This window comes from Meriones unguiculatus, chromosome 5, assembly GCF_030254825.1.
Source record: "Meriones unguiculatus strain TT.TT164.6M chromosome 5, Bangor_MerUng_6.1, whole genome shotgun sequence".
In the NCBI taxonomy this organism is placed as follows: Eukaryota; Metazoa; Chordata; class Mammalia; order Rodentia; family Muridae; genus Meriones; species Meriones unguiculatus.
Genome location: NC_083353.1, coordinates 131,733,729 through 131,802,754, shown reverse-complemented (window position 1 = coordinate 131,802,754; position 69,026 = coordinate 131,733,729). Strand labels below are relative to the sequence as shown.

General features: G+C 48.0%; 4 protein-coding genes across 20 annotated transcripts in view; 2 read left to right on the top strand and 2 right to left on the bottom strand.

The window, feature by feature from the left end:
- Positions 1–5,239: 5,239 nt before the first annotated feature.
- Positions 5,240–11,365, bottom strand: Med21 (mediator complex subunit 21). Its single transcript, XM_021654073.2, has 4 exons — positions 11,278–11,365; positions 8,475–8,589; positions 7,565–7,665; positions 5,240–6,968 (listed from the first exon to the last, which is right to left on the bottom strand). The coding sequence occupies exons 1-4, from the start codon at positions 11,317–11,319 to the stop codon at positions 6,792–6,794; spliced, it is 435 nt and encodes a 144-aa protein (XP_021509748.1). The 5' UTR covers positions 11,320–11,365; the 3' UTR covers positions 5,240–6,791.
- Positions 11,366–15,763: 4,398 nt separating this feature from the next.
- Positions 15,764–43,285, top strand: Tm7sf3 (transmembrane 7 superfamily member 3). 4 transcript variants are annotated; one of them, XM_060384500.1, is made up of 13 exons: positions 17,242–17,389; positions 17,643–17,721; positions 24,139–24,293; positions 26,904–27,054; positions 28,531–28,651; positions 30,278–30,449; positions 31,273–31,453; positions 32,930–33,016; positions 34,676–34,756; positions 35,637–35,789; positions 38,124–38,221; positions 39,492–39,654; positions 41,544–43,285. In XM_060384500.1, the coding sequence occupies exons 2-13, from the start codon at positions 17,694–17,696 to the stop codon at positions 41,804–41,806; spliced, it is 1,653 nt and encodes a 550-aa protein (XP_060240483.1). In that variant the 5' UTR covers positions 17,242–17,389; positions 17,643–17,693; the 3' UTR covers positions 41,807–43,285. The 4 variants fall into 4 exon arrangements, with proteins under 4 accessions (XP_021509758.1, XP_060240484.1, XP_060240482.1 ...); XM_021654083.2 differs by lacking the exons at positions 17,242–17,389; positions 17,643–17,721 and adding an exon at positions 15,764–15,912; XM_060384501.1 differs by lacking the exons at positions 17,242–17,389; positions 17,643–17,721 and adding an exon at positions 15,764–15,912 and having other exon boundaries at positions 41,515–41,820.
- A 1,339-nt stretch (positions 43,286–44,624) lies between these two features.
- Positions 44,625–63,625, bottom strand: Fgfr1op2 (FGFR1 oncogene partner 2). 4 transcript variants are annotated; one of them, XR_009592023.1, is made up of 8 exons: positions 63,360–63,625; positions 57,024–57,160; positions 54,167–54,284; positions 52,682–52,824; positions 50,191–50,304; positions 47,771–47,884; positions 45,417–46,529; positions 44,625–44,920 (listed from the first exon to the last, which is right to left on the bottom strand). XR_009592023.1 is itself a non-coding variant. In XM_021654078.2 (7 exons), exons 2-7 carry the CDS (start codon positions 57,156–57,158, stop codon positions 46,392–46,394), a joined length of 762 nt encoding a protein of 253 aa, XP_021509753.1. In that variant the 5' UTR covers positions 57,159–57,160; positions 63,360–63,625; the 3' UTR covers positions 44,625–46,391. The 4 variants fall into 4 exon arrangements, 3 of the variants coding, with proteins under 3 accessions (XP_021509753.1, XP_021509754.1, XP_021509755.1); XM_021654078.2 differs by having other exon boundaries at positions 44,625–46,529; XM_021654079.2 differs by lacking the exon at positions 63,360–63,625 and adding an exon at positions 63,131–63,304 and having other exon boundaries at positions 44,625–46,529.
- A 99-nt stretch (positions 63,626–63,724) lies between these two features.
- Positions 63,725–69,026, top strand: part of Ints13 (integrator complex subunit 13) — a 28,880-nt gene continuing 23,578 nt past the window's right edge. For 3 of the 11 annotated variants that reach the window (XM_021654077.2, XM_021654074.2, XM_060384494.1), the window contains exons 1-3: positions 63,725–64,234; positions 65,052–65,287; positions 66,821–66,895. In XM_021654077.2, coding sequence (XP_021509752.1) covers positions 65,063–65,287; positions 66,821–66,895 — 300 coding nt within the window. In that variant the 5' untranslated portion in view covers positions 63,725–64,234; positions 65,052–65,062. Of the gene's footprint in view, positions 64,306–64,410; positions 64,543–65,051; positions 65,288–66,820; positions 66,896–69,026 lie in introns of those variants that run through there. The other 8 variants (XM_060384495.1, XM_060384496.1, XR_009592022.1 and 5 more) reach the window with 7 other exon arrangements.

The following is a 69,026-nucleotide window of genomic DNA, read 5'->3' as shown; positions in this document are numbered from 1 at the left end:
GATCAGAGAGATCAGAACCGATGAGGGACGTGCTGTCCTTTCAGGGGACCAGGGCCCGACTCCCAGCACCCACATCACGTGTCGCATAACTGCCTGGACCTCCATCTGTGAGGAATCTGAAATCTTCTTCTGGCATGTGAGGGTACCTGCATTCATGTGCTCATACTCTGTGCTCTCTCTCTCTCTCTCTCTCTCTCACACACACACACACATACACACACACACACACACACACATGATTGTAACTGAAATCATGGACTGTAAAACTTGGATGTTCATATTTTAAATGAAAGGATTCAAAAGCAACTTTGGAAGATTTAAAGAAGATCAGGTGAAATGGTATAGAGCTGTCTATTATTGATGGCATACATAATTTCTACCAAAACGATAAAAATATTTCCAAATATCTGTTGCCACAAAGATTCAGAGGTGACTGTGACCCCACAGAGAGGTGACCCCACAGAGAGGTGACCCCACAGAGAGGTGACCGTGACCCCACAGAGAGGTGACCCCACAGAGAGATGACCCTGACCCCACAGAGAGGTGACCCCACAGAGAGATGACCCCACAGTCGTGTTATGTATCCCTTTTCCTTGAGGTGATAGATTGTGAAGTTTGGTAGCATTTTGCTTGTGCACACAGATAAATTCTCACATCGAGTGCTCTAAGTGACATTGCATTTGATCCTGGTGCCTGACCTTTCCACGGCAGGCTTAAATTTCACTACATGTCTACACACCAGTTTTCAGGTTAAAAAAATATTTGGTTGCTGTACATGAGTTTCTGCCTCCTGGATGGCACTAGTTCTGCTAGAATCGCGGCACTAATTTTCATTGGTGTTAGCGGACTTCAGGAAAATCAGTTTTCTGCTACCAGCTAGCTAATTTGGCCCTCTGCGGCAGAAAAACGGCTCCAGCCAGGGCCTGTGGAGAGCACAAACTTAGGGTCAAACTGCCCCCTCGTGGTCTTCTAAGATATTTGCCCTTGGCACGGAAGGGTTTTTTTTATTGAGGTTGTTATTATTTTGGTTTTTCAAGACAGCGTGTCTCTGTGTCCTCATGGCTCTCTAGAACTCACTCTGTAGACCAAGCTCACCTCAGACTCAGCAATCTGCTTGCCTCCACCTCCTGGGGAGCTGGGGTCAAAGGCCAAAGGCGCGCAGGCTAGCTAGTCCTTGAATTCTTGTTAAGGCTACTGAAGATTTTTCTACCAGATGCGGCTAGCCTGTTACACTTATGTATGTCAGTCTTACCCCTGGACTGTCCTTCATTTTCTCTACATAAATATTCTAGATTTATTTAATGTTTTGTTTGTTTTCTGGGTTAAAAATCTCGCTATCCAGCCCTAGTTGCCCAGCATTTTCTATGTAACTCAAGTTTGCCTCCATTTGAAACCCTCCTGCATCAGCCTCCCAGGCACACTCCACACCAGGCTCCTTCTGTTAGCTTTAAATAAGTTTTGCTTCACTTTTAAAAATATCGGAATTTTATCTTGTTTTGTGTTTCAAAGTCTTAGTGGCAGGCACAGGCACAAGAGAGACAGATGTGGCCGACTCACCTGGATCCAGGTTTCTGGGGAATGCGTCTGGTCTTGCAGGGTGGCGTGTGCTATGGTTAACACAGACCACGGTTAAGTATTTTAAAAATTCACTTATTTAGATAATCTATGTGTATGAATGTTCTGTCTGTATGTATGTCTGTACACCAGAAGAGGGCACTGGATCTCGTGGGACTACGGTTACAGATGGTTGTGGGCCACCGTGTAGTTGCTGAGCGTTGAACTCAGGACCTCGGGAAGAATAACCAGTGCTCTTAATCACTGAGCCGTCCCTTGAGTCCTATACATTATATGTGAAAATACCTTCTGTTTTTCCTTTCCCAACTTGTTTTTCTTCATTTATAGATTTTTAAAAGATGCTTGTCCTGGGTCAAGATGGTTTATTGTGTGATTCTCATTTTAATTGATTAGTGTGTTAAGTTACATTATTATATTTAACTAGAGCAAAGATCGCATTAACTGTAAAATGCATTATTGCATTTCAAAGTGATCACTGAAAGTTAGTTTAAAAAAATAAACATCTAACTGGGAAAAATAGGGCTGGAGAGATGGCTCAGCGGATAAGAGCACAGACTGCTCCAACACAGGTCCTGAGTTCAATTCCCAGCAACCACATGGTGGCTCACAACCATCTATACTGGAATCTGATGCCCTCTTTTGGTGTGCAGATGTACATGCAGATAGAACACTCATACATAAAATGTTTTTAAAAATAAATAAATAAATTGGGAAAAATATGAAGTTACTTATTTTCTAAAAGTAAAATTACAAATTACCATGCATTCATTTCTGAGATAAAATAGATTCAGAATGATGCATTCAATTGTCTAATTGCCAGCACATTTGATTTGCTGATATTTTTCAAGTTTATTAGTGAAATAGGCTGTAATTTTTATTTTGGGACTACCATTATCAAATCTTGGCAATTGGCTTTTCCTATATTTTGTGCAAAATTGGAATTCAAAGACCAAATTTTTTAGATATTGATTTTCTTATTTATTTATCTTGAGATACAGTCTCAGTATGTATCCCTGTCTGGCCTGGAACTGGCCATATAAACCAGGCCAGCCTCCTCACAGAGATCTGCAGGCTGGCCTCCTCACAGAGATCTGCAGGCTGGCCTCCTCACAGAGAGCAGCAGTGTAGGTAGCCAGTCACGTGATTACAAACACAAGCAAGGACTGAGGGGACACGGAGGGTGGGGACAGCTGTCCTCTGGGGAAAGGAATGGTCTGAGGGTCCTCTTGCACAGATATGAAGAAAAGTGACCCCAGGGTGACCAAGAACAGGTGCTGCCTGAGGAAAGGGCACCCAGAGGTCTTATTTTGGGGGCGAAATGTGCACAGTCAACTAATGAAGAACAAAGTGACAGGCTGTCAGAAGCATGACATGGGAGACAGTTTAAAGAGCTCTGACTGTGCCTCTGAGGGACAGATTATCTAGGTCATCTTTTTTGAGGGTGAAGAGTGGTTTTGCTTATTCCTTTTTAAGATGGCTAATGTACCTAGGTATCCTTGGCTGTCCTGAAACTCACTATGTAGACCAGGCCGGCTTTGAGCTCATGGCAATCTTCCTCCCTCTGCTTCCCCAGTCCTGGGATTACAGACTTAGCATAAGGCCCAGCTTCCACAAGATTCTTCAACCGAGGATCTTGTCACATTCTCAAGTCCTAAAGCCTCCATTCTATGATCTCAGATTGATATATAGATGGATGGATAGGTAGGTAGATGTGTAGATAGATAGGTGGTTGGTATCTAGATAGGTAAATAGATAGGTAGGTAGATAGGTGGTAGGTAGGTAGGTAGATAGGTAGATATTCCAATATTCTCTGGAAGGTCCAAAGGATGCTCTTTGGAGAGATGGCTTAGTGGTAGGGAGCAATGACTGCTCTTGCAGAGGACCTGGGTTCAGTTCTGCATCTACACAGTGAGCTTCAGGACAGCCAGCCAGGGCTATGTAGAGAGACCTTGTCTCAAAGAAAAACAAAACAAACAAACAAAAAACCCCAAAACAAAAACCTAGCATAAAGAACCAGTAACTCCAGCTGGCCTTGGCAAGTATAGACCTGGCTCCTGGCTACTCAAGAGATACAGAAAATGGCAAATCCAAGGTCTGCTTGGGCTCAGTGAGATCAGGGCAACTTAGAGAGACATGATCTAAAAATAAACAGTAAAAAGAGGACTGGGGATATAGGGCAGAGGTTGAGTCTTTGTGAAGGAAGAACAAGGCTCTGGATTCAATTTTTATACACACCACCACCAAAACATAAATAAAAATCTCTAATTTCATAGTGTCCATGCTGACATGCAAGTTTTCCCATTATTACATATATACAAACATATCACACACACATACATACAAATGTGTGTTTCTGTTTTTGTTTTGAGGCAGGTTTCTCTATGTAGCCTTGGCTGTCCTGAACTTGCTCTGTTTGCTCAAGAGATTCACCTGCTTCTGCCTTCCAAGTGCTGGGGTTAAAAGGTGTGTGCCACCAAGCCTGGCACAGTATTACATATATTTAATGCTATCAAGGTTAGAGTTGGTTGACGAAAGGAATTCTACGAAGCAGTGGCTAGTGCTGCAAGGTGCTATGGTTTCAACTGTTGATGCAGAAGGCATCCAGTGAGCAGACAGCACTAGGGCCCTGGCCCCATGCCAATGGTAAGGTAGCAGTTTCTACACAGGCAAGTGCCCATGTTCTGTTCAGTGCCACATTATCAGTTCTGTCACCTTTTACACGCCTGTACATGACATTATTTTGAATGACATTTTGTCCTCTTCCTTTTGGGCCTTTACTTTTTCCAGCTCTTCTTGAGTTTTGTGTGTGTGCCAATCCCCTGATCAAGTCACTCATTCCTGTACTATCTGTAGGTCTCAGTTTCATGGCCATATTCCTTGAACCTACCTTACCAGTAATTTTGGTACAATTAAAAATGGTAGGAGGAGCAGGGCATGGTGGCACAGGCCTTTAATCTCAGCACTCAGGGAGGCAGAGGCACATGGATCACTGTGAGTTTAAGGTCAGCCTGGTCTACAAAGTGAGTCCAGGACAACCAAGGGTGCACAAAGAAGCCCTGTCTTGACAAACAAAACAAAACAAACAAACAAACAAACAAACAAACAAACGGTAGGAAGGACACAAGCCAGAAATCTGGATTTGTTCTGATACTATTAAATGAAAGGTCTTAATGTTCCCACTGCTGTGGTAAATGACAGCTCAAGGTAAAAGTTCACCTCTCACATAGTTACTTGCCTTGTTAGAAAGGGTCTACTCAGGTTGATAATGAAAGCAAAATGCCAGAATAAACTTTATATTGAATGGCACACCGAGACTCCAGGAAATAACATGAGTTACACCCAACTTACCCCTATATCCTATAAAGGGATCCAGAGGAGACTCTTGGGAGCACTGGCCGCTCTTGCAGAGGACCTGGGTTCAGTTTCCAGTACTTAAATGGTGGCTCCCAACTATCTGTAACTCCAGTTCCAGATCTGATGGAACTGGTCTCCGGCGGCACCAGGCACACACGTGGTGTGCAGGCATATGAAGGCAAACACCATTACTGAAAAGAATGTTATTGTCTTTAAAAGGCCCCAATGGCTGTTGTTCACTGTGAAGTGAGTGGTGGGGGAGGTAGAGCAATGGGAGACTATGACCAAACCCCCATAAACAAGGACAACATTCTAATGACAGGTTTTATAAGATTTAATAATAAATGACTGTCACAAAGTGCTATAACAACAACAAAAAAGAAAAAAGAAAAGAAAAGAAGAGAAGAGAAGAGAAGAGAAAAGAAAAGAAAAGAAAAGAAAAGAAAAGAAAAGAAAAGAAAAGAAAAGAAAAGAAAAGGAAGGTTTACGCTTAACCAATAAATTGTTACAACTTTTGTAGCTAGGGCAGGTCCTCCTGAACTTTGAAACACAGTATTTTTCAAGAACTATAGAGAGCCTGATTCTGAAGGAAATCAGAACACGGGATATTTTTCCTGAGGGTTTTTCAGAAACCTATGAGTCTAGAAAACAACAGTGAGGCCAGAAATTGGATGAGTAATCCCAGTTGCAAAGGCTGATACAATTACCAGCAATAACTGTACAATAATTGCAAGAAACATTACTGAGTTACTGACGTATATACTGACCTGTAGCCTGTGTGTGCGCATAGAAACACACTCACGCACAGTCCAGTACTTAGATTAAAACAGAACAGGTTTACTTGTTAACAGGGTCAGAAAGAGAGCAAGAGGACGCACGTGTCGCTGCTGCAGGGTGCAGGCTCCAGTGTGCAGTGCCCACGCCTTGGTGCACAAACATCCGCAACTCCAGTTCCAGGAGAGCTGATGCTCTTCTGGCCTCCGCGGGCCCTAGCATGTACACGGTACACACACGCAAACGCCAGCAAAACACATACAATCAATAAACCCAATAAAAACTTTTTTAAATATCAGAAGTACTTTCAGGTACAGAGAATGTAAAAGAATCAACAATTCAAAAAACGTAACTCATTATGAAGACATGTAAATTAAGAATATGGGAAAGTAGGTTAAAATTATTTCAACATGGTTCAGGGTGAGATATTCTCACAGTATCACTGGAATTCCCTGGACAGCAAAGACTTCTTTGTCAAAACAAAGGTAGAGACAAGCTAGAAAGTGTGATATTCTGGAAGAAAGCTTTTCACAGATGAACAGATGTCTACTTCCTTTTTGCTCTAATTCAGAAACTTTTGCTCAAAGTAAAATTTATGCAGTGGCACCTTTAAAGAGGCAGGACACATATCTAAATGGAAAAGTCCCGTATCTCTGCCTTTAAGGTCAGTTATTTCGATCTGTGGAAGGGCCGCAATGACACAACAGAGGTCAGAACTGGGGATGTATGGCCGGTGGCAAAGTGCTTACCTAGCATACACAAGATGTACCCAAAAAGAAAAACAAACAAGACCCACAAAACAAAACAAAGAGCTGTCCTGTGCATCACTGTTTAATTGTATCAGGGACATTGGTATCTACCCTGAAAATTCTAGTCAGATAAGAAACAACGGCATAATGATGCTGAAGATGATTCAACTGCAATTTACAGCTCTTTCCTTATCAAGAATGAACACAGAAAACTACACTAGCTACAAAGGTGACAGTCAAGACATGTTGCTCTGCAGCTGCCGGCTCACATCCGCATCTGATGCTGAATCCTTAGTGCAATTCACACAGCTCTTCTCAGTCACACGCTGTCCGTCGACGCTAGGAGTCCGGAAGGGCCTGGCTGTGGGTGACACTTCTGGTCTTCAGCTGCGACTGTGCAATGTCAGCAAGTGCACTCTGGATCTTTTCGAGAAGCATGTCTCCCCGGTAGACAACATCCTCCAGGCATGTGGCAGCTTCATGGTTCTCTTCTTCTAGCTTATATAAACTAGCAGCCTTTATAAAACACGAAATTTAATATATTCAGAGGTAAACCCAACAGAAACTAAAGTACAAGGATTTATTTAAAAATCAGAATGGCTTTCCAACCACTGCGTTTTATCTTGAATAGCAGGTATATTAAAGACTAATCTTCAATCAGAATATACGCATGTGTGTGTGCCCTGTTTGCACACTGCTGGCAGACATTTGTTCCACATTCAGAAGATCATTCTCCACTCACTCTCTGCTAGTTAAACAAAGTGAGGAGCGTTAGGTAGGAGGCTTCTGCCAAAGATGAAGCTGCTCACTGCTGATGCCACCTTGAACAAACCTGATCTTACCTTTTAGGTCAAAATTGGACAAGCATTCAGCACAATCTCCCAGAGGCTGTGCTAGTCACACTTAACAAAACTCCCAGGTAGGGCTGGTTACAACTCAGAGGCAGAGTTTGTCTAGTATGTGAGACCCCGGATTTGACCACAAAATAACCGCACAAAACCAAACAAATGCCCAAATACCTCCCATTTAAATTTAATATTGAATTGATCATAATCCCCTTTAATTCAAAGGTCTACACTACCAGTAGTTTCATCAAAAGAAAAAAGTTTTACCTGTAAAGCAGCTGTAGATTCTTCACTGGGTAAAGAATCTATCAAAACATCAATATCTTTCGCTGTGCGTGCAATCAGTGCTGCAAAAAGCTGGGCGTACTCTAAAGAAAAGCATTAAATTATCAGAATCTTACATTTTTCATAAGCAGAAATTATAAAATAGTAAAACTAGAAAAATTAAGCTAACTTTTATATACAATAATTCTAATGGTGAAAGCATAGGTTTTAGCATATCAATACTACTTATACATTTAATATTAATTCAAGTTGGGAATTAGTGTTCTATGTAATTTTATTAGGACAACATTTTGGTACCTTGAGCAAAGGAATCCATAAATGAGATCTTTTTTTTTTTTTGTTCTTCGAGACAGGGTTTCTCTGTGTAGCCCTGGCTGTCTGGAACTTGCTGTGTAGACCAGGCTGGCCTTGAACTCACAGAGATTCACCTGCCTCTGCCTTCTGAGTGCTGGGATTAAAGGTGTGCATCACTGCCTGGCTGAGATGCTCTTCTTATTAAGGTCATACAAGCAAAATTCCACTCAACTCATACAAGCTTTCCTCTAAGGGAGTAACAATCTCTATTGGACATGAACAGAATTATGAGGCTTATGAATTGAGCTGATAAATTCATTCCTGGGCCAATGAAATGGTTTTAGAGATAAAGGGCACTTGCCACCAAGTCTAACGACCTGAGTTTGAGCCCCAGAACCCACAAAATAGGAGAGAACAGCTCCAGATCCTTGCATGCTATGGCAAGCACACCCACATATACACCAAATAACTAAGTGTTAAAAAAAAAAAATTGTCAAAATTTACAGTAATATACTCCAACTACAGACACATTTTTTTTTCTTTTACAAAGAAGCTATAAATTGTAGAAGAAACGTCAGTCAAACTAAGCAGACCTCACCTTCGGTAGGATTGGCTGGCTGGTCTTTATTGATTGCTGTTTGGATATTACTAAAAGAGGCAGGAGGGCCGCACTGCTGTAATACTCCAATGGCATTACAAAACTGGTCTGCAAGCTTGAGCAAAAAGAAAAGGATGTCAAGGTTACAAAGAGTTATCAAGTTTAAGGACATTATGAGAAATAGCAACAATTTCTTCCTAATAATGGTCCCTAAGCAAACTCCTCAGAAAAGGGATCTTTTTACAGGAAATGACCCGGTTATTACTAACAACGACAGCCTTGGCAATGCAGCTGAACATGCACCTTCCGGCACCTATTTACACCTAGTGTGGATTAAATGGTTTAATCATACAAAGAAATGTCATTCTGTTATCAGTATAGTAAAATTAAATTTGGTATCAATCCAGCATAAAGAATTGATTCATAAAAACCAGGTGGTGGTGTCACTTGCCTTCAATCCCGGCACTCGGGAGGCAGAGGCAGGCACATCTCTGAGTTTGAGACCGCCAACCTGGTCTACAGAGTGAGCTCCAGGACAGCCAGGGCTACACAGAGAAACCCTGTCTTGAGGGGGGAGGAGAAGAAAGGAAGGAGGAGGAGGAGGAAGGAGGAAGAGGAGGAAAGAAATAAAGGAGAAGGAAGAAGAAAGAAAAAGGAAGAAGAGGAGGAGGGCAGAGAAGGCTGAAGGTTCAGCCATAGTGATTTGTCTTCTCTGAGTGCTTCTGGAAGTTGAGCCCTCAAGAGAAGTCTGCTCACAAGCAAAGCCGCATCGCCACCCCAGCAGATGCACAGCTTGCAACAGAAAAACGAATGCTAAATGGTTAAGAGCACTGGCTGCTTTTGCAGAGGACCTGGGTTCAATTCCCAAGACCTACATGGCAGCTCACAACTGTAACTCTAGTTTCAGAGGACCTGACAGACTCTTCTGGTCTCTATAGGAACCAGACCCACATGGTACACAGGCTTACATGAAGCAAAAACATTCATACACATAAAAAAGAAAAGGAATAAGAGAAAGACCCATTGCTTATCTGTTTAAAAAATGACAAGCACTGTATATAAACATTAGAAACGAAAATGCCAGAGCTTCTGTACTCATGGCATGGGTGTTTCCAGATGAGAGAAGAAATGTTAACAGTGCTCTATGCTCCAATGTCCTTTAGCACTTAGAGCTGAAAACAACTCACTCTCACTCCCCAGCCGTGAGTGGGGTTTGCATCATCTGAAGTCTCTTGAGCTTCTGACATCTTTCTAAGGCCCTTGAGGACTAGCTCTTTGTAAACACATTGCCTCCAGACACAGGAGGCATCCGCATAGCTCAATTACCACTTCTCCTGAGAGAAGTCAAGACCATCCTCACCACCCACCTACATGAATACAAATTTTTCTGATAAGGTCCTACACAATGTTAAGATTTGTAAAACTTCAAAGGAGTAACTTCTTGGAAGGTTTGGCAGACAGCCCAGGGAACCTTTGCAAAGCAGAATTTACGTTGGTGAATTCATCAACATTTAAGAGCTGGCCCTCAACTTAAGAATTACTTTATTTACAGAGTAGGGCAGTTTTCTGACAGGTAGATTCACAATCTCAGAATAATGTATTACCAAGAAGCCACGTTATAGCCTTCCTGCAAGAAAAACACTGACCAGAGGACTATATCCGGGTCCGTGTAGTGCCCCATCCCCCTCGGGCATACACTGTGCAGCCACTTTACCTAGGACTTCCAACTACAACCAGCATGGCACTAAGACATCGTAACTACCATGGAAAACTGTTGCACTCTTAATGGAGACAGGCAGCGGTAGCTGTTTCTTTGAGTCAGTGTCTCTCTACACAGCCTCGGCTGTCCCGGAACTCTTTTCGGAGATCCGCCTGCCTCTGCCTCGCAGTGCTGGGTTAAAGGAGTGCGCCACCACTCCGGCTCAGCACGTCTTAGCTTTCGTGTACTTCGTGTACAATGAGCAAGAATGACAGGCAGACGGGACAGTTTCGAAGGTAGCGGTCTTCGGGGGCTTTTGTTGTTGTACATTTGATGATTCCCAAGCTGCTTAATTTAACCTGGCTGCTTAACTGCCCAGCCGGTCTCCGCAGTGAGATCCATGTCAGCCAGGGCTACACCATGAGACCATCTCAGAACAAAACATAAGCAACCCCTGTGCACACTCACTGTGCAGGAGCGTCTCTTTTCACCTGTAAGGGCCTCTAGGGAAGATCCTAACGCAGACATAAACAAGTGGGAAGAAACCAAGACCCAGCATCTGGACTCCGGCAGGGATCGGCAGCCCAGACAGCATCCTGCCCACTCCTGCACAACCTGCACACACTCAAACACTGAACGCTGCTGTGGCCGTTGGTGTTTGGTTTTCTGAGATCGGATGTCACGCTGGAACTCAGGCTGGCCCGAAGCTCGCAGCGATCCTCCTGCCTCAGCCTTGTGAGTTCGGGGATCAAGGTGGGATCCGCCTGACAAGTTAAACTCGAAACTACACACAGCAGGGCTTAGGCCTGTCCCGCCCCAACAAGGAAGGGTCCGGAAGCACCCCGGGCCGGAGCACCTTGATGCCCCCCCAGTCCAGGCCCCCGGGCCCCCCAGGCCAGGCTGCAGGATCCCCAGCTCAGGCCAGGCCCCCGGGCCCCCCAGGCCAGGCCGCCCGTCCCCTCAGACCCCGCCCGCGGGCTCCGTGAGGCCTCCCGCGCGCGCCTCCGCGGCGTCCTCCCTGCGCGCTCCCCGCGGCGGAGCCTCGTCCCTCCTCCCTCTCTTCTCGTCAGGAAAGAAAGGAGCCGAACAGAAGGAAAGCCTCACCGAGTTCACAGCGTCCTGCAGCTGCGTGAGCCGATCAGCCATGTTGGCCGCGCACGCAAACGGACGCCCGAGCTCGCTCCGCCGCGATTGGGCACTTTATAGCAGGTCTGGGCCAATCACAGGGCTTCTTTCTCGAGGGGCGTGGCCAGGGAAGCACGCTGCCCCGGGAGGGGCGGGGCTAGCCTGCGGCGGAAGTCCGGGCGGCGGGACCCGGGGCTAGCTGAGTGCTCCAGGGGAGACGCGGCCTCCGGGGAGGGCTCCGCGTCCACACTGCAAGGAGATGTGGCGGCTTGGCGCTTCCTCCCTGCTGCCTTAGCTTTGTCTGAGGACTGTGTAGTCCTGCTCGTCTGCAGTGTGTTTTGTTCGTGTGGGTTTTCTCGCATCGTCTGGAAGGCTTGTTTTCCTTTCCTTTCACTTTCCAGCCCAAACACGAGCGGTTCCAACATTTAATCCAACAGATTATCATTCGCCGGGGATCAAAATGGCCAAAGGGGTGTCCTGTTAGTTTAGGGCAGGGCTGTTTACTCAGCTGGAGACTAGATTCGTGCTTAATTCTGCTTAGGACCTCCTGGGGAAACTCATAGCCAGGAATGGAACACTAAACACTGAACAGCGCTGTGCTGAGGAACGAAGTCAGGTAAAGGTGAAAAGAGGGAAGAAGAGCATTTAAAGAAGCAGGTTGTCAGCACAGGTAACTAACGTTTTCCATGTGGCTGTGTGGAAAAGTGTGCGGAAAGAAGGGTTCGGAGGGGAGGGAAGGACTCCGTGATGGAAGAGAGTTTCCAGGGAAATAAGCACGTTAGGCGGGGTCAGCCTTAAGGAAGATCAGCTTCAGAAGTTTAAAATTGGGACCTGTTGAGGGTTTCCTCAGGACGAGTGAGCAGAAAGGTTATTTCTGCTAGCCTGGGGGTGATCTGATGGAAATGGTGCCTGGTCTGCACACCTCTGACACACTCTGTCATAGGCTGATTGTTCCTGGTGTCAGGTGGGTGGGTATGTTAGCCTGTTTTCTGTTGCCGCAAGCGAGTGGCACAGACGTGCCCTTACAGAGAACACTGACTAAACTGTTCTGGGGGCTGGGAAGTCCGCTGTCAAGGTGCTAACAACTTGAGAGAGCCTTCTTGGTAAGTCCTGACAGAGCAGGACATAACACGGAGAGGCTGTTGTGAGAAGATTGCTCAGACATAGTTTAAGCTGACAGATAATCTTTATTAGACAGCCAGCAACTATACTGGATATTCAGGATCTCACTGTAGCCCTGGGCCTTCCTCAGAGTGAGTTATCAAGTGTGTGTGTGTGTGTGTGTGTGTGTGTGCGCGCGTATCCTGTGTTGACTACTTCAGTTAACAAGAACAGTTAGCCAGAAGCTAAAAAACAAGGGTGGTATACTTAGAGCCTTTTTGAGAACAATGGGCTTCGATGGGTTGGGTCTTTGTTTTCATTTTGGCAGGTGGTGCTGTCTACCTGATGAGTTTTATGGCGTGTTTGGTGCTTCCATCATGGAGTCAGTTGTGTTAAGGTCTGGGAAAATGTTTGAAGGCAGAACAAGAAGTCACACTTTGATCACATTGTAGCCATTCATACATGAATGCATCTACAGAACCCTCCCCAGTCACCTTCCCGTCTCTCCCCTCTCAAAGCCCAATACCATATGAATTCAGGGGTTTAAAATTCCAACCATTTGAAGGGCATTTTGAAATAATATCAAGGAAATGATTTTTGAGGATCCGGATTTTCCCCACCACTCTGGAAGAAGTTTCATTTCCGTTTCACAGCTCTGTTCATTTCCACCAACAGTCTGCTATTGTGGTCAAACTCAAAACCTCCATAGGTTCCTCATATAAATGAAATTAACGGTTAGCTTGGTAGGTAGGGCTTGCCTTTAATCACAGTATTTGGATCTCTGAGTCCAAGGCCAGCCTGGTCTACATACCAAGTTCCAGGCCAGCCAGAGCTACATAGTGATACCATGGCTAAAAAACCAAAAACATGGGTGTGGTAGCACATACCTTCTCCTAGCACTCAGGAGGCCAGACAAGCACATAGGCTAAACTGTATATATGAAATAAATTTTAAAAATTTCTAACTACACAGAAGAAATAAAAAGCGGACAGAAGAAAAGTAAACCATTTTGAAATTATTTATTATTGTGTATGCATTATGTATGCATGTATGCCACAACATGCATGTGAAGGTCAAGGAACACTGGGCAGGAGTTCTCTGGTTTAGGTAAGTGCCAGGGATTGAACTCGGCATGCTGGTCCAGCGGACACCTTTACATGCTGAGCCATCTTGCCAGCTTGGTTAACCGTTTCTGAAAGAGCAGGAACCCAGATGTCGACAGACAGAGGCCGGGTCAGTAAGGAGTCTTCAGCTGGAGGGAGAAGACCTGTCCACAGCACATGGGCGGGCATCTCGGCACCACGGTGCAGTGGCCGAGAGCCTTTGCCAGAGTTCACTTGTATCCACAGGCTCTGCTAAGCCCATCACCTTCAGCCGTAGCCCCCAAACACTGGCTTCCCTGGCTTTCTTAGCTTATCTGCTTCCTGGGGTTAAAGGCTCGGGCCACCACTGCCTGGCTAAATGTTTGCGTACATTTTAAAATGAAATAATGAACTTCCTGAAGCTGTGGAGGTCTCTGAGGCTCGACAGACAGCTTAGCCAAACCAGTGAGCCTCAGGCAGTGAGAGACTCCATCCTAAAAGATGAAACTGCTGGGCAGTGGTGACACACGCCCATAATCCTAGCACTCAGGATGCAGAGGCAGCGGATCGCTGTGAGTTCGAGGCCAGCCTGCTCTACAAAGCAAGTCCAGGACAGCCAGGGCTACACAGAGAAACTCTCCTAAAACAAAAAATTAAAAAGCCAATATGGACTCCTGCGGAACAGCATCCAAGACTCACCTCTGGCCTCCGTGCGCACGCGCACCTACAACAGGCGCACACACACACCTGCACACACGCAGTTTTCAAAGCATCCTTGTGCCAGGACGCAGGTCCAGAAGCTTCGTCCGACACTTGAAACACTCCCCACCCTTCTTAGGGTTGCTGTGGCCCAGGGCTGCTGTTTCAGAACGTCGATGTAACCTCCTAATTTTGTTCTTTATAACTTCCTTTTGCCTTGGCCTTTTTGAATTTTGCCCTTAGTTCATGGTGGCTCGTACAGTGTTCTGTTCCCAAAGAAGCAGCAGTCTTTGGAGGACTCTGGGTCTTGGCTAGGCTGACGATGCTTTGTTATAGGCGAGCTTTAAAAATTACACCGATCTTTTGAAAGTCGTGTTTTCTTATTCAACAGACACTTCCTAATTATAGCATTTTAATATAGATATATGCCGAGAAAACTACTAATTCTGCTACTTGTTATATTTTAAACATTGCTTGCAGATGGTAGATGGACACACACATCTGAAACCCGTCTTTCTGTGAACCGCAAACGCACGTTTAAAGGGAAAACCGCCCCGTGTGCATTGCTTAACACGCTGCCTTTCCCTAAGCGATCCGTAGAGTTGGTCACTTTGTGAAATGTTACTGAGGGCCACAGAGGATTCCACGAGACGGCTGTAACACAGATGATCTGGTCAGTGCTGAATTCAAGCACATGTCTGTCGTTAGCAACAGCTTGAACCTTTCTTGATGCTGATTTAAAATTCCATTTTTACATTTTATTTATTAATTTATTTAGTGTGTGTGTGTGTGTGTGTGTGCGCGCGCACGCGCGTGTGTGCACATACCACACACAGCAGAAGTCAGAAGGCGACCTGACGCCTACCACAAGCACCCAGGAATCAGATGGAGTCATCAGGCATGGCAACAGGTGCCTTTAACCGCCGGGTCACTTCACCCTCCCAGTTTTTGAAGCTCTTTTCTTACTGTTGTTGTTTCAAGACAGGGTCTCTCTGTGTAGCCCTGGCTGTCTTGGAACTTGCTGTGTAGACCCGGCTGGCCTCAGACTCACAGAGATCCTCCTGCTTCTGTCTCCTTCATTGTTTGGGATTAAAGGTGTGTGCTAAAGGCTTGGGGAATTCCAGCTATAGTAGCAAAATTGCTGGTTTAAAATCCCTCCACACCCCAGCTCTTGGGGCGGGGGTGAGGTGGGGGGTGGGGAGAAGAGGCAAGAGGTCAGAAATTCAAGGTCATCTCACTGGGCAGCAGTTGGAGGACGCCCTGGTCTGGAAAGTGGTTTTGCACTGTTAGAACCACACAAGAGTAGCTGGCCGGTGGTGGCGCCGCGGGCCCTTAGTCCCAGCACAGGCCAGCCAGGGCTACACAGAGGAACCCGGTCTTGAGCCTCCCCAGCCCCGCAGAAAAAAAAGGCAAAGATAAAAAAGGAAGGAAGGAGGGAGGGAGAGAGACACAAAGAGAAGAGAGAGAGAGAAAGAAAGGAAAAGGAAGACACCGCAGCGAGAACGCCGGCCGCCCGGAGCAGGAGGCGCGCGCCCGCGGGGACGGGGACGCGCGGACGGGAGCGCGCCGGCGGGGCAGCGGCGGCAGGTGCGCGCGGCGCTCCGGGGCGGCGCTCGCTCCGGGCAGCAGCCGACCGCCCGCGCGCGGCCCGCGGCGATGTGGCGGCTGCGGCTGCTGGTCCTGGCGGCCCTGGCGGCGCGCGCCGCCGAGGCCCAGGCCAACTCCAGCGACGGTGAGCCTCCCCGGCAAGGCCGCTCGGCGCTCCCCGGGCCGCGGGCGCGCGCGGGGCCGCGGGTTCGGGGCCGGGAGGGGCCGCCCGGCGCGTGGCTTGGGCTGGCGCTGGGCGCGGACAGTAGCCGGGGTCACATTCTTCCCGGCAGGGAGCAGCCATGTTTGCAGTTGTCTCTGCGCGCGCGGGAACTGAGCCTTGTTTGGCGGAGCGCGCCTGTAAGCAGCACCCGCGACGCTGCGCGGGAGGGGTGCGAGTTCGACACCAGCCGGGACAGTGAGAGTCAGGGCCGGGCGAACGGAAGCCAGAGCAAAGTCGTGGCCCCGGGGCAGCCGAGTCTGTCGAGGAGCTAAGGCTTTGCGCGCCGCAGCCGGCTTGACACTCCCAAGTGCAGACGCTCTTCCGCGGGGTGAGGAAGGAGCCCGCGATGGGGCTGGACGTGGAGGCTCAGCGACGGCTCGGAGAGGGGCGGGGGCGTTAGTGGGAAACTAAGGAAACGTTGATGAAAAGCACTCATCGCGCCAGGCTGGTGGTCACGTGCTTTTCTGGTGACGCTTTAAGTACGTTCCTTGTTTTGAGCGTGAGACAGATAGAGAGAACAGTTCTCTGAAAGATGGGGCCGTCTCCCTGGGTGCTTTTCTCTGAAAGTGCGGCTGAGGCGCGCAGTTTAGGGTCTGTGCGCACGTGCGGGCGGCGCTGAAAGGGCAAACGCTCGTGTGCTGCGTGTACACACGCCGGGCTGGCCGGGAGCCGCGGGCCGAGTTCGCGGGCGGCGGCGGGCCGGGGCTTTTCCTCACGCCCCGGAGACGGTCCGGCCGCCGAGGCCCCCCGGTGGCGACACCCGCGGCGCCCTGCAAACTGCTCGCCCCCTGCCCTTCAGCAGGGCCCTTTTCTGAGGAGACGCCCGGTGGCGCTGGGGTGAGCTCTGTTGCGGGGTTCTCGCCTGGCGTTAGGAAGACCCGTTTCTGTGAGGACGACCCGGTGTGGTGGGTGGTTCGTGCCCGGCGACCCAGCTTTCAGAGGGTGAAGATAAGATCAAGAGTCAGAATCAGCTACGGAAGCATTGTGAGGCCAGCCTGGGCTCCAGGAGTCCTCCCCACTCCCACCCACCCCCCAAAAGCCTTTCAGCACGAGGCTCTGTGTTTAATCTACGAATCCTTGTCTTCTAAACGCCTCAGGCGGGAGAGTGGAAGGGTCGAGGTTGGTCTAGACGCCCCTGAGTCGGGGTGGCTGAGACCCAGACCTTCTCATTTCCAGCGCGAGCTGCAGTCCTCAGCACCTAGGAACTTTTCGTGAAAGTCGAGAAGGAAAAGTAGTAAGTTGAGAGCTAGTTTTCACACCCTCGCCTCTGCTGCTGCCGTGCCGGTCTGTCTTCTGTGCGTAGTATTGCTTTGTGCGAAGAGATAGGGCTCAGCAGCCCAGAGATCCCAACGCTGATCCTCCCCGAGTCTGGCTGCTGGAAGCAAGACGCAGCCGAAGGGTGAGCTCCTGCCAGGCGGCTGCCCAGCGCGATGCCCTGAGGGTGGGAGGCAGTGGGGTGCAGTGGCCTAATGCTCAGTGAGGGTGGGAGACAGACGGGCGCCCTGCATGCCCGGGGCGGCTGAAGGAGCCAGGTCCTCCGACGCTGGGGCTCACCTGCATGCCTAGTCATGCTTCCCTTGGACTCCCCTTCTCTGCTTGTCTCCTTGTCTTCACTTTTGTTTGACGTTCATACCCTGCTGTTCTCCTGAAAGCCCAGGATCTACAGCTGAGTGGGGTCCTCGGTTTGTACTTTGGAGAGCGCTATGACCCGGCTGTGGGCCACCCCTGCGGGTAGGTGTGTGAAGGCTTCCTTTCCAATGTTCTTGAGAGGTTCACTGGGGTGTGCCCCTGTAGCTTTACACATTCACTTTGTGGAACTGAGGACTGAAGCCTCGTCCTTGCACAGACCACACAAGCACGCTGCACATGGAACGACATCCCCCAATCCTTGCCGCCAGAAGAGGAAGACAAAGTCGGTAGCTGTGCACCTATAACTGAGCACTTCCGAGGCTGAGGCAGGAGGGTTGCTGCCAGCTCAAGGCCAGCGTAGCTACACACAGGCAGGCCCTATCTCCTAATAAACAAATGAACGACAGCCGGGCCAGGTGCTGGGCCAAGCAGCCAGGAGCTGGGCGGTTTTCAGGTAGAGGAAGAGATCAGGAGTGGAAGGTTCTAGACGAGTTCGTGGGAGGAGGAGTGACCGGGCTGGGTAAGGATGGGAAGCGGGTGTGAAACAGGACAGTCCTATCCAGGTGGCAGTCTGGGTCGTTTTTTAAAATGCCAGGAGAAGCAGGGCCGCTCTCCCGCGCACAGCGTGAGGAAGCCCGCCGCCTTGACTGGGCCTTCTGCCCGCTCTGTGACGTCCTTTGATGTGTCAGCTGCTTCCCACACCCCGTCATGAGACCTAACTACGCCTGTCAGATGTTTCTGGCGACTCTGCAGATGGCATGGAGAAGTCAGGCTCCTGTTAGCGCCTCAGGGTGTGTTGTGGATGTGTCTTCTCTTGCCTAAATCCAGTTTCCAGCCAGGTTGGATGTCTGTGGCTTGTCATGACCTAGCTGGCTGTTTGGGGAGTTGAGGCAGAAGGATTGCAATTTCAAGGCCCGTCTGGACTGTAGAGTAAGTTCAAAGGCAGCATGGGCGAGTTAGGTCCTGACGTGAAATACAAATATTAGAGAAGGGCTTGGGTGTGATTTAGTTAGGCTGCTTGCTAGTGACTGAGAGGCCCATTCTTCATTACCAGAAAAGACAGATAAATAACAAAACCAAACCAAAGGAAGTTAAATGAAGTTTCAATCACATATGTGGTAAAAGCTGGTTTGTCTCTCTCTTCTGCCCAGGACCTCAAACCTTAGTAATGCAGCTCTTCTCGTCCCTCTCTGCTTTTCTCTCATTTCTGGATTCTTCTTGGTGGTGCTGCGGATTGAGCCCTGTGCAAGTGCCCACCACTAAGCTACACCTCTAGGCCCCACCTCGATATCTTTCAATGTATCTCTGTGGAACGCCCCTTGTTGCTGCTTATGACCGGCAGGGCATCTCTGTGAACAACCGCCTGGACAGTCCCCCACTGGTGTCTTTGTGGGCCCATCTGAGAGTGCCTGGACGTTCCTGGGTTTTCTTTTAACACATCCAAAGCAGGCAAGCTCCAGAAGCTCGTGAGCTGGTGGCTAGAAAGCCTGTGTCCTTTGTCTGCTGGCTTCTGCAGCATGGCTGCCTCCTTTTTACTTGGAGGGAACAGAGGCCCAGAGGGAATAAGTGCGTTGCCTCAAGTCACATAGTTCAGTCAGTGTTGAGGAGGCATTTACTGCCAGGCCACTGGGGCAGTGCCAGATACAGGATTACCAGATATGCCAGAGACCTGCGTAGCCAGGAGCGAAACCACAGGAGCTTGGGCTGGAACTCAGTCTTCTGTACGGATTGTGCAATGGTTCCTGGACAGCCAGTCATTTCCCCACACAAGACAGCTCAGTTAACGGCAGAGAGGGGCCTCTCTCTTATTCACTGAACTTGGTGTTTGCAGTTGGCAGTTACCCGGTGAACTTTCTGGTTTTTTGATTCAGGGTCTCATGTGGCTCTGGCTAGTCATGAACATCTCATCCTCCTGCCTCACCCGTCTCCCCGGTGTTGAGATTTTTGCACTGTTGGTGCACAAACCCAGGACTTCGAGGATGCTAGTCAGGCCGTCTCCCAGATGAGTTACACTCCCTGGCTTCTCCGTGGTTTTTAACACTTGTTTTTAAAATCCATGTCTGCAGCTAATACCAGGGATTTTATCTAAGTGCTATGGGAGATTCTTGGCAGGAGATCACCTCCAGAGCAGCCAGATGTGTTGCTGTACTCAAAAACCCGCTTATTTACATTTTTAATATCTCTTTCTCCCTACTCCACCCCAATCCCTTCCAACACCAGGTAGGAGAGAGAAAGGGTTAGTGGGAGAGGGGGCGCAGTTCTCTTAGCTGCTTCCTGCTGGTTAGGGTCTTCAGGTTCCTTGGAGACAGTCCAATCCTTGTTTTAGGAGACCTCCAACTTCTTGTCTCACAACAGCAACAGGAGTCAAGGCAGGAAGCAGCAGCAGCCTTGTTCTTTCTTGGAGTTCCCCAACACTCTCTGGGCTCTGGCATTTATTCTCTCTTCAGAGTCCACGTGAAGAAAATCGTCTGCTGCTGTGGACCATCTGAATCATGAATCAGTCCCATATCCCACACCTGGGATTAGAGCAAAAACTTTATATCCACAACAAGGATGTATTTCATTTCCTTATGATAAGGACAATTCATAAAAACTATAGAAACTGATAAATAAGGAGCTGTGTTTGAAAAGAGAAATACTGTCTGGGCATGATAGTGCACGCCTGTGATCCCAGCACTCTGGGAGGCAGAGGCAGGCAGATATCTGTGCATTAGAGGCCAGTGTGGTCTACAAAGTGAGTCCAGGACAGCCAAGGCCACACAGAGAAACCTCAAAAAAAGAAAAAGAGAAACACTTGAAGGTAGCTGTTGTGAATGTTACTGATGCTAAGACAGGCCCAGGTTTTAGATGCCATAAGCCGTGTCTCCCCACCCCTCCACTATCTGAAATCTGCTGGTTCCTGCTGCAGTCATGTGGGGCGGGGCCTGTGTGAGCATCTTCTCTGCAAAGGCAGTGGCTCCGAGCAGCAGCTCTTTCTCACTGTTCCCAGGAGGCTGTGTGGAGCCCTGATGTCAGAAGCATGGGCTTCAGCTTGAACTTCAGTGCTGCTCGGCTCTTTGTTCTGTTACGGCTTTTTAGACAGGAATACAGCGCAGGTTCAGTTTAACCAAAAGGGCATCTATGACTGCGACATCAGAAACTCACATCGCCGGCCTACATGCGTTCTAGAACACTGCCGCAAAACAGAAGTATTTTAATTTATTTTGGGGAATTTTTGAGACAGAGTCTCATATAGTCCACACTGGCTTCAGACTTCCTGCCTAGCAGAGGATGACCTTAACCCCTGGTCTTCCTGTCCCTGCCCTGTGGTGGTGTGCATAGGAATGGCCGCCATAGAATCGTGTGTGAGTGCCTCATAGGGAGTGGCAGTATTGGGTGTGACCTTGTTGGAGTAGGTGTGGCCTTGAGGAAGTGGGTCACTAGGGCCGGCCTTTGAGGTCTCAAGCCACCTCTCTTCCTGCTGCCTGCGGATCCAGATGTAGACCTCTCAGACCCTTCTCCAGCGCCATGTCTTCCTGCTTCCCGCCATGCTTCCCGCCTTGACAATCGTGGACTGAAACTGCGAACTGCAAGCTACCCCGGTTAACTGCTTCCCTTGTAAGAGCTGCCCTGGTCATGGTGTCTCCTCACAGCAGTAGGCGCCCTAGGGAAACCTGAGTGGGAGGTGAAGGGTGTGCGTGCCGTGCGCAGCGCTTTCCTGATCCGCTTTTCATACGGGGCAGCAGTGACATGCGCATCAACAGATGCCGTTATGGTGGGCGTGCACCGTGGGTACTAAGTAGCTTAAAAACGCCAAGCTAATTGGGGGCAATGGGGCACGCCTGTAATCGCAGCAAGCCCAGCGCTCGGGAGGCAGAGGCAGGAGGAACTGTGAGTTTGAGGCCAGCCTGGTCTACAAAGCGAGTCCAGAGCTGCACAGAAAAACCCTGTCGCAACAAAACAAAACAAAACAAAACAAAACAAAACAAAACAAAACAAAACAAAAAATCTGGAAGCTAGAATTACCCCCCCCCCCCCAGTACTGGAGTCCAGCCTCATACATGCTACACAAATGCTGTCTCCTCAAGCCACAGCTTCAGCCCTGAATTATCAATTCTGACATAGACAGATGCCTAAGACCTAGTGAATGTCGCTAAATGCATACAGTTTTCTTCTTGCATATATGTAGAAAAAACAGCATCCTAAATCCTCAACACAGAGTTGGCCTCCATACCCACAAACTTTGTGTCCTGCAGATTCAACTAGCTTCATAGTGAAAATAACTTTTTAAAAGTGTATCTGTGGGCTGGAGAGATGGCTCAGAGGTTAAGAGCACTGGCTGCTCTTCCAGAGGTCCTGAGTACAATTCCCAGTGACCACATGGTAGCTCACAACCATCTATAATGAGCTCTGGTGCCCTCTTCTGGCGTGCAGGTGTACATGCAGACAGAACACTAGACATAAAAAAAAAAAGTGTATCTGTACCGAAATTGTACAGACTTTTCATTGTTCTTTAACAATGTAATGATGTAAATAACCCACAGATAAAGCGAGAATATGGATGTCCTGAACTTGCTCTGTAGACCAGGCTGGCCTTGAACGCCGAGATCCACCTGCCTCTGCCTCCTGAGTTCTGGGATTAAAGGCGAGCTCACAATTTTTAAAATGCATGTATTGTGTGTGTTTGTACATGCTTTATTTCCTTGAAAAGAATCAGTGAAGCGTGAAATACACTGGTGGTCAGAAATCCCGGGTGGTCTTCCTGTCTCTTCCCCCATAGCATGGAAGTTACAGTGTATGTGGCTGTATCTCCTGGCTTTTCATGTAGGTGCTGGGATTTGAACTCAGGTCCCCTGTGCTCTTACCCACTGAGCCATCTCTTCCTCCTGTACCGATTTATGTGAGGCACGGGCGGGGATGGGCAGTTTGCAGAGTTTGGGACTGTATCCTTTGGATGCCAAGGTGCAAGGTACGCATACCGATGTCAGCCGTCGGGATGTCAGTGCTGGCATTGAGGTGTCCCCACATTGCCTAATGCCTTTTCTCCTTCTGAGTGCTGAGAATTGAACATTGTGTTTTTGTTTTGGAGAGGGGGAGATTGTTGTTTTAAAATGTAGACTCAGGGCAGAACTTAAATCTTGAGGCTATCAAAGCTGGAAGCTTTTGTTACATCATGAAATTTCTGATGAGAACACTTTGAAACTTGAAAGAGAATATGTGTAAAGAAAACACCTTGGGCTGGACAGATGGCTCAGGGGTTAAGAGTACTGCTCTTCTAGACGTCCTGAGTTCAATTCCTGGGCTCCGACCATATGTGCTGGGATCTGGTGCCCTCTTCTGGCGTGCAGGTATACATGCAGATAGAGCACTCATACACATAATATAAATAAATCTTAAAAAAAAGAAAACCCACTTGACATCCCAGCGATGCCTGCTTTTAACCTTACTCCTCATGTTATCAGTTACCAATCATTTAATCATCTTAATCACTGTGGTTCTATGTTTCTTTTCTAAAAATTTATTTTATTTCTTTTATGTGCACAGGTGTTTTGTTTGCATGTACATCTGTGTACCACATGTGTGTGCTGCCTGAGGCCAGAAGAGGGCATGGGTATAGGCAGTTGTGAGCTGCTGTGTGGATCCTGGGAACTGAACCTGGGTCCTCTGCCAGAGCAGCCAGGCTCCTCACTGTGGCGTCCTTGCTCTTGCGGCCCTTCACTGTCTTTCTAGCATGTCGATGTCTTGGAGGTTGGTTCTCACTTGTGGGTTGAAGAGAGAGGTCAAGGAGAGTTGGCCACCAACCTTGCGCTAGAGATGGCTTCAGTCTTTCCCAGGCCATCTGAGCTGTGCTGGCTCAGTCTGTGTCCAGGGAAGTTAGGCCACATCTAGGGCACAGTGGAGGAAAGCCAGGAGATGACGGAGGCGGCTGGACAGATAGGCTGGAATAATTTGCTTGTACAAGTCTTGGACACAGTGATTTTATAAGTACTTTGTGATTCCTGTCAGATGGAGGAAATGAGGTGAAAAGTCTGTGTTGTGGGATGGGGAGGGGACAAAGAAACCAGAAGATGGATTACAGAAATGAGCTAAGATCCTCACACAGTGGAACGTTAGTGGTCCCTCCGTGTTGGGAAAACTGTCTCCACCACAGCTGACAGACCAGAAGACATGCTTGTGTTGTTTTTAAGACAGTGTCATTGTAAAAAACAGGTGAAATTGTTCGCCATCTTCAAACATGGGTTTGGGACTCCCGAATGGAGACTGGTGTAGTCAACAGTAGTACACAACTGAAGTCAGTAGCACTTACGTTATCCTTCACACACACGCCACCCACACACCAAGAGGTCCAGGCTGGCTTTGAACTCACAGAGATCCCATTGGCTTAGCCCCCCATGTGCTGAGATGACAGGCCTGTGCCTCCTACCTGACTCTGTGGGGGACGTGGGGGGTGAATTAGCACTGCATGTTAGCTTATGGATCGGATTTCCATAAATTGGTGCATGAGGTACAGTATTGTAACAGGAAACTTTCTCATTGTAGGTCTTCTTGAATTTTCTGTGGGAAAATTTACGCACTTCGTGCTCAGTAGGCCCGTTCCACGGGAGGCCATTCTGCGCCACATTTCCAGCAACACAACCTTTCTTCTCTTCCAAGTTCACTCCCAGTATCAGAACACCACGGTGTCATTTACCAAGGTAAGTGCAAAGGATGACTTCAGTGAGGTCGTCTCTATCATCTGATGTGTGTTTACGTGTGGCCTGGCTCCTTTGCACAGCTGAGTCCCAGGCAGCCTTAGTTACGACCTCTCTGCCTGGCATCCTTCTGCACCTGGCTTCCCTTGATGCATCCTTCTGCGCCTGGCTGCCCTCAATGCACAGACTGTTTAGAGGGTCAGAACTACACAGGTTCTAGAGATGACTGTGGAGAGCAGAGCCCTCGCTCTATCCCTTCAGGTGGCAAGTGTCAGTCTTGGCTTTTTTTTGGTTGCCGTGGCAACGGACTCTAGGAAGCCACTGACTCCAGGCACCACTTGCCAAGTTGAAACTCGGCTGGAACATTTCTCCTCCTCCTCCTCATAGCTCTAAGGCAGCATTCTGACTGCGGAGGCAGGAGGATTAGGAGTCACGGCCAGCTTTGCAGCACAGTGGAGCTGAGATACCTGATCTGGGAACGCTGGCCTTATGGGAGAAAGTTCTCCAGCAGGGTGGCTCAGCGGTTAGGGAGCGCTGGCTGCTCTTGCAGGGGGCCTGAGTTTGGTTCCCAGTGCCCACACGGCAGATCACAGCCACGCCTAACTGCAGTGCCAGGGGCTCTAATGCCCTTGTCTGGCTTCCATGGGTGCTGGGCAAGCATCCAGTGTGCAGGTGTGCAGACAGACAAAAATATTTGTACACATAAAATAAAAATAAGTAACGAACTGAATCTAAAGCAAAAGCTTTCTGTAAACTGAACTTCGGGGCCAGAGTGCTTGTTTTGTCTCGTAAGCTTCAGAGCCTGGTAGAATAAATCTTCACTCAGCTGAACTGTTGTGCTTGAAAATGCCAGTGTGCAATTCCTAGAGCTCTCTCTCTCTCCGTCTCTGCCTCTCTCTGTGTCTCTTGTCTTTCTGTCTCTGTCTCTCTCCTCTCTCTTTTCTGTCTGTCTCTCTTCCTGTCAAGCTGGGAATGAAATGCAGACCGCCACCTCGTAGACGAGCGCTTTGCTGCTGTCTACCCCTGACCCCAGTGTCTGGTGCTGAGAAATGGAGACCAAGGCTGGGGAGATGGCGCCACTCTACAAGACCCAAGTTGATCCCTAAAACCCACCCAAACCCAGCCAGGCCTGGTGTGGGTGTGTTACCCGCGCCCTGGGGAGGTGGAGTAAGACTCCCTGGCTTGTCAGCCTGGCCCGTCGGTGACTCCAGCTTCAGAGACAGGGTCCTAAAAGCAGTGTGTGGGGGCAGAGAGGCGGCTCAGTGGTTAAAAGCACCTGTTGTTCCTGGGTTCAGTTCCCAGCACCCATGGGCAGCTCACACCCATCTGTAATGCAGTTCTGGGGAACCTGGCCTCTGAGGGCGCCTGGCATGCATGTGGTTACCTGTGAATGCTCACACACTTGGCATACATACATGTTTCCACATGTGCTCACACATGTGTGCACATGGTTACACCTGTGCTTATACACCTGGCATCTGCACATGGTTACACTTGCATATACGTGGGCATACACACATGCATGTGCTCAAAAGCAGTAACTGGAAGGCGGTCGAGCAAGCCCTTCTGTCTCGGTTAACTGAAGGTGTGGTCTCCGGGTGTTCACTATGAGCCTGTAACTACTGTAGGGAGTTATCTAGTCCACTGCTACGCAGCAAAGGACACAGACACCAGTGGATTTAGAGCGGCCTCATGGCACCGGGCCGGGCAGAGTTAACTCTCTAAACTCCCAGCCTGCCCCGGCCGTCTGCGCTGATAACGTCTGTCTTGGCCACCTCCATCCATTGTTCCATAAATACTTATTCTGGACCATTTTCCCCCATTCTTGCCATTGCCCATATTCTCCTCTCCATGTCAACCCGTCGAGGCTTTCTTCCTCCTCCAGGACCCGTCTCCTTCCTCTTCCCATGATCCTCCTCTCCTCAAAGCCCTGAAACTTTGACTTCACCTACCCCATTCTGCCCTGCCCAGGGTAGGGCTTTAATCAGCCAATCGGGTAATTTCTTAGGCCGGTTACACACATCATTTTGAGGTGCGTGAGTGTCTGCTCACCTGAGCAGCAGCCAGATCGTGGGGGCAATAATTAGCAACAGAATACACATCACCAGAGCAACCCCAACACTATTCCAATAAGATGGCGCCCCATAAAAGGGCTCCCCAAAAGCGCCTTCCTCACTCTGCCCCGTTTAGACTTAAAACTTGTCTTTTGTTATAGCAGTTCAGACTGACTGAGGCAGTAGTATATATTGCTAAACTTTTATTTATTTACTTTTTTCTTTTGTGCACCACATATATGCCTGGTACCTGTGTAGCCCAGAAGAAGGTGTCAAGTCCCCTGGAACTGGGATTATAGGCTGTTGTGAGCCATCGTGTGGGTGCTGGGAATTGAACCCAGGTCCTCTTGACGATCAGCCTGATCTTACCTGCCACCTCCCAGCCCTTGAGTGCTTGAGTGCGTTCTCCAGTGTGAAGTGTGGATGTGTGAACGCAGGGAGGAAAACTGCGGAGACTGTTTGCTTGTTTGGGGGTGTGGAGAGCTGTGCACCCTGCGTGGCTTTGCAGCGGATGTGACTTCTCGGTTGTTTTCTCCGTGGCTTTGCTTCCCAAACACAGACCCTCCGTCCTGGCACCTCTGGAACGGGCACTGACAGAGGACTGGTTTTCCTGCTTAGACCCGAGCAGACTGTGTGCACTTGGTACTTGGAGACGAAAGATACCAAGCCTGTTCAAAACCTGGCCATTCCGCTCTCCTACTCAGAAAGAGGTAATTTCCTGCCCAAGCCCCTCTGTGGTATGAGCTTCGTCTGTGTAAACCTGCGGAGACCTGCCCTGCTGAACTGCTATTATGAGCCAGGGTATGTCAGTGAAGAAAGGCAGAGAGCTAGCCTGACTGGAAGCTCAGGCCGTGACTGGTGCTTACTCCTTCATGAATAAACAGACAGACAGACAGCAAACAGACACTGACCGTTTGTGTAGCCTTTGGAAAAGCAGCATTAGAACCAGCCCCCACAGTCCTGTGTTGTGACGGCAGAGGAGGCAGTAGGCTCTTCCCAGAGAAGCTGTAGGTGTGGAGCACACTGGGTGTGCCGAGAGCCAGAGAGCGGAGGGCCTGAACAGTTTGCACACATTGCTGAGGTGGGGTCACAGGAGCATTTGGGCAGAGGAATGATGCCATCCGTCTTTGGCAAGCTGTCACAGAGAAGCTGGTGACATCTTGGCTGGTCAGCGGCTTGCCCAGCATGCGTGGTGGCCTGGGCTGCATCTCCAGCCCCATATAAACTGTGGCACTTGCCTACAATCCAGCGTGAGGAGGTAGAGGCAGGGGACTAACAGGTCAGAGTCAGCTCCACAGCAGGTTGAAGGCTACCCTGAGCTACCTGAAGAAGAAGGAGCAGCGTCAGAACTGAATACAGCTATGAGGAGGACAAGTGAAATGCAGGGCTTGAAAGCAGGTCCCGAGCCAGGCCTGGGGAGAGGGAACTGATAAGGCGTGGCGGCTCCATGTTATCAGAGAAGGGCCTCGACCTTCTGTTTGGACAGATGTAAACCTACACAGCAGGTTTACACGTGGGGCTGTTGGGGCGCTGGCTCTTTTACCCAGTGGGCTGGAGTCAGTAGTGACGTCTGTAAGGAGCACACTGAGTCTGGGATGCTTGCAGGATGTCTGACATTAGTCGGCTGGCCTGGGGTGAAGGGTGAGATTGGGTAGACAGCTGCTACTAAAGCCAAGGCCGCTCGTGAGAGTGCAGACACCCGGGGGATTCAGTTGTTCCGTAGGGTCACGGGCACCTGGGTGACCACTGAGGAGATGCCAGGAGGACAGAAGAATGCCTGGAATTTCTGCCTGAGCCAGGAGTGGTGAAGAGTAAATTCCAGAAAAGCACAAAGGACTAACAAGCAGGGTCTGACTGAAGGAGCAGTGGCAAGTCCGGGTGTCCTTCAGTGGGAGCGCTTCAGACAGCGTTGGGGTGAGGCGGCTTAGAGTGAGGGCTGAGTGAGGGTGCAGACAGCCAGGCTGCGGGGAGAAAAGCTGGGAGCAGCTCAGGGCTGAAGTGCACATAGCCGGCCCTGGGTTTGAAAGAGACAGTTTGAGGCGACAGGGAGTGAGAACTGTGTACTTCCACCCGAGTGAAATTCGGCCTTCTGTGCCCACTTGCCGCCATGCGGACGCCCTGGTGAAGGGCGTGTCTCCTGGATGAGGTGAGGCTTCCTGGGTTACTAATCTCAGTTTTTCGTCCAGACCCCATTCCTGGAGGCTGTAATTTGGAGTTCGAGCTAGATGTGGATCCCAACATTTACTTGGACGATAATTTTTATGAAACAACTGTCAAGTTTGCGCCGGCAAACCTAGGCTACGCAAGGTAAGGCTCCCTGCCGAAACTGCTCCTCAGGCCTCGCGACTGCCTCACACCTCCACAGGAAGGCCACGTTGCTTCTGATTTGGGTGATTGGCACAGTGTATGAGCTGTCGTTTGTAGTGAATCTTCTTCTCAGTCCGTTCGAAGTCTGTCTTTGAAGAGCTGGCGGTGAGGTGAGGCTGCTGGACGCCTGGAAGGGCGTTTTCGTTTTCTGCTTTTCGAGGTCCCTCTTTGTTAAGGGTGTGTAGGTGTGTGTGTGTGCACATGCACCCGGGTACGGGTTCCTGTAAAGTTCAGCAGTGCCAAATGCCCAGAGCTGCAGCTACGGTGGCTGGGAGCTGCCCGCTGTGGGTGCCAGGACTGGACGCAACCCCGTGTAAGAGAAGACTGGGTACCTAACCACTGAGCCATCCTCCCAGGCATCCACAGTTTTCTCAAAGCACTCACACGAAGAAGGCGCCGTAGCCCTAAATTCTTACGCCTGAAGAGGATTTACATTTTCAAAACTCTGCCTCAACTCTCTACTTTCACGGCCACCATCGGCCGAGAACTCTGCCCATGCACCGAAGTGTGGGTGCTGCCTGCTCTTTGTTATTTAAGCTTAATGCTTTTCTGAAGCAGTTGTTCTTATTTACAGAGAGGTTTTCTGAGGCCTGTGAAGCTAAACCCTCTTCTGGACTCTACACACACACACTCGCACACACTTACAGGCCCATTTACACACAGTTTAAAATAAGATCAGAAATTTTAAACCAAATGACAGTATCAAAGAGCAGAGAGATGTCGTCGCTGTGGGCCTGACTCACGTCAGAATCTGATTTTTCCTTTAACCACATTGACCTCTGTGTGTGTGGACTGTTACCCAGCGCTGCTGTCGGAAAGAGTAGGCTGAACATCCCCCGTCTGAACTAGCGGGGCCAGAAGTGTTTGACATTCGCATAGCCCTTAATGGTTGAAAACCCCAAATACCATCGAATCTGAAACCACCATAGCGGAGGCTGGGAGTTTCAGTTTTGGGTTAAGGATGGTCGCTGCCCCGCAGAGCGCACGGGTATGAACATTAGGAGTCTACTTGCTCATTTATAGGCATTTATTGATCTTACCTGTGTTCCCGGTTGTTTGGAAGGTTCTGTGTAGACCAGGCTGGCCTGGAACTTGCATGTACCCTTCTTTTGCCTCCCGAGTTCTAGGACTGCAGCCAGGGCTATGTGCAAGTGTCCTCTCCTGGCTTCAGGGGGCAGCGGGGCCTAGGAGGGCCTCCTGCTGGCCGCTGACGTCCTGTGAGAAGGGAGAGTGCCTGGGAGCTGCCTGGGCGCCAGTGCCACTGAGGAGGGCCCCATGGCCTCACCATCCCTCCCCCGCCCCACCAGTGCCACCCAGGAGGCCCCATGACCTCACCATTCCCCCACCCCCACCAGTGCCACCCAGGAGGCCCCATGGCCTCACCATCCCACCAAGCTGGCTCACACGGAGGTGGGGCCTCCCGTGTGAAATCCAGCCAGCACCGTGGCCCCTCAGCTCCGAGGCTGCAGGGCGGGCACGCGCCTGCAGACCTTCAGAGGCAGAGCGCTGGCTCCTTCCCTGGGCGAGCATCGGCCACAGCACACCCACGCTCAGCTCCGCTTTCAGGGCCGCAGCGCCACCGCCATGTGACGTGGGCACGGGCCAGGAGTCGAGGTGGAGGCTGCGCTATGACGTCTACCAGTACTTCCTGCCTGAGGGTGACCTCACCGAGGCCTCACTGCTGCAGTATCTTCAGAGGATGGCCCAGGTGCCCCATGTGAAGGCCAGTGCGGCCAAGGTGAGCGTGCCCGTGGCAGCCTGCGTAGCCCAGTCACTGGCAAGTGTGGACCGAGAAACTGCTGAAGGGTGTGTACATTGCTATTAATATTGTAACACATTTTTTTAGTTCTTTGAGGATTTCACGCATGACTGCAGTGTATTCTCATCATATTTACTCCCCACCCCTCTTCTGACTCCTCCCAGATCCACCTCTGCAAACTCCCTCCTGACTCCCTGTCGTTTTGGGGTCTAACTTGTGCTGCCCCTGTACCTGTGGGTAAGAGCCACCAGGTAGAGCATGGCCAACCTTCCAGGGCTGCACTTTTTTTTTTTTTTTTTTTTAATATTTATTATTTATACAGTGTTCTGTGCCAGCAGGCCAGAAGAGGGCACCAGATCTCACTATAGATGGCTGTGAGCCACCATGTGGTGCTGGGAATCCAACTCCGGACCTTAGGAAGAGCAGCCAGTGCTCTTAACCTCTGAGCGGTCTCTCCAGCCCCAGGGCCGCACTCTTAAAGAACGTGACTCAGTTCCTAATACCCACTTCAGGTGGCTCACAGTGGCCTCCAGCTCCAGGAGATCTGACGCCCTCTTGTGGACGCTGCAGGTACCCACACTCACAAGTGCACATTCACACACACACACACACACACACACACACTAAAATTAAAGTCTTTTTATTTAAAGAGGGAACTTTATTTAAAGAGGGAACTGAGTGTCCCCCCCCCAGAAGCCCCCAGCGGCCTAGCTCCTGGGGGTTCTATACTGTTGACAGGCCTTGTCAGGTGACCACAGCTGTGAAAAAGCCACGAACGCACCTCTGTTATGTTTGGCTTTAGGTGGTCACCCTAACAGCTGACGATAAGACAGCCGTGTCCTTCTCTTCCCTCCCTGGACAAGGAGTCATTTATAATGTCATCGTCTGGGACCCGTCCTTCAATACATCGGCTGCCTACGTGCCCGCGCACACGTATGCCTGCAGCTTTGAGTCAGCAGATGGGGGTAGCTGCGCTTCTCCTGGTGAGTGTGTGGGCTTGAGCCTGGATGAACTCTTCTGTGGCTTTGCAGATCTCTTTGCACTAGTGAAGAGCAAAAGTGCTTTGTGTAGCTCTTATCCATTCGCTCAGCCTTTGTGGACCCCACATGAGGGCTGAAGAGACGCCTCACTAGTTAAGAGAACTTGCTGCAAAGGACCAGGCTCAGTTCCAGCACCCATGGGGCCGATCACAGCTGGCCAGAGCTCCAGTTCTCGGGACCCAATGCCCTCTGCTACCCTCCAGGGGCTCCAGGCGTCACACGGTGCACAGACGCACATGCAGGCAAAACGCTAGTACACCTCATGTTTAAGCGTGTGTGGCCGTGCTTTCTCCATGTGGGCACTCAGCACTGGGCACACTGGAATCTGTGGCCGACAGATTGGGATTTGGACAGAGCGTGTGGGTGTTTTGCATCTGTTCTTATTCAAGGGCTGTTTCCTTATGTTCGTTTTGAGGGTTACCAAGGAAGGAATAATTCTTCCCTTTCCCTTCTGTCTGGCGCTGTGGTGGAGGAGATTTCCTCTCTGACTTCAAGGAACCGTGGGAACTTTTTATCGTTCGTGTGCACATGCACCTGCGCCTCTGTGTGTTTGGTGGTGGTTTGAATGACAGTGGCGAGTTCCAAGGTGAATTTGGTGAGAAGGGTTTTCTCTTGGTAAAAGGTACCTTTTTAAACAATAGACTGATTTATTTACTTTTATGTGAATGGCTGTTTTGTGTGTGTGTGGCCTGTGCACTTGAGTGCAGTGCCAGCAGAGCCAGCAGAGCGCCCTGGATCCCGAGGATCCGGAGTTTACAGATGGTTGGGAGCCCCCATGTGGGTGCTAGGACCGTTACCCTCCATAAAAGCAATGAGTGTTCTCACCCACTGGCGATATCTCCAGCCCCTATTGTTGGGTCTTTTGAGACACGGCTCACTCTTCAGGCCTGGCTGGATTAGAGCTGACTGTGTCACACAGCTGGCCTTGACTATGCAGCCATCCTCCTGCCTCAGCCTGCCGGGGCTGGGATGACAGGTGTGAGTCACCACAGTGGCCGAGGCAGGGTGTAGATGAGACCTGTGTTTAGTTCACATGCCTCATGAATTTCCTTTGACCGACTCGCCCCCCCCCCTTTCCCCTTGCAGCATATTTGTTGAAGAAGCAGACATGTTTTAGGCACACGCTCCGCCATACCCTTCCTAAGAACTGCCCTGGGTAGCGTGGTAACCTCCATCAGGGGCCTGCGTCGCCTGGTGCTCCTTGTCATGAGAAGCAGCCGTGGGCAGTCGCTGCCCGCATGGATGAGCTCAGCAGGGCTGAGGATCTTACGGCAGGGCAGTAAGGATCTTTCTGAGAGCAAGGAGCGCCTGTGTAGGAGATGACTCTCGAGCCAGCTCACCTTCCACACTTCCCTGCTTTGCTTCTTTGTTAACATGGATGCCTTTGCCCACTAATTTTGTTCATTTTGTTCTTTTAAGGAAGAATATCTACCAAAGTGTTCTCTACTCTGTTTGCCCTGCTCGGACTCTTCGTTTGTTTCTTTGGACATAGATTCTGGAAAACAGGTAGGTCTTCCCACGCAGCCTCACTCTGCACCTCGCCATGTGCCCTGCTGCCAGGGTCTGTGAGGGCGCCTCCCACTATTCACCAATGGGTCTCTGGGCGTGAGTCTATCCAGCTGCTCTGCAGTTCTGTGTTCCCAGGCTCAGCAGCAGAGTGCAGCTTCTTATTTGGAGGGGAGTGAACTCGGGTTGTGCGGCAGGGCTCAGACTGTTCTGTCTGCTCGCTAACTGGAGGTCGCGGAGATCTGAGACGAAGGCCCCTGAAAAACTGGTGTGGAGGCTGCAGTAGACTTGATTCAGTAGAAGCCAGGCTGGCGCCGCGTTGAGCAGAGGCGCCGAATCTGTTCGGGGCGAAGCGCTTTAGCTACAGAAGGGGGCCCGATGCCTACCATTGCTCCCCTGTCAGGACTGCCTCTGTGGAATGTTTTCATGTACACATCCATATGGAGTCAGTGAGGCTGAGCACTGACCAGGGCCGGTAGTCCCCAGCAGTACAGCCTCGGAGCCTGCTCTGACAGGGTTTGGAGCTGCAACTTCTTTCACGTCAGAATGATCTTTTTCTTGCTCGGTTGATAAGAGAGAATTGTGGGAAGAGTTGCCGCTCTGCGGCAGTGATTACAGACTGAGGTGTAATTGCTGTCCCGTGGGAAGTTCCCAAACTGTTGCCATGCTGAGGTACAGTGTTCAGCAACAGCTGGGGAGAGTCTGAGAAAGGGACAGAGCTGCATCCTCTGCTGAAGATTAGATTGGCTTGTGGGAAACAAAGTTATCTGTACGCTCAGGACGAAGAGAATAGGAAAGTCACATTTTACTTTCTCCTTACCTTTCAGTTTCGTTGTATTTATCTGACCTTTCTATTCAGTGTGTCCTTTCAGATTAGACATGAGTGTTTCATGTTAGAAAACAGAGGCCTGGGGACAGCTGGAGTGCTCGGCCAGTGTATGCAAAAGGGAAAACCAAGGGCTGGGGAGACGGCTGTGTGTAAGGACCTGAGTTCAAACCCCAGGACCGAGTACGGTAGTGCGCAGTGGCAGTGGGGTGTGGTCGTGTGTGTCTGTGGGATGTGGAGAAAGGAGGACACCAGCACCTCTGGGGCCAGCTAACTGGGCAGGCAAATGAGCAGCAGAGCAGAAGACTGTGAGTCAACCGTGCTGCAAAGGGTGAAAGGTGAGGACTATCGCCTGCTTGCCTCTGGCCTCACAAGCACACCCCATTAAAAAAAAAACAAAGGCATGTTATAGTGGCTTGTGCCTGTAATTCCCGACTTTGGAAAGCTGAGGCAGAAGGATCATGAGCCTGAGGCTAGCCTGGGCTATGTGATGGAGACCCCTTTTCTAAGAAGATGAAGAAAAAAGTGTAGTAAACGAACTGTGAACCTAGCAGGTAACCATTTAATCATGTAACACGCACAACACAGGCAACTGCAGCCAGGCTCTATTGCGGCCGCCTTGTGCAGCATTATTCATTTAGCTATGAATGACTTTACCCTGACTGCTAAACTTTCCTGCCCTTTGAATAACCATTCTTCTGTGAGCAGTCACGGTGCGTGAGTGCCAGGTGCTCAGCACAGACCAGTAAATTAGACGCCTCTGTTTTGTGGTGAAGGTACCTGAGGTGGGTTTTCATTTATTTCCTGTTTTCTGATCGTTTGTTTCCTCCTAGAATTATTCTTTGTCGGCTTCATCTTCCTGGGATTCTTCTTTTACATCCTGATCACAAGGCTGACATTCCTTAAGTATGACGGTGAGTATAGGTGACAGTTTAGGTGGATATGCAGACCGGAAGCTGATGGCATGCAGACCGGAAGCTGACGGGTTTGCACCCACCCTGTCTGGCGCTCTTTAATCTGTGCTGGGTGTCCTCGTGTGTACCTCGTGGTGGGTGGTCTGGAGCTCTGTCCGCCTCTTCCTCAACTAGGCTGTCCCTCTGGGCACAACAGAGAGATAGGGCTACAGCACATGCCTGAAATCCCAGCACTCAGGAAGCTGAGGCAGGAGGATTACATGTCTGAGAGTAGCCTGTAATACATAGTAAAACCTGTCCCCAGAACCAAAAACAAAACAGGAGTCCAGAGTGGCTCAGCGGTAAAGTACTTGCCTTGTAGTTAGAGCCCAGGAACATAGAACAGATAAACCTAGGTAGAGCGGTGTATACCTGTTATTCCAGATGTGTGAGTCCAAGGCAGAAGGCTAGCCTGGGCTACAGAGTAAGACAGTGCCTCAAAATAGCCCACAGTCCCACCCCAAGGGTTGGGAACCTCAAACACTGTCCTCTCCCCAACTTCATTTATTTCTTGAGGCAGGGTCTCTGTAGCTCAGGCTGGCCTGAAATTCAATATGTAGCAAAGGGTGACCTTGAACCTTTGGTCCTTCCTGATTAATTTAGTGCTAGGGATGGAACCCAGAGCTTCATGCTAGGCAAACACTTTACCAGGTGAGCCATATCCTGAGCCTCACCCATCACAGCCCTGGCACGTTTAACAGATGGGTCGCCTTTGCTTTCCTGGTCCCACCTTCCTGACACAGCTGTCTGTCCCAGCCCCAGGGCAGCCGTGTCTTCCGGTCATGCAGGCGGACGCTGTGATGAAGCCTGGACTCATTTCTCTGTCATCTCCCTTGTGCAGTTCGCCTGGGCCTCACAGCCGTAGCTGGCAGCGTCGGTGGGATCCTCCTGGTGGCCGCCTGGTGGCGATTTGGGACCGTCACGCTTTGTATGCTGTGCGTGGGCCTCGTGCTGGGCTTCCTCGTCTCCTCTGCTGTTCTCTTCACTCCTCTGGGTAGGAATGTCACTCTCATGCTGTGCGGGGGGGCTTTATTTGGGCTTCTGAAACTGTCAGGGATCCTGGAGTGTGGCCTACCCTGCCTTCTGAAGAGTCATGACAGTTGCAGAGCCCGCCTGACACAGAAGAGCAGACCAGTTCACAGTGACCCTCCCTTTCCCAGAGGACCCTCCTAGGGCATCTTAGGAAGTCCTCAGGGGCAGCTTTCTGTGGGCTTCTGTCACTGTGAAGGGAGGTGCTGGGGCTCTCGGGGCACAGCGGAGGCTTATTTTTATTTTTAACCGTTATTTTAATACAGCGTCTAAGTGTGCAGTCCAGGCTGGCTTCAGCTCACGGCAATCCTTCTGTTTCAGTTTTGAGTCCTGGGATTTCGTGTGTGAGCCACTGAGCCCAGCAGTTACGCTTTAAGCATTTTAAACCTGTGGAGTCTAACTCAGGTCGTAAGGAGGCCTCAGCGTGCCCACAGATGAACAAGCGCTGCTCTGCCGGGCGCTGGGCTGGGGAAGCTGGTGCTGGGTCCAGTTTTCTCTTGACTGTCTACCTCCACACTCACTCTCACCATCTCGGGGTCTCTCAGGCGGCCCGGACTCGCTTACGCGGGCTGCGCAGGCCCACTTCTGTGTTGAAGTGCTTTTTACACTTACAGAAATCTAATTGGAGGCAGCTCAAGTCAGGAGCACTGGCTGCTCTCACGCGGGACCCAGGTTTGGTTCCCAGTTCCCTCATGGTGGCTCATACTGTCTGTAAGTCCAGTGCCAGGGACCTGGCCCCTCTTGTGACTTCAGTGGGCGCCAGGTTTGGGCATGGTACATACATGTAGCCAAAGCCCTCACACACATAAATTAAGTGGATCAGTGAAAAGGAAAAGCAGCTGCTTAGCTTGTAAGCTAACATTCGTAGCAGTTGTGATGTTTCATTTCCAGGTTATTGTAGTAGGAGACACTCAGAGCTGTCTCAGTAGACTGCTTTTTTCAAACATTTTCAGTCCTTCATGGGAATGTGGATGTGGCTGGCAGTGTCAGGTTGCTGTCCCTGAGCCTGTCAGCTCTTGGGGATACAGAATGTGACTATAGAATGTGAATTCCTTTGTCCGTGACTCTGAAGGTGTTTTTGGGTCTTGAGAAATGATGTCTGTGTGCCCGGTGCACATTGTTCAGACTGGGAAACCTCTGGCCAAGCTGACTCCTACCAGCCCCTCATTCTTTCGTTCTTTCTCTTATCTCTCCCTGTCTCTGAGGACTGAACCCAGGGCCTTGCACATGCTAGGCTGTGAGCTCTATCCCTCGTCTGATGAAAATGATTAGTGACTAAGTGACATGTTCCTGTGTGGAGATAAGGTGATGGTCCTTGTCTGCTGTGGGGAGCACAGTGATTGCTCTCTGCAAGCTGTGTTCTTCATGAGCCTCTAGCTGCTGCCTGGTCTCGGGCCCACCCAGGAGTTCTAAGAAGCTGCATGCACTTGGTGATGGCAAAGGAGTCACACCTCCGGGTGCCGTCTGTCAAGCAGACAGGCGTGACTAGGGATCCCAGGTCTGAACCTCTCTCCAGGATGCATGGGTGGGTGCAGAGACGGAGGTGCAGACCAAGATGGCCTCAGGTTCAGGGGGGCTCAAGCCCCTGCCTCCTGAGTGCACCACCACGCCCGCCTTGGCCTCCCTGGTGTCTGGGAGTACTGGCTTGTGTACCTCACACAGCTGGTTTATAAGGAAGACCTCAAGTGGCTTGGGGCCCCCGCATGTGTCGCCCACAGGATTGTGTCGCAGAAAGTGCATGAGGCCCATAAGCTTGCTCTGCTCTGCTTTCCTTCGTGGCAGGAGTTAGGTTCACGGTTCAAATCTTTCCATATAGAGCTCACTGCTTAACTCTGACTATGGTCTGTGGGAGCACCCCATTGATGAAAGTTCAGAGTCGGAGGGGTGGCTGGGAGCCTCCACACAGGATAATCCAGTCTTCCCACGTTGAGGGTAGGAATCAGACAGAGCCACAGAGCTGACGACAGAGAGCACGCCCTTAAAAGGGATTATGTGGCGGGTCGTGGTTACACATTTGTAGTTCCAGCAGAGGCGGGAGGATCTCAGTTTGAGGCCAGCCTGGCCTACACAGTGAGTTCCCGGATGGCCAGAGCTGCACAGAGCAACGACAAGCAAGCAAGCAAGCATAAGCAGGGTGTGTGTGGATTACCCCGACCACTAACTGAGAACCGGGGTGCAGCTGCCAGTGCACCCCCTGACTGTCACTTTAAGCCTGGTGAGGATCTCATGTCTGGATGGCAGGATAGCAAGGTTTAACTTGTGATCATCTTGTTGAGTCTTGATTCCTCTGCTTTTCCAGGAAACCTGACTGTTTTCCGTGATGATGGCGTGTTCTGGGTGACGCTTTCCTGCGTAGCCCTGCTCATCCCGCTTGTCTTCATGGGATGCCTCAGAATAGTGAGTGCCCTGGGACACCTGGCTCCTCGCTAGCATGTCCTTCCAGCCTTTCTGTGTGTGTCAGGCACCAGGGAAGGCTCCGTGGTCTCCCGGGCTGAGGAAGTTCCATGATTATCAAGTGTTTGCCCTTGTTTTCCTTCCGAGTTCTTACCTAGGGGTCCCAGGTCAGGTCTGCTTTCTCCAACGATGAAAGCAAGTTTTATTGGAAGTACATGCACCTCCCCCCCACACTCCAGTGTGACTGTCTCAGTCCTGAGAGCTGGGACTTCCGGCCTGTTCATGATGGCTTGGGGTAGGCACCCTCCCCTGATTTTGGACTGATGGACTTAAAGAAAGGGGAGCAGAGAGGCCTATAGCTTCAGGTATGCGTGCTCTGGACCAGCCGTTAACCCAGGGTGTGTGTTGATTACCCAGCCTGGATGGGTCAGCCGGAAGGGGCCTGCTGAGGGAGAAACAGCTGTGGCCTGGTAGAACGGAAACTATGCCATCTTCATTGTCGGTGGCCTTGCCTGCTGGGGACATGTCCAGGCCCCAGTCCCTCGGGGTGTCCCCATAGTGGGAGCAGGGCAAGCCGCCTCCCTCTCCCACAGCCACCTGAAGGGGCTTTAGTGTTAGCCACCTCTGAGGAAGTTTCCTGTGCCTAAGAGTTTATTGTGGAGGGGAGGGAAGATTATTTTCTCCAGTCTCGTTGTGTGCTGCGCAGTGGCAGGGCCACAGTCTAAGGGGACATTGCCAGGCAATTCTGCCGCGGTTCAGGCAGCAAAGCGTTCCACACAGCCCCAGAGGGCTGTCCACCACATAGCAGGATCTCATGGACTTGGTTCCATGTATTGAACGTTTTTAAAAGATTCATTTATTCTACTTTATGAGTGTTTTGCCTGCATGTACCTAGTGCATGCCTGGTATCCACAGAGGCCAGAAGAGGGTGTCAGAGTTAAGGATGGTGCTGAGCAAACATCTGGGCGCTGGGTCCCTGTAAGAGCAGCAAGTGCTCGGAACCAGTGAGCCACCCTATTTTGATACCCGAAGAGTGTGGCAAGAACAGGGGTAGGAATCAGGAGACCTCGGGGACAGGATGGCGTATGATAGAAGCACGCTGAGTGAGTTCCCAGAGAATGAAAAAGAACCCCGTAATGGGTATGGACAGTTGTTTACTCTCCCTTCACTAGCCCTTGTCAATGCTAAGACCTTTTCCATGACTCGGGGCTGGCGTGAGAGCCGGTGGCTGGTCTGGTTCTGGGGTCACACCTGTCACCCTGCTCTTGCACAGCTCAACATCCTGGCCTGTGGAGTCGTGGGCGCCTACTCTGTGGTGTTGGCTGTTGGCAGTTACGTGTCCACGAGCCTGTCCTACATCACTCTGAACGTCCTCAGGAGGGCTCTCGACGTGGACTTCCGAGGGGCCGTCATCAGAGCGCCTTTCCAGACCAACGGTAAGCCGCTAGAGTCAAAACTAGAGTGACTCACACAGGCAGGCCACCTCACCCCCAGCAGGGCGCGTCAGCATCAGCTGGGCCGGAAGAGAAGCACAGGTGCGGTGAGCGCGCCCTGCCAGTGAGCAAAGGGCGCAGATGTGAGGTGCCGGGCACTTGCCCTGCTGAGCGTCTACGTGAGCCTTGTTGGCTGGCTTTCCCATCCATCCTCAGACAGGCACACTGTCCGACAGCCCCGGTGGGCAGCTGACAGCTGAGAATGGCACCCGATTTGATTTAAAGTGTATTCTTTCGTTTCCTGGCTTCAATGAAGATGTGGTTTATTTTCAGTCAGTGATCATGTCGTTGCCTTAATAGGAAGATTCTGTTCATTACTTTCTATCTTAATTTGTCTTTGAGACAGGGTCTCACTCTGTAGCCAAGGCTAGCCTCACACCAACAACAGTCCTCCTGTCTCTAGCCTCCCTAAGATGACAGGTGTGAACCCCCACACGTGGTGGCTTTTGTTAACTTTTTAAAGGAAACAATATGTTACACGTTTACAGAGTTGTCAAAATTTGTTGATTTCAGAAAAGTTCAAAGACACAGGTCAGGAAGGCATGACTTAGAGACTCAGGAGCGGAACAGCTGTGACTGGGAAGGGTTTTCAGGACAAATGTTTGCCTGTCCTTAGAGACCACAATCCAGATCAACCCCTTCGGGTGAGAGGCTGGCCAGAGAGCCTGTGTGGAGAGAATTTTCTCCCGGAGGTGTGGGCTCCAGGCAGTGTCTAAGATCTCAACCCTGAGGTTGAGCCTCCCAGAGTTCCCGTGCGTGCCCTGGGCTTACAGAGCCTGGGGAAGAGGTTGTCTCCAAGGGCTTGGGTGACCCCAAGGCAGCGTCCTGGGAGGTCCGCACACGGCACGGGCAGTGGCGTTCCCACAGTCATGTCGCTGGAGGCTCAGAGGATTCTCCATGTTGTCTCGCCCCGTCCTGTGGCCCCCGTATGTGGGAAGTGTGGCTCCTGGGAGTCCACTGGCAAGAAGAGAGTAACTGTGGCACACGTCTGGGCACCGCACAGGCACGGCTGGAGCTCCGGGAGCTGCCCAGCCGACTTCACCGCTGCTCCAACTACAGAAGCAGCAGTGTGCTGCGGCCTCATGCCTGGCCTTGAAATTTCGTGAGGGGACCCTGGAAAGGAAGGCATGGGCTTGGCCCGTGCAGGGCCATGAAGGGCTGTGCTATTGCACATTAAATGTTAAACAGTTCAGAGCCTGCTGTGTTCGTACACAGCTACACTCCGAGCACGTGGGAACCTGACGCAGGATTGCCATGAATTTGAGGCCCACAAGGGCTCATAGCCTAGGACAGGCTTGACTACAGAACCAAGAGTGCTGTCCTAAAAAATCAAAAAGAAGGAGTAAAGTGGGGAGGGGGGGGAAAGAGAAAAGGAACAAGGAAAGGAAAAGGAGAGGAGCCTGTGGCTGGGGAGGCGGTCCGGGGGTAAAGTGCTTGCAGCATCTTGAGGACATGAATTCAGAGTCCCAGAACCTGTATAAAAAGCCAAGCGTAACAACGTGTGCCCGTGACTCAGTGAGTGGGGCTAGCTGGCCAGCTGTCAAGCGATTGGGGTCAATGGGAGGGGCAGTCCAGACAAAAAGATGGAGAGGAAGACACGTGCGGCCTGCTCTGGCCTCCACACACATGAACCTGCGTACACCACACCTACACATTTAAAAAATAAAAATAAGTGGCTTGGTGGCTCGTGTCTATAATCTGGATATTCAGGAGGGCAAGGCAGGGGGATTGCCGTAAATTTGGGGCTAGTCTGGGCTGTAGCTTGAGACATATTCTCAAAAACAAAGCACCCACAACACACAGCCCGGTGGGTGCCATCTTCTCTCCTCCAGACTTCGTCATCCTGGCGACGTGGGGGATGCTGGCTGTCAGTGGAATCACACTGCAGATCCGGAGAGAGAGGGGGCAGCCACCTTTCCCACCCCACCCCTACAAGCTGTGGAAGCAAGAGAGGGAGCGCAGAGTGACAAACATCCTGGACCCCAGCCACCACGTCCCGCCCCTGAGAGAGAGGCTCCAGGGCCGCATCGCTCGCATCAGAGAGCTCTTCCGGAAGGAGCAGCCGGCTGGAGAGCGGACGCCCCTGCTTCTGTAGAAGGCCACGGGCTTGGCCGGTGTGCCCCTGGACTTCTCAGATGGCCCCGCTGTCCGGTGCAGGGTCAGCTGGGGTCAGCAGGAGGCTGACTTACAGTGGTGGAGTCAGAGGACTCCAGGTAACAGTGAGAAAAATCACCGGGAAGTTGGCTGTGGACGTTTTCCTCATTCTCTACAACCTCGAGAAATTACCTTTTGGTTTGGAAAGAGATGATTAATGTGTTTTTATAAAACACACCAAAAAATGAAATCGTCAGTTCTCCTTCCAGCCCTGGTGTTTCTCTCGCAGTTTCTTGAGCAGTTCTGACCCTCACCCGTGGACGGGGAGGCAGGCAGCTTTGTGTACAGAGATTAGGAACTTGACTCTGGGCCCCTGAATGTCAAGACCGAGGGAAAAGTCACTTCCCCATTTCATTGAAAGGATCTCATACTTCAAATCAGGAACCCTTTCCATTTTTCTTTTTCAATATTTAAGCTATTTTAAAAACTGTAGCAAACTATCCCAAAATCTATCCGTGTGGCTTCCCGATTGTTTTGCCTGTTAGTGCTTTAAGTGGTAATTTAAAGAACTAAATTATTTCTGTAATTGAAAATAGCTCAGTTTATTAAAGACAATAGAACTTCTGTAGGAATGAGCTACTTACAGCCAAAATAACTTTTTTGTTTTGGTTCCATCTAAAGCCGTGGTGACTGTTGCCCTTTCTCTCGTGTCAGATGACGCCTGGACTGTGTTCTGTCAGGGACCTGCTGGTTGCTGCCTTACTGTGGTGTCACTAACACCATGGGGCCTCTTCCTTCTTAGCTCTGAGGCAGCTGTGTTAGCGCCTGTGGCATGGCTGCTGCCGATTGCTCTGTGTGATCAAAGCCCAGTGCTCAGCGGGGCTCACTCGGCTGCTCCTCGGGGCCGCCTTGGGTTCCCTATGGAGGGCCTCTCTCCTTCTGAGGCCCTGCTTCACAAGGTGCCCTGGGCTGCACACCTCCCTCCGAGCATCGGGCTGCGGCTTCTGAGCTGGTTCCCGACACGCATTGACAGTGAAGCTGGCAGGGGTGTGCGTCTTCAGTGAGGTGACCACTGCTTAGCAGATGCTTTCTATCTCTTCACAGTACAGCCAGCTAGTAAAAGTTCAGGTAGTGGGCAGTCCTCAGTTTGGGCTTTGAAAATGCTTTGAATACAATGGAAAAAAAACTGTAAAATGAACCACTTTTGTTTCAGAAAGTTCTTACTCTGTTATTACAGTGTAGCTTCAGGAATGAACTTTTTTTTAATTACTGTAGGGTCTCTGGCTTGTGTCACATGCTTGTATTTCAGTTGTTTGGTATGTTGGGAGAGATATTCTCTGTACTGTTGGAACACAGTGACAGCTGTAAAAGGCATAGTGTGTTTTCTTGGAGGGAGAATACAAATTATTTTTAAAATTTCATAAATTTTAACAATTCAATTTGTACAATTTTTGTAATAAATACCTACTTTGAAAAAACACTTCAGTTCTTATGACATCTCTAGGTTTATACAGGTCATATTTGTACTTAATCAAAATTATTTAATCTGGGGTGGGGTGTGGTATCACACTTTTATAGTCCCTGCACTCTGGTAGGAGAGGCAGGCCTGGTGTACAGAGCTAGTCAAAGACAGCCAAGACCACACGGAGAAACCCTGTCTCAAAAAAAAAAAAAAAAAACAAGAAAAAATCTGGAAAACAGTTTTTGCTCTAAAAACTCCACTTACGGTTATAGTTTACATGTTTAAATGTATTTATTTTTTGAGACTGGGTTTCATGTGGCCCAAGCTGGCCTTGAGCTTGCTATGCTGATGGTGAGCAAGGGCTCCGAGAGCAGCTCCCTGTGAGCGCCCTGGGTCACAGGGGTCAGGCCCTGGATGCTGCGGCCTGATTAAGGTGTGGGGGTTTTCACTCACTCCTTGGCCTTTTGTCTGGACAGTGGCATTAACACAGTCCCTTCCTGGAGCAAGCTGGTATTTGAGAAACTTGGGATGACACTGAGCTTTTGGCCAGATCCCTGCTGGAATTTGAGACTGGGAACTGATAAGATACCATCAAACCCTGCAGGGCCCTGGCTCCCAAGCAGCTTGTTTCTCTCTGGTTGAACTCAGTTCCCATGCTTTCTTCCTGCCCTTGCTCCCTAAGAATGTCCCGTGTTTACGGGTTAGTAACTATGGTGAGTACAGGGTTAACGGCTGGTACTTGCCCCGTGAGGGCTGCAGTTGTTTGGAGAAGTGAGCTGGCTGGTTTAGTTTGCTGAAATGGAAAAAGGAAGCAAGGGATGTCATTAAACAAACAAAAAGCAGTGGAGAGTGGCCCAGGGGGAAAGGCCCTTGGCACTCAAGCCTGGAGACCTGGTCCTGAATATACAGCCAGCAGGATTTGCTGACAGATTCAATGGGAAATGTACAAGCAGCTATGGTCTAAGATGCCACGATGTTTGTGCCCTGCAGTTGCCCTTGCAAGGACGGAGAGCTGGGCTTCGGGCAGTTACAGGATTAGTGTGGAGCTTATGAGCACTAAGCAGAAGCTGCAAGTCTGAGAGTCCCGGGGTTATCCAATGGGAGAAACCTCTGAAGAACAGAGGGGAATCACAGCACCATACAGGAACCAGGCATGTGTACGCAGCACACACACAACAGACCAAAGAGCTGAGGATGCAGCTTAGTGACAGAGCACGTGTAAACAAAATATATAGAGTTCTGGGTCCAAACCCCAGCACTAACCAACCCTGCCCGGAACAAACAGGATGAATAAGTTTCAAAAAACAAAGTGCATTTAAGAAATGTAAGCTGTTTCCAAATTAAACCTGAGACCGTCTCAGTTTTAGACACTTGTCTTTATTGACAAAATAGGCTCCTCTTCAGCACACTCTCAGAAGCTTAAAAGCTTTTTTTTTTGGGGGGGGGGACGGGGAGGATGGAAAACTTGCTAAAAACAAAGCAAACGTCTTTCAATATTCACAACCTTAATATTCAAGACGACAAAGGATAAATAACTTTTTATAAAAATAATTACTTCTCAAAGAATGTTTTACAACAGAGATACTCAAAGCACTGCCTGCCATCTCAGCATAGCCTTTCTTCTTCTTTCTCCAATTCTGGCCTGGAATAAAACTACAGGAGAGGATGAATCATTAAATTGAAGGAGACTCTCCAAAAACCAATAGAAAATCTTAAAAATAAATTCACTTATGTATAAAATGTTAAGGCCTCTGCATGAGAACTGACTTGACTTCTGGGCACCGGCCTTTCCCAACAACCCTAACCCCACTCAACTCAAACTTTGGACTGAAAATTTCTCAAAAAGTCCTTTGAATTTTGCCAATACATGAAATTACACATTACACTGCAAAGTAATAGTTACCTAACAAATGATATACTCAAAAGAACTTTTTGTGCTAACTGTAGTATGTACTCCACATACAAGTATAATATACTTTTAACCGTTATTTCATAATCTCTTAGCCTTTTATTCTGATCACTATAAAACAAGAACAATTTAGGTTTCAATTGGTGTTAAAGCATACTTCTGTATCCTATGGCCTTAAAAAGCTTTACATATTGTAAATATATTTATTTTTTAAGTGCAAAGGAAGATGCTGCCACTTACTGAGTCAGAAGTTGTAGGGAAAACCTCACAGGCATAAGAACCAAACGGAGCTTCTTAGATTTGAACCCAGAACATTGTTTTTGGAACCTGCATGTACTTTCTAAGTATTTGAAGAGTAACTTCTTAAAACAACAGCACAGCAATTCCAAATTTACTTGGAGATGACCGTGCCTATCTTGTTACATTAATCATGTCAACTCTGCCCACTGTCTCAGTCCTTAAACATCAAGGACAGAGGAGGAAAAGCTGGTTTCATTGTTAACCCAGAACCAAAACAATCTTCCAAAGTAGTTTAACCTACTAAATGAGTCTCCAGGGCTGTCTTTCTTAGAAAGTATACCTCTCGGTCCTTCCTGAGATGGTACTGCGTGCACTCAACAAGTCATGGAAGTGCTAAGAGTTACAGGGACGAGACGGAAGAATATTCCCTCGGTCTGTGGTGCCAGTAGCACATTCCTATAGCCTTGGAGCTGTCTTTGAGGAAGACTGAACACACGGGAAAGCTGACAGGTAAGCACTAAGGCAGATGCCGCATGGTACGTAGAATGTTAACTCTGACACTAAGCAGGAAGGGTAAGACTTAGAACAGTCTTCCATTCAGAAAACCACAGCAAAACTTGCGTTTGAAATTGGGAAAATTTAGGATTTCCAATGTTTATTGGGAGTATTCAGGGTGGCCTCTGTGTCATCCAGGAAGCCGACAGCAGTTCTGAGACTGCAGTGCTGCACAGTACTGTCAGGACCCCCGTTCTCTCTGTGGCTCAGCTTCTCCTTTCTTGTTTGGGATCGAGTATGACCACTGGTGATCCATTCTTCTGCTGTCTCTTGTTTGGGATCAAGTGTGACCACTGGTGATCCATTCTTCTGCTGTCTCTTGCCAGTGTACCTTACATACTATTGAGGGAAAAGGACAGACTGAAGTTTATGCTCATCCATCCACTGCAGGGCCCATCCTAGTGACACGCAGAAAGCCACTCAGCTCTTCCTCAGACTCAGGTCACTGTTGGTCACTAATGCGGAAAGAGATGTACTCTCTGATGCATCATCCTTCCGGAGGTTCAAAAAGGATTCTCGAGTTATCTGAAGGATCTCCCTCAAGCCTTTGTTTTCTTGCTGTAAGGAAACAAGCAAAACCCAAGATGGTTTACATATACAAATGGGGGAGCGCTCCATGTGCACAGGTAGAAATGCTTATTTGGTCATCCCTAAGAGATTCCTACAGGGCACTTCCGAGAGAGACACATATGGTAAAAGCCAGATGAAGATAGGGCATAAAAAGCAGGCTCTGTAGCCACATAAATGGATAAATGTACTATGTGCTACGGGCAGCTCACAACCTGAATCTAAACAGATCTCAAAGCTGGGTGTGATGATACCACCTTTACTCCCAGGAGTTGGGAGGCAAAGGCAGGGGGACCTCTGAGTTTGAGGTCATCCTAATCTGCATAAGGAGTTCTAGGCCAGCCAGGGCTACAGTGAGCCTCTGTCCCAAAAAGAAAAGGCAAAACCTGATTTCGAATGCAGGGTCAGTACTCAATGTCCCCACTGCTGCAAATCTGAATGTGTGTGGACGGAAAAGGTGAAGAGGCAAAATTCAGCGTGTTTTACAAACAGATTGGAGAAGATGTACATGTTTCTAGAACACCCGTATAAACTCTGCCAGTTATAAATTGTAGAGTACCACCACGTGCCCGACCTTTACAAGGGCACTGGGGACCCACCGTCAGGGCCTCACAGCCGGCTGCTTTCCCACTGGAGAGCTGGAGATGACCTGACTTCCCAATCCTTCTGCCTCTGCCCCCCAAGGCTAGGATTAAAGGAGCACCACAACTGGCACTATTTGTGCATTATAAACACTTCCTATATCATTAGGATCTCTAGCACAAAGAACTGAATTTTAAAAATTATGAAATTGAAGAAATTCACACACACACACACACACACACGTGTATACATACATACATACATACATACATAAAAACAACACAGAATCAAAACTCAACTTTCTCTTTTCTTTTCAGGACAGGGTTTCTCTGCGTAGCCCTGGCTGTCCAAGAGAGCTTGCTCTGTAGACCAGGCTGGACTTGAACTCAGAGATCCACCTGCCTCTGCCTCCTGAGTCATGGGATTAAAGGCGTGCACCACCATGCCTGGTTTAAAAACCAGTCCCAGGTTACCGAGTATCCTCGATCTCAAATACCCATCAGCCAATTCCACTCACTATTACCAGCATCCAGATTCAGAAATCACTGTCACCAACTCCAGAAGAGTGTGGGTCTGTTAAAATTAGGAATGTTCTCTGGTTGAGTGTTTTCAGAGATACTTTCTACCTGTATTTGAAGTTTAAAACTCACTTCGAGTTGAAATATTCGTTCCTGTTCCTTGCAACCCTGCTGCTCATCAATTTCAATAGCTTTTCTCATTACTGCTGCCATCTCGGTGATCTGGTCAACGTGTGCTTGCAACTCCTGGAAGAAAGGGTGGATGTGGGAGTAAGAGGAAGACTTTACTAGTTAAACTGCGAATTCTCTTCTGACAGAACTGCACACCTGATGCAGGTGTGACATCCTTATGTGGCTCTTAACATGAACCACAGCAAACTGGACACAGGTACAGATTAGAATTAATACAGATCACAACGTAACTCAACCCGATAACAAACACTTGCTCATTTCACATTCATCACAATGACCAGGATAATTTTCTTTTTCACATCTGCATGTACTATTGTCAAAGCAATGGGAAAGATAAAAACTGTTGGCACATGTACTCTTTCCTTCCCTGAAGCCTGCATGACTCAGTCTCCAGTATAGTATTAATGCCTACAAGCTGATCCCAACTCAACCAAAGCCTTTCTCGATCATAATCCTCCTGAGAGCAGGAAGAATATTGTTTCCATCTGTCTGTTATTTATTATTTGTTGTATAAAAATTACTAAGCAAAATGAACAAATTGCTATGGAATATTAAAACATGAAGTGGCTTTTTTTTTTGCCTGATGAAAATAGAATTTCAGCATAATAAAGATAACCATACTTATCAGTTTTACAAATTCTTTCAATCTCATTCCTTGGTTTTTACACATTTATGACATCTCGGGCACTAAGGCAGGTAACAAAAGTACAATAATAGACCACCCTGACCTTTTGAGCTTTGTTCAGGGAAGGAGTCAAAGAGCTTTAGAAATTGACAGACGCATGAGAATAATCATTTTCTCAATAAATAGTTTATACTAACAACAGGACTCACTATATTAAGACAAAAATTAAATATAAAAGTAAATGAAAAAAATCCCAAATGAACATCAAGTCTTTTATATAATTGAATGGTTGTAGACAGGATTTGATCAAGAAGTTAAAGAACCCACATAACTATTAAACTACAAGAGATGGAGAAACAGAACTATCTTTGGTAATTATATTTAATATCTATGTATGTGTGTCTGGTAATTGAACCCAGCACCTTTAGAAGAGGCAATCACTCCATCACTGAGCCCCATTTAACGTTAAAGAAAAAGAAGCAGGCCTGACATGCTATTGGTTCTGAGGACTGAATGCTGGGCTACACCCCTAAACCTTTGTCTCAATGGAGAAGTTTTTGTGACACAAGCACTGAGAAGACACATAGAGGACCAATCTGCTCTGACTAGTGCAGCACAGCTAAAGGTAAAACCAAGTAAGTTAAAAATAGTAATTCTCACTTGTGAGAGAGACTTTTAATGGGATCTACGGCTAAGTACCTTCCCCACAGACACATCTACTCAGGAAGGTCGACTAGACAGCCCTGGGTTAGCCTGTGCAGCAAAGCTGTTAGCCAAGCAAACAGCTGCCATTCCTTGCAGTACTGCAGTCACTAAGACCCCTCTGTTATGGAGAGCACACGTACAGCAAACCGAAAAACTGGATGTCGGTCAGGGGAAGCCAGTAACTTCTTGCCTTTAAAATGGAAGAAAAGGTGTTGACTCAGCATCTGCGCTGACGAGACCAGAGGCGGCAGTACTCAGCAGAGTTACGGCCCAGAAGGACTCATTCATGGGCTGTAAGGGTCAGCACAGTACCCTGAGCTGTCCTGACACCCTTGTGAGTCTGAGTGTGTTCCTACTCTGCAGCCCAGCCTAGCACGTCAGCACTTAAAAGACACAGGCAGCAAGCATCACCATGCACAGATGTCAGGGCGCACGAAGGGCGTTCCTAGTTGTGAAGGCAAACAGAAGGATTATAAAAAAAGGTCTAAATGAAAGAACTGCAGTTTGATGGAGGACCGGCCTTTTCACACTATCAGGCTGCAGTTATTATCAAAAAAACGCAGGCTCCTTTATTTAGACAGGGCCTCCCTGCGTAACCCTAGCTGACCGGAACCTCACTGGGCAGACCAGTCTGGCCTCACACTCAGAGCTCTCCCTGCCTCTGCCTCCTGAGAAAGAAAATACTTAACGTCTAGAAATACACTGCTTTAGAACAAAAGCTAGTAGCATCTAGCGAGAGCAATCAAAAGATGGAGGATAAACATCTCTCAAGTTTCTGTCACATTATATATACACACACACACACACACATATATATATATGTATATACATGTACTTATATCCTGTGCAGGACACACAGAGAATGAAGGACAGTTTTAGACTCAGCAGCACGGCCATGAAAAGCACACCGTTCTTCGATTGATTTCATTTATTTGCTGATCTAGTCTGGCAGGGCAGTTCAAAATAAAACAACTTTTTAAATGGACCCCACTTCCACCCAGCCCCAAGGTGACTGTTTGGTTTAGTGTACATTCTGATTTGCTTCCAAGTGCCTCCTCTCCAGTCCGTGCTGAGGTGCTTCAAGGACGTGCCGAGACGCATCAAGGAAGACTCCTTCGCAGGGGTTAGGATGCACCGTGTCAATCTGTAGCACAGAGCCATTATAACGTTAACACGGGCTTCATCCGCAATTTAAAACCAAATGAGGGTTAGTTCATGCGTGTTAGCCAACTGGTGGAATGTTTGTTTTTTTAAGATTTCCAAAAAGGCATCTGTTAAATAATGTAAAAACATTTTGATGAACCTAAGTTCTCGGGCTTCCTAGTGATTTAATATGGGTGCAGGAAGCTCTTGGTGAGCTCAACTTTCTGTGTCACTACAGCGGGACTCTGGCTCCCAATGCAGCCACACTCAGCCGTGCTCCCTAAGTGCGTCACGGAATTATTTCTGTTTAGGCTTATTAGACCACTGGTGCCTAACACTTCCAGACTTAACTCTTGTGCTTTTATCTTCCCTTTCTGCTTATGCATTCCCCCTCCTGCAGTTAGTTCAAGGCTAGATGAAATAATCGCCTTCTTTCTGACTTTGCTTACGAAAACCCTGCTCCTCCTACTGTAGTCACACTCCCTTCTCCTCAGGCTGCCTCACAGTAACGAAATGTGTTCCTCCAATTACCTTATTCTTGCCCACGACAACTAATCCAATGCAGGCTGTTAATAAATGTTTGATTTATTGAGCCAAAGTGTCTCCTTTTTGGGAAAAGTCAAAACCACAAACATTAATATGTATTAGTTAGAATTAATAGCAAATTACTGAACAGTCACTTCACAGAAGGCAAGGGTCAGCACGTAGATGAACTCAGTCTACAGAATAAACAGGGTTCAGGGCTCCTTAGGAAGTATTTAACTGTTCCAACTGACAGGACAGCACTGATGAAATGGGGAGCAATGGTACTGTTTACTTTTGGTGTGGGGATTGAACCCCAGGGCCTTAGGCACGCTAATACATGCTCTACTAGTTACGCCCTATGCCTGCTGTCACTGTCACTACCACACGGGACTAACACCGTTGAATCTGATTCTACACCCTCCACCCCGGTTATCCACTCTTCTTCTAAAACTTTAAAATTTTGCTTTTCAAATTGTAAATCCTGAGGGCATTTTGAAATTTCAAGACCATATTTCAATTCTCATATATATATATATATATATATATATATCCCTCTTATTCACACGTTAATTTGTTTTCTTTTTCTTTCTCTTTTGGAGAAGTAGGGCAGAATGAAAACAGCATAAACAGGATCTCATGTAGCCCAGGCTGGCCTTGAATCCCAACCTTTCTGCCTCTATCTCAGAAGTGCTGGGATTAAAGGAGTATGTGTCACACCTGGCTTAGATAGACATGGAAATGCTCAATAATAAATATTATTACTAACAATATAGACTACATTCAAAAGACCAGTTAAACACCCAAGAAATTCCATTTTGTTAGGGCATGAATATTATAGTTACATAACATTAAATCTTTACTCTCCTAGTATCTGAAATAGGAGGTTGCTATTACATTTCCTAATATGTAAATCTGTCACCCAAAGAATCCCATCAGTTATTTAATTCTGATGGAACAATTTAAAAACACTACAAACACCAGTGTGGAAGAAGTATTTTAAATAATCCAAAACATGTGTCAATAATTGAGAAATATACCTATCACATAACTACTACTATTTCTTAAGTAATATTAGTTGTAGTTAGATTACTTCACCATTATCCAACACCTAAGAGGCAGTCACTCAATCTAGTCTAATATCTGTATTTCACAGTGGCAGTTAAAATTCAGTTTAATGTAAACAGCAAGTTATTCTTCTTGAGACAACTGACCCGCAAGTAAAATGGCTGCTGATGTCAACTACATACATTATCGATTCTTTTCCTTCCCCAACCCAAGCCCATGGTTTTTCACAAAAATGAGTTGGCCCTATTCAGACTAGACTTTTCAGGAGAATGATCTACACTCAGCTATAGCAGCGTTTAAAATCATTTCAGTTTCTGTTTGTGTAACATGTAACATTGCACAAATTTACTGTAAAAAATACTACTTAAAAGAATAAATTTACACTGAACGTACCTTTATTTTTAAAATAGTTTATTTCTGAACACACACACACATACACCCACACATGCATGTACAAATAAATAACATTTTAAAGTTACTAAGGCCACCAATCTGGAGGCAGAGGCAGGTATATCTTTGAAGGCTAGCCTGTCTACAAAGTAAGGTCCTGGACAACCAGAGGCTACATCCTGAGAGCCTGTTACTAAGAAGTAAAGGGAGTTAGAAGCTTAAGAGCATTAAGTCAAGTAGAAAACAATATACAACAAGAAATGGAACGATGACAACAGAAAATGTCAATTAAAAACACGAGTTATATATTACACATATATTACATTACTGACTTCATTGTTTTAAAAAATCTGATGGCCCCAGTTCTCATTTCAAGTCAATTTCGGAGACTGGATTACCTTTGAGTGTTGCTCTTTCAACTTCATTATGATGCCTGGGTCGTCTTTTTTGCTAGCCATTAGCAACCTGAACATCTGTTCTCGGTACTTGCTCATTATCAGTTCCAAGGCAGACTGGTGTTCTTCCAAGGACGTTCGCAGTTCTGTCGAGAATAATGCGCTTTATTCAAATGAGTTAAGATTACATAAGCTGAGCTGGAGAGATGGCTCAGAGGGTAAGAGCACTGGCCGCTCTTCCAGAGGTCCTGAGTTCAATTCCCAGCAACCACATGGTGGCTCACAACCATCCATAGTGAGATCTCCTGGCGTGCAGGCATGCGTGCAGACAGAACATTTATAAATAATAAATAAAAAAATCTTTAAAAAAAGATTAAACTATGCTCTTCCATATAATATTTATCAAAACACTGACATAGAATATCTTAAAAACATGCAACAAAGAAGTCCCTTATTTTTTATCGAAGTTTTAAGCTTCTGTGTGTGTATACACGCGTGCCATGGCACATTCAGAGGTCAGAGGACAGCCTGAACTGACTTTCACCTTCTACCACGTGGGCTCCAGGGACAGAACTCAGGCTGTCATGCTTGGTGGCAAGTGCCCCTGATCTGCTGAGCCATTTCTTAAGTTTTTAAAGTGTCCATTTAAAACTCATTTCTTAAATCATTTCAGAGCTTTGAGGCTAGACTGGGAAATGTTCCACAGAAGTACAGTATTGTGATGAACTGAGCTCTTGTACTGAACACTGAAGGAACGAGAATCCCAAACAAGGGGCATGAAAGTGAAGAATGCACTAAGAAACTGGTTTGCAGTGGCAGATGGACTGTGTGTGGAGAGCTGTGGGATGAGGACAGAGAAGAGGGCAGGAACTGACTGAAGGCCCTTGTCCCTGAAAACACAAACACAACTGAAATATTTAAACAAGGGCAATATGACCACACTGATTCTGACACTGCATAGAAGGGCAGAGGGACTGCACACAGGGGTTATGAGCACCAGGCTGCAGAGGACGGAGTGTAGCTCCTTTGCAGCTAACAGGAACCATGCACACAGGATGTTGCGAAGCATCTAAAGTGAAGCCAAGCTGGGCAGACGTTTGCAGAGGACTGGATAAAGCTGCAGTATCATTTAGGGGTATAGAACATGAAATGAGCTTAAATATTAAAGAAGTCACTTCAGTTCATTATTTCCCCATTAAGAAAAACTAATGTTTATTTTGTGTGTACATGTGAGTTTGTGCATGTATGTCTGTGCGCCACATGTGTGCCTGGTGCCCCAGAAGAGGGTGTCCGGTCCTCTGGAGATGGAGTCACAGGAGCTGGGAGCTGTTTGATGCATGTGCTGGGGCCTGAACCTGCATCCTCTGCAAGTGCTTCGAAGCACTGAGCCACCTCTCCAGCCTCTGCCCATTTGTGAATATACTAACTAGTCCCAAACCAATCTCACAACGGAAGATTAAAGTTCTCTTTAGTGACAGTAGCTCTTGCCTTTGTTCTCTTGTTGTAATTCTCTGATTTGTCTGTTTTCTTGCTGGATTCCCATAACTAGTGTGGATCGTGGCCGATGTCTTGCAACTTCATTAAGTTCTTGGATTTCTTCCTGATACTAATGAAAAATTAAAGAACAACATTTGCAAATTTTTATCTGATATATGAACATAAACAAACAGACCCTCCAAGAGTTAAACAGAGGCATTACATAACCCAACATTCCATTCCTAAGGAAAACATTTACAGTGGAATTACTCATAAAAAATAAGACAGGAGTTCAAGTATATACCACTGAAGAAAGGAGAAACGGGATCCGCCATAGCCCCGTGCAGTGCGGTACCACTGGACAATAGATAAAAAAAAAGCCTGATGCACACTACAACCCAGATGAACTTTAGAGCACCGTAAGAGCACAAAAGCCAGAAAGCTCACATCCTACTTCTACTTGCATGCAGGGTCTAGAGCAGGCGAGTCCCCGTGGGACGAACTGTGCTTTTCAGGGCCAAGAGGTAGGAAGCCAGAAAGAAACTGACCGGTGGCTGATTTGCTTAGTATGAGCAAGGCCCCAGGTTCCATCCCCAGCAGCACACAAGAGTGGGGAGGGAATTTTTCTTAGGGATTAAGAAAGTCTATTATGTAGCTGTCCTGGAACTCACTATGTAGAGCAGGTAGGCTGGCCTCAAAGGCATATACCACCACCCCCAGTTGGATTTTGAGTTTTTCTAAAAAGGGGAATCCAATTTTAGAATTACACTCATTTTTCTTGAGGCATTCTAACTGGATGGCTATCAATGAATTAATTCATAGTAACTTTGGTGGTTTGAAAAAAAATGGTACGCCAGGCATAATGGCACACCCCTGTAATCCTAGCACTCAGGGAGGCAGGGGCAGGCGGCTCTCTGTGAGTTCAAGGCCAGCGAAGTTGAGGACAGCCAAGGCTACACAGAGAAACCCTATCTCAAAAAACCAAAAAAACAAAGAAAAGAGGACCCCATGGTCCACAGGGAGTGAAACTATTAGGACATGGCCTTGTAGTGAGTATGGCTTTGCTGTAGGAGGTGCATTCTGACTGGAGGTTTCAGCTCAAGCCAGTTCTCTTCCTGCTGCCTATGGATCAGAAAGGAGGGCTCTCCCCCAGCTCTTTCTCCAGCACCCTGTCTGCCTGCACCTGGCCACGACAATAATGGATTAAATCTGTGAACTGTAAGCCAGCCCCAACTAACTGCTATCCTTTGTAGGAGTCCCAGTGGCCACAGTGTCTCTTCCCAGCAATAAAACCCTAAGGCAGGCAGTGGCACTCCTGGTTCTTGACTCCAATAGTCATACTGCCTTTTTAAAGCCCATCACAGCAGCTGAGCAAGGCTGATGGTCGAGGAGTGGATGGCTTTATGAATACAGAACAGAGTAAGGGAACAAGGTCCACTCTTTCTGGTGATTAGTTCAGAGCTGCTTTCTTTCCTTTTTTTCTCCCAAGAGAGAGAAAAATAGTGTTTTTCTCTGTGTAGCCTTGGCTGTCCTGGAACCGGATCAGAGAGCTACCTGCCTCCCGAGTGCTGGGACTAAAGTTGGAAATCTTTATGGAGGGACGGCTTGCACAGTAGGTAAATCTGATTGCTATTATTATTATTAGCAATGAGGAAAACCTACTTCAGGGTAAAAGATGCTAGAAAAAATGAATCTGAAATAACTGCATAGGTGAAAACTAGGTATTTCCTTATATCATTTCCAAAAAAAATATTGGTTATTAGACATTATATAACAGCAAAAAGTCTAATGCATGTCAACATCAGTGAAGTGTGCTACCTGGTCCTTATCAAAGGTATTTATTTAGACTTAACCGTTTTACTTACTATTTAACTCAAATGCGCATTTCTGTCAGAAGAGGGATGAAATTCACAGCTTTCAAAATAAACTTACTGTCTCAGTCAGGGTCTCTATTGCTGTGACAAAACACCATGACCAAAAAAGCAAGTTGGGGAGGAAAGGGTTTATTCAGTTCATACTTGTGCGTCAGAGTCTATCCCTGAAGAAGTCAGGACAGGAGCTCGAGCAGGGCAGGACCCTGGAGGCAGGAGCTGATGCAGAGGCCGTGGAGGGTGCTGCTTTCCAGCTTGCTCAGGCTGATTTCTTACAGAACCAGGACCACCAGCCCAGGGATGGTCCACCTGCCATGGGCGGGGCCCTCCCTCAGTGATCACTAATTGAGAGAAAATGCCTTACAGCTGGATCTCATGGTGGCATTTCCTCAACTGAGGTTCCTTCCTCTTGGATGACTCTTTGTGCCAAGTTGACACACAAAACTACCTGCTATATTTACCTCTCTACAGGTCACCAAAATGTGATAATATACCCTAGTCCAAAGTGAAACAACCATACAAGTGAGGCTACTGGAAAACTTTAATTAGAAATTATTTGACTAAGCTGTAGTTATTGTGGTGGTTTGAATGAAAATGGTTCTGACTGGTCATAGATATGAAAACTTGGTCACCACGGAGTGGCACTATCTGACACACTATCGGAGGAAGTGGGTCACTGGGGGTGACCTCTGAGGTTTCAAAGCCCATTCCCGGCGCAGTCTCTCCCTGCTGCCTGCGGGTCCCGATGCAGACCTCTCAGCCCTTCTCCAGCACATGTGCCCGCACCACCACGTGTCCTTCCATGACAGCGGACTAGGCTCTGAAAGCCGTGAGCCAGCCCCAGGCAAGCGTTTTCCTTTGCGAGAAATGCCGTGGCAGGTGTCTCATCCGGCAACAGAGCACCGCGGTGTTCTCACTCTAAGCGCCGCGGAACCAGTGCCAGGGAGACTGTTAACTGCCAGGGAGACTGTTAACTGCGTTAGCGAGGGAAGTCAAACCTGCTTCATGGCTTCCACTCTCTTGCTGAGGGCTGTGGTCTGCTCGATGAGGGACTCTGCAGCGTCGTCATGGTCCCTCAGCCTCTCAACAAGGGCCTTGGCATCGGCCAGCGCCTTCTCGATTGTGCAGCTCATCTCTAAAGGAGCAGCAATAAATCAAAGTGAGGACTACAGTCAACACATCACCTCACCTCACACCTTCTCAAGCTTCACTTCCCAAGATCATTTAGGGAGGAAAAAGCAGTTAGGAACACCATGCACTACATATTGGGATAGTACAAGCTTAAATGTACATCTGCCTGCAAGAACTCTTCAGCCTACAAAACTCACTCTCTCTCTCTTACATACACATATACACACTTACAACTGAACAGCCATGCTGGCTTCTGTGCACTTTTCTTAAGCTCCTCTCGTCCAGGCTTCTGCTTCTTACGTAAACTGACATTAAAACCCCAATTCCTGCGTCTTTCTTAGGGGACATTTCCACAGAGAGTGCCACTAACCACTACGGCAGCTTTCACTGTCTTAAGGGACGCTAAGGGATTTTGAGGTGGCTGAACACAGGCACCTGACACACTCCTCTTTCCCAAGCACGCACCTGCATTCTGAAGGAAGCCTCAGGCCAACACTGCACAGCAGCAAGAGCGAGAGGAGCCTTGAAGAGCCCAGGCCGGGGGCAGCAGACACACGGCTAGCAGGAAGGGCACCTGCTGTTAGAGGTGCCGTGGCCTGCCTTGCAAGGGCAGCCTCTCCTGCAAGATGGGAGTGCAAAGGCTCCAGCAGTCTACTGAGGGTGGATCTGGCAGCACTTAGAGCTCTCAAAACCCAAAATCCACACGGTAGCCTCCCAGGAGAGGCTGACTGACAGGCTGTGCTAATTCCAAAGGAAAGCACAATGCTGGAAAAGCAACAACAAAAACAAGGGATCCCTCCTGTAATAGATTCCATTAAAAGAGAAATGGGTGAAATGTTGGATAAAGAGTTCAGCAAAGCTGAGCAGGTCTCGAGTTCAAGGCCAGCCTGGTCTACATAGTAAGTCACAGAACAGCCAGAGTACACAGTGAGAATGTGTCTCAAACAAACAATTTAGGAAAATACTTCCCCTCTCTCTTAAAGATTAAAAAGGATCCCTAGGGCTGGAGTCCTGGCTGCTCCTCCAAAGGTCCTGAGTTCAATTCCCAGCACCCACATGGTGGCTCACAACCATCTATAATGGGATCTGGTGCCCTTTCTATCTTGGTGGCCTACATGCAGACAGAACACTCTATATATAGTAAATAAATACATTTTTTAAAAGGATCCTTAAAGCAAAGATGGTGGAGAGGGTGGATGGGGGTGGGAGAGGGTGGGACATGCAGAGATAGATACCAAGAGTGAGAAAAACTACCATAATTGCAACCCATTGGAACCCATAATTGCAATCTCAGTACCCGAGAGTCTGCACAGAGGATCAAGACAAGGAGTCCAGCTGGGTTACAGAGGGTCTCAACTCCCACTCCCTTAAAGAACAACGAACTCACGGCACAGCCACAATTCACTTCAAACACAAGTGAGCGGAACAGCACAGCTCACACACATGAATTGGATAGTTCAGACTACACTAATCCCTCAAAACTAACAAACGACACAAAGCTATACAAGAAGCGACTAATAATAGTTCTGTAACTATTACAGCCGCTAGAGTCACACAGGCATACCCTACAGCTATTTTCCAACAGGTCAGCTAGAAAAGAAGTTGGAGTTGAAAATAACTTGCAAAAAAGCTCCACACTCAGGAAGCTTCAGTGGCAGGTTCTCAAACACATCAGGGCTGGAGACATGGCCCGCAGTTAAGAGCACTGCTGTTTTTGCAGAGTACCCAGGTTTGTTTCTGGGCACCCATGGGTGGCTCCCAACCATTCCTAACTCTAGTTCCGGGGGACTCGGCAGCCTTTTATCAACTCCACCGGCTCCAAGCATGTATACCTGGAGCACACACATACACATAGGCAAAAGGTTCATACACAGAAAATATTGTGCTCAAGGATTTAAAGATCTAAAATGATAAAGACAATAGTTTTCAGTTATCATCTAATGCAGCTGGAAACTGACAAGCTGATTTTATAACCACTACACAAAACAAAGAAATAGAATCACGGAAACCATCTTGCAGGATTTCAGACTCACTTTGCATAAGGCTGTGGCAACAAGACAGCTCTAATGCATGAGACAGGACAGACATCCAGAAACAGGGCCCCAGAAGAGCGGCCAGCTCATTTCTGAGACGTGAAAAGGGAGCTGGCTGGGTGTGCCGCTCACACTCCTATAATTCAAGCACTGGCAAGGCTGAGGCAGGAGGGTCACTGCAAGTTTGGTGTTAGTATAAACTACATAGTGGATTCTAAGCCACCTTGGGCTATACAAATTTAAAAAAGGGGAGTGTGTGTGTGTGCAAAGGCAAGTCAAAGGCTAGCAGGATGGCTCTGTGGTTAACAGTGCTGGTGCTCAACTAGGAGGCCTAGGGTTCAGATCCCTGTCAGGGAGCTCACAAATGTCACTGACCCCAGCTTCAATCCAAAGCCTCTTCTGGCCTCCACGGGTGTGCTCACATGAACACACACTCTGTTTGTTTGCTTTTTTTAAAGAGAAAAGTTAGCAGTTTTTCAACAAGTAGTATATACTTGTTGAAGGAAGTCTACCTATATGCCAGAAAGTAATCTCAACACAATCCTTCCTTAGTTTATATAAAGCTCTGTGGTTTGAAGCTTTTCTCAAAATGGAGCACCAACTTTAATATAAAATAAAAAATGGTATTATAAGGAAAAAAAGAAAAAAATTCTCTGCAATCTGGAGATAGTCAAAGTTTTTTTTTTTCTTTAAGGCATGAACAAAAGCATGAAACATAAAACTGTGAAAACCACTGACAAACCAGGTTTCCTCTGGATGGCGAGCTCCTGTGAGGCAAGAGACTGACTGGAGACACCACCTTACTCTGACCTTTACACAAAGGACAGTGCTGCTCCTTTTCTTTTTTTTTTTTGCATTGAGAAAAGAGACTCAAAAATTCCAGATACAGGAGCTAGTGAGAGTCCAGCTAGTGCCAGGGCTGGAACTCTTCAGCTGAGCTGGACCGAGGGTCCTATTTGTCTCTTCCTCTGTAAAAACCGTCCTAGCCCAAGATGGAAAGAACAAATTCTCTGACTCTACAAACGGGAACTCCTAAAAGATTTAAGTTTCTCATTTTGAGTCAGCTAATGGAAATGTGTATGAAGAACAATTTTAAACAATAAAACTTTAAATTTTCTCATATAACTATAAAAATCCAGCAACTGTTTTAAGTTAATAAAAATTAAACAATGAATATGGTGGGCTTAAAAAAAAACAACTACTTTAAATGTTCTCTAGGCTGCACAAAGACTAATAAAATGAACTACATTTTGTGTTTCAAAAGTATAAAAACTTATCTACACAGAAGGGATTATTAAGCTAGCACCTAATTTTATTAACATTTCAGAAAAACAGTGACACAGCTTCTGAAAATCTGTGTACTCATTTCCTGTTTGCAAAACCTCAAAAGCTTAAAGTATTTTATAATATGAATTTGCTTTGCCATACCTTTTTTTTTTTTTTGAGACAAGGTTTCTCTGTAGCAGAGCCCTGGCTATACAGAACTCATTATTTAGACCAGGCTGGCCTCAAACCAACAGAGATCTGTTGCCTCTGCCTCCCGAGTATTGTGATTAAAGGGGTATGTCATGACCAGGCTTTCGCCATTTTTTTTAACAGATGCTTTCTCTTTCATTTTCGCTAAGTGGGAGAGATACTGTTTTCCATGTGTTACAAATTTTAAAAAATGGACTCTAATTTACAGAAGGAATATTTTCAATTTATGTGCCTATTTTTTCAGTCCTTGTCTTAATGATTCGTAATATACTTGAATTATTTTATACAGGTAGGCTTAAATTACAGGGGTACGCTTTTGAGAAACAAGTTTCCTTTTCTCTTTTGCTTCCTGCGTTAGCCATGTCCACCCACTCTAACACTAAGATCTCTGCAGCAGATTCTTACAGATGGCCCAGAACATTCTGCCGCTGATTACAGAAACCTCCATCTACCCACGACAGCCACTGCCAGCTGCTTAATTTTAGCTTTCAGTTAAGAAAGATCAAAAGAAATTCAAGTAACTCTCGTTACTTTTATAAATGAATTACTAATTACCAATTTCTGGAGATAACAAACATGAAGTGATACGACAGACATGTTTTTAAATATTAAAAATTTAGTTTAAAATTTGTTATTGCTCAAGTGGGTACCTCTAATGTTAGTAGCTAATTAGATATTTTGGAAATAGCACAATAAAAGTGTTTCAAGTCTTTCAGAGAAATATTAGAATTGGAGAGATCAAGAATGTACACAGCCAGAAGTGATCACATTAGTCCCAGCACTAGGGGGCAGGAGAAAGCAGTTGTCTGTGAGCTTGGTCAAAGCCAGCCTGGTCTACAGAGTGAGCTCTAGGACAGCCAGGGCTATAAAGACTGAATCTCAAAAACAAAGAAATAATGTATATAAACGACACATAAAAAATCTGAGCATCTTATCTGGGCAGTGGTGGTGCGCACCTTTAACCCCAGCACCTAGGAGACAGAAGCAGCCTGCCACCATGGTCTACAGAGTGAGTTTCAGGACAGCCAAGGCTTCACAGAGAAACCCTGTGTGTGCGTGGGGGGGGGGATCTTATGCAGATACATACATTATTTCAAAGTACAGACAATTTCTGCTCTTTTGAAAACGAATGTACTTGGAGCTTTATGAAGGAAATCAATCCTTAGAGTCGAAAGGAACACAATTTGAGAGAAAGAACACTGGTAAATCAAAACCAATTTATACACTTCCTAAAACTGTGGCTGTGCTGTGTGTATTTAAATTAACAACCCCAAAAAGACCTAACGTAAGCCAGCTATTCCTAACACGGGTCAAGGAGTCAGTGGCAATCTTGCATGAATGCATGTCTGCCGAGCATTATCAAAAACAGTTGTATTACATAAAATCCTAGTTGTCAAATAAAATGCTAACATAAAATCATTTGAAGGCATAGGGCGTGTGCACACACATGCATTTGCTATTATAGATAATCCTCATCAACTAATAGCAAAAGTACAATTACATTCAGAATCCATTAAGGGCATTTACCCTAAAATAAAAAAGTTTCTTTGGGTTCCAATATTCTGCTTTTTAAGAGACTTGAGAATTTTCATAGCAAATCTTTTAGAACAATTACATTATAAATATGTATGTAGGTATACATAAATAATGCCTGCTATGTGCCAACTGAACTAGCTTTTGTTTTAAACATGAATAAGACATGGTTCCAGACTTGAGTTCAAGCTGGCAGGAAAGACAGGTAATGGAACAAATAATACACCCTAATAAATACTGCAGACTATGTCAAGAGCTCTGGGCGCTCACTGTATTATCGATGTCATCCGAGGGAGTCTAAGGAGAACGAACTAAGGTTGGTTTGTGCTAAGGAAGCAAGCATCCCAACAGACGATGCGGGCGCTCAAATGCACAGTGGTGGAAAGATGAGGCTCGGTTGGGGGAAACACCCAACAGCCTGGAATGGGTGGATGGTAAAGAATTAGGGGCAGCAAAAACGGTAAAAAACGCTAAAAAGGTAAACTACGATTTGAGACAGAAGAGAAAAAAAGGCCTGAGAAGTCGGTATGTTTAATCAGAACTTGAAAAAGTTTCAGGAAAGATAATGCATTTCACAGTAAGAATGGAAGGAAGGCTGAGGCGGGGAAACCCGTTTGGGGTGGAGGAAGAAGAAACAACCAGGCACTGTGAGTGAAATACAGAACCTTAGACAATTCTGAGGTCCGTGGTCTAGAAAGGAGGATGATGCTCCGAGCAGGGACGCAAAGAAAAGCGGCAAGAGAGCCCTTGCTCTTGCCGAGCAGACACAGTACGTGATGGCAGCTGGATAAGGAAACAGTAATATAAAAACGAAAACCTCGAAGAAGCCTGCGAACGGGGTGGAGAAACAACGCTTGCAGATCACTCACGTAAACAAGCCTCGCTCTCAAGGCGGAGCTGCACTGTTCCTGAAAACCGGGGAACGCACGCACCTGGAGCCTCTCGCTTTCGGAAGAAACAGTTCTTCAGCCTGGAGCAGGCTTTGGAAGGGCGCTGCAGGGTGAAATCGACCCCAGCCGCTCCCTCAGGACAGCGTAAACCCAACAGCCACAGCCCCTCGAGCCGCCGCCCGCGGAGCTCCGGGGGAGCGGGGCGGGGAGGAAACAAGCCCGGGAGGGTGTGTGGGGGCGCGGGCGCGGGTCCGCGCAGAACTTTCCGTACCTCGGATCCCGACCGGAGCTCGGCGGCGGCGCGGAGAGGAGGAGTCCGGCTCGGGGACCCGCCCACGCGTGCTATCGCACTCACTCGGCGGACGGGGCGCGGCGAGGGGCACCGCGAGGTCGAGGCACTCAGGGGCAGTCTCCGCGCCCTCGCGGCGTCTGCTCAGCGAGCGAACGGGCAGCTGCGCACACACAGCGGCGGTCCGCAGCGGCAGCGCGCGCGCCCCTGCTCCATCCCGGGCCGGAGCAGAACCTCCGCTACCGGCAGCGGCGCAGCGACGAGCCTCGCGAGACTTCCCCCGCCCCGCCCCGCCCCCCAGGAGGCGGCTCGCCGCTGATTGGTGGAAGGGACGGAGGGGGCGGGCCCCTTCTCGCCCGCTCTCACGCTGTTGCTCCGCCGCTTGCAAGCTCTCGCGTGTTTTCCGAGGGGCTGCCGGCCTGGCTGGAAGGCGGAGGAGGGGAGGTTGCGTGCGCTGGCTCTGCAGAGCCGAGGCGGGTGAGCCGGGCCGCGGCGAGTGCTCCGCTCCGGGACTCTCAGGTTCTTCCCAGTGGTTGGTTGGGAACAATCGTTGACGGCATCTTTTTCTTCCCCCCCACTTGCTCCGCCCTCTTCCGGTTCGGCCTCCGGTGTGCTTCCCTCATAGGGGAAGGGAAGATGGCGGGGCTGAGCGAGAGCGCCGTGCGCACGCGCGAGCCCGAGGGCGCCCCGGTGCGCGCCCGCGCATGCGCCCGCTCCAGCGCTTAGGAAGCCGGTGTGTTGGGAGATGAGCGGGGCGGTCACGGTCCTCTGCGAGTGCTACCGGACTCCGACCGTGCGCCGGCTGCCCACCCCCATCAGCGGCCTCCCGTTCGTTCGCCGCAGGACCGGGCACGAAAGTAAGCGAACCCGGATGCCGAGGGCTTCCCCGTCCGCCCGCCCTGCACACCGCCCCCCGCCCTGCAGCCAGGTGTGTGCGGAAGGTTGCGGAGAGGGACTTCGGCGGGGCGGGGCGGGGCGCTCCCGAGCCGCAGAAGAGAATAGCGGGACCGGAACGTAGTTCCTTACGGTTCACACTCGCTCTGCTTCCCGTCTGCGTTAGGATTGCCGGTTTATTTATTTAATTCTGTCCTGTGTAAAATTTTATGAACGACGCAGGCGAGTCCACTGCATGTTCACGTTCTCTGTTTACAAGAAAAAGTTTTTTGTAAGTGTTTTCGTCCTCACCAGCATGGGGAAAGCATGTTTGTTCTGGTCTACGTGGTGAGTTACGGTAGTGTGTTGCAGGTTGAGGGAGAGGATAAGTGAAGGCTGCACGGGAAGACCCGACCTTAGGAGCTGTGACCTTAGGAGCTGTGCCTGTACTTTTGGCTGCACTTTTGCTGTAATTCTTTTCGTGTGCGTTTTCCCTTAGCCCCTAGCAAGGCGCAGCAGAAAGAATAGGTCTGCAGTTTAGGGGTGTAGGGATCACATGCAAATAACGTGTGCGGGTTTTTACTGTTCTACGTGCTTTGTAAAAGGAGGGAACGAACTTACTTTGATGAATTGCATAGTATGATGTAGCTCACGCCTTGAACTGACCATTGGCCCGTGTTGCACGAAATTCCCGGAACTTAAGCTTCCTGACAAATGTTGAGGAAAAAACACCCAAGTGAGAAATCATTTAAGGTAAATGTTTTGTGTCAACATTTGATGGGTATGTTTATCCTTCTACAGGTTAAAACAAGATGAAGATTTTTTCGGAATCTCATAAAACAGTGTTTGTTGTGGACCACTGCCCTTACATGGCAGAATCCTGCAGGCAGCATGTGGAGTTTGATATGCTGGTGAAGAATAGGACCCAAGGAATCATCCCTTTGGCTCCCATCTCTAAGTCCTTGTGGACGTGCTCAGTAGAGTCTTCTATGGAATACTGTCGAATAATGTATGACATATTTCCTTTCAAAAAGCTGGTGAGTGTATGGACAAAAGTATGACTTGGGGTGTACCCCACTGTGTAAATAATTACTGTGTGAATGTTCTGTAGATCTGTAACTGTAGAGTCAAAGTGTATGCAGAACTGTGCTTTATGACTAACACGGTGTTGACATTATAGTGGCCAGCAGTAACAAAGGCTGATGAACACTTTATGACTAACACGGTGTTGACATTATAGTGGCCAGCAGTAACAAAGGCTGATGAACACTGAGCACGCGAAAGTGCAACAAGTGCTCCAAAGTGCTTTCCACTTGCTGGCTTCCCTGACACAGCTAGGTGGTGTACAAGGGATGTTACAGGTATGGAACAGGCTTGGAGAACAGCTGCTATCTCAGGAAGGAGTGTTGAGACGTTGTTATTTTGTAGCCCTGGCTGGCCTGGAACTGATTAGTAGACCAGGCTGGCCTTGGACTCATGGAGATCCACCTCCTTCTGTCTTACAAATGCTGGCATTAAAGGCATGAACCACCTTCCCAACTCCAAAAAGCTAAGTTTTTGTTCTTGGTGGTGGTAGTGTTTTGTTTATTTGTTGTTTTCCTTTTTAATTTATTTAATTTTATTTTATGTGCATTAGTGTAAAGGTGTCAGATCCCTTGGAATTGGAAATACAGACAATTGTGAGCTGCCATGTGGGTGCTGGGAATTGAACCCGGTCCTTTGGAAGAGCAGACAGTGCTCTTAACCACTGAGCCATCTCTCCAGCCCCTGTTGTTTTCATCAGTAAGAAAAGGCGTTGACATTTGATCGAAATTCCAAGTGTTAACGTTTTACCTTTAGGTTTCAGTATCTAACTGCAAGTAGATGGTGTGTGTTCCTTCTTACTGGCAGGAGCCTAAGCAGGGCCTAGCACATTAGATCTTTGCTTGGCCAAGGTCCTTATCATCTTACCTGATAGGGTTTTGTTTTGTTGTGGTACTAGGATCAAACCCAACACTGCTTGCTAGGCAGGCACTCTACCGCTTTCATCCCTTATGGTATTTTTTAATATTGTATATTGAAGTGGATGGAAGAACAGAACATACATAGTTCATGCCTATTACTTGGCGTCAGCGCCCTGTTTCTTCAGGGTTATCTCCAGACCCCCTGCTTGTGCTGGATTTTACCTTTTGGGGAAGTGCATTTAAATGTGGAGGCCTTTGCATCTGCTTTTGGCTGTACTGGAATTCTCTGTCCCCGGCTTGTTCGGTGGCTAGTTCAGTAGTCATTTTGGAGTCCCCTCAGTTGCTCCGTCTGTAGAGAGCCTGTCCGCCCCCACCTGGCCTGGACAGCCAACTGAGTGTGTGCCATCCTGTGAAGCTGCCCTGCTCATCTGTCTGCTCGTGCTCTTCTGCACTGCTTGCCCATGTCTCTCACCCCGATGCCTCCGCATTGACAGGACTATGTGTCCGTCACCACAGAATGGTGAACCACGTAGTTGCCGGTATTAGGAATTGTGTGTTATTGTACAATGTGATGGTGACTGAGTGAAATTAGAGCCGAATACTAATTGTCTCTTTGACGTCTATTAGGTGAATTTCATTGTGAGTGACTCAGGAGCACACGTTTTAAATTCTTGGACTCAAGAAGACCAAAACTTACAGGAGGTATGCTTAGGTTATGAAAATTATCTAAATGTGGTAAAAAAAAAAATTCTAATAATGATTAATTAAAAAAGATTCCTGTATCTTTGCAGAGTTTAAGATTCCAAGTTATATATAAAAACAAAAACAACAAAAAACAGCTCTTTCCTTTCCAGTCTCCCTCACCTCCAAGCAAATGTCAGCTATAGTATCTGGTTTTTTACTTGTTAAATATAATTTCTACATAGCACATTTTATTTATTGAGTTCTTAATTCAAACTTTATCATGATTGTTAGTGATGATTTATTTAGACTCTTCCCCACTCAAGCCTTTCACTTGTTTTTTTTTTTTTAGAATTTTTGTTTAAAATTTTGTTTGCAATATTCATAAAAGTATTCACTGCTATGTCACATTGTTTATGATTATTTACATGTAGAGATTATAATTTCCTTTTCCTCCCTGTGTACCTATTGTTGTATACTTATATACATATATATATACCTGTATAAACTCTCTCAGAACTTGTCAGTATCTCTTTACCATGAATGTGTCAGATAATTCACAGTCTCGTCTGCACTGACTGACATCAGCTCTCTTCTGCTCTTCATGTTACATTGCTCCTGTGTGTGACGGTTTGTCTGGTAGAGTGTGGCCGCCACAGTTCATGCAACGGTTCTTTTATCAGTATTTTAAATATGGAAGTAATGCTTTCTTAAAAGTGTAAGGTCTCATTTCACTATGTTCAGGCTTCCATTGATACTGTTGAAGTCCAGTATCATGTCATTTAGATTCTGCAGGCTTTAAGACTCTTCTCCTTCCTCATTTAGATTCTGAAAGTTTTCGATTAGCTGCCTGGGTGGGTCTTTTCCCATTTGTTGTACTGGGCCTTAGTTTTTAGTTTAGGGAAAATTCTGAGTTATATCTTCAGTGCTGTTCTTGCGTCTGTGTTCTCTTTCTGGAGTATTAATAGGATGTTGGACTTCTGGATTAAAACCATTTTTCTTACTAAGTTATTTGACTATTTTGAGCCTTTTAAATCTTATGTGGAATTTTTATTTGACTTAATTTTCAAGAGCTTGTCTTTATAACTATGTCCTGTTTGTTAAATTCTCTTGTTTTATAGTTGACATGCATTTTAGAACTAGAGGGTTATTAGGGTTTATTTGAAGATCAGTTTTGATCTCTTCCCAGTGTTCTCTCCTCGTGGAGTCTTTACTTAAATGCCTATTGACCTTTGGGTATGCGTCTCCTTTCTCAGAGCTGAACAGCAGGGTAGGATAGCCTCCCTTGGGGGCAGGTATTCCTGACTGGGCTTCACTATGGGGTAAGCCAGTTGTTCTTATCAAGGAATCGCAAAGTGTCATAGTCAGCAGATTGGCTCTTGGGGACCCTGCAGGGCCTCCAGAGAGGCTCCTCCACCCATTTACCTGTGTGCTGTCAACCTCATTGTCAGCTTTCTGGGAGAAGAGAAAGGCAGGGTCTTCCATTTTCAAGTGGGCTTTGAGAATGTATTTAATCCAGTACTTCATTATTTAAGAGGAGTTCTAGCTTCATGGGGCTATTTAAAACTTAAATTAGATTTCCCTTGGAGCTTTTGCCATGTGTAGGTGCTTAGTAAGCCACAGGGAGATAATGGTTCCTGTATGGGGCTAGACTGAGAGGTAACATGCAGCGTTTCGTAAAGTACTTGTGGGCCTTACACTCCTGTGGTGTATGTGCCATAGTTTGCTAATGTGATTCTGTGTCTGTGATTTGGGAAAGGTACTGGGTTAGGGTCTGAGTCAGAGTGGGCTGTTTACTGACTTCAAGCTATTTTTAGGTTTTAGCACCTTCCTCAGCCTTGCTTTTTGTGATGTATGGTGCCTCCTACTCTGCAGTGTTCTTGAGATTCTGTGGAGTGTGTCCTCATCTTGTCTTTTTCCCTCTGTAGTTACCTAGACTTCAGCTTCTTCAGTCCTGTTACGCTCACTGATACATTTTCCATTGGTACAAGTCTCGGTGACGTTTTCCCATTGCTCTTACGTACTGTCTCCTTTTAATCTGGATTTTGTGCTTTTTTTGTTGAGGTGGTGGTGGCAGTGGGATGTTGGGGATTAAATTTAGGGCCTCCTGCATGTTACACAAGCACTGTAGCATTAGCTGTGTTTCCTTCGG

Bases quoted from the DNA above. Each gene is read 5' to 3' on its own strand.
- Tm7sf3 (XM_021654083.2), top strand. From the start codon at position 15,837: ATGTGGCGGCTGCGGCTGCTGGTCCTGGCGGCCCTGGCGGCGCGCGCC. The intron at 27,055-28,530 runs GTAATTTCCTGC...TTTTTCGTCCAG, and splicing joins GCTCTCCTACTCAGAAAGAG to ACCCCATTCCTGGAGGCTGT. The intron at 39,655-41,543 runs GTAAGCCGCTAG...TCTCTCCTCCAG, and splicing joins AGCGCCTTTCCAGACCAACG to ACTTCGTCATCCTGGCGACG.
- Fgfr1op2 (XM_021654078.2), bottom strand. From the start codon at position 57,158: ATGAGCTGCACAATCGAGAAGGCGCTGGCCGATGCCAAGGCCCTTGTT. The intron at 50,305-52,681 runs GTAATCCAGTCT...TCTGTGCTACAG, and splicing joins TGAAAGAGCAACACTCAAAG to ATTGACACGGTGCATCCTAA. The intron at 47,885-50,190 runs GTACACTAAACC...CCTTTCTTCCAG, and splicing joins ACTTGGAAGCAAATCAGAAT to GAGTTGCAAGCACACGTTGA.
- Med21 (XM_021654073.2), bottom strand. From the start codon at position 11,319: ATGGCTGATCGGCTCACGCAGCTGCAGGACGCTGTGAACTCG. The intron at 7,666-8,474 runs GTGAGGTCTGCT...GCTTTTCTTTAG, and splicing joins GCCAGCCAATCCTACCGAAG to AGTACGCCCAGCTTTTTGCA. The intron at 6,969-7,564 runs GTAAAACTTTTT...TGTTTTATAAAG, and splicing joins AATCTACAGCTGCTTTACAG to GCTGCTAGTTTATATAAGCT.